The sequence below is a fragment of the Aotus nancymaae genome, unplaced genomic scaffold (assembly GCF_030222135.1).
Source record: "Aotus nancymaae isolate 86718 unplaced genomic scaffold, 86718_ANA_hifiasm-v0.15.2.pri h1tg000020l, whole genome shotgun sequence".
NCBI classification, from domain to species: Eukaryota; Metazoa; Chordata; class Mammalia; order Primates; family Aotidae; genus Aotus; species Aotus nancymaae.
Genome location: NW_026988432.1, coordinates 10,924,479 through 10,996,567, shown reverse-complemented (window position 1 = coordinate 10,996,567; position 72,089 = coordinate 10,924,479). Strand labels below are relative to the sequence as shown.

Genomic DNA, 72,089 nt, shown 5'->3' with positions numbered 1-72,089 from the left:
AACATACTCCCAATTTGTCATTGTCTAAATCAAATGGCGACTGTCCTTGGAGTCCTCCTTTACATCCTCCTCAGGATGGTCTATCATCTATCTTTTAATTACCATAGTATTAGCTGGCATATTATTATTTCCTTTTTCAGGATTTAACCAACACAATTTTTGGAGCCAATGGTGGAGTTATGATGTCTTTTTCAATAGAAAAAGAATTTAGTAAGTAGCTATAAAAGAACACACATATCAGTGTATTATTCATGTAAATAAATACATGACTCATTGTATTAGTCAGTTCAGGATGTCATAACAAAACACCACAGCTGGATGGCTAGGGCAGGAGGTATTTATTTTATCTTAGCAAAGCAGTCTAGAATGCCATAATTTAAGTGACAGCATTAGGTATCTAGTGAGGGCTCTCTTCCTGGCTTGCAGAGGGCCGCCTTCTCTTTGTGTCCTCTCATGACCTCTTATCTTTTCATGGTCTTGCTTCTCTTCCACTTCTTATAAGCACATGAATTTTATCAATTAGAGTTCTACTTTTATGACCACATTTGATCTTAATTACCTCCAAACCTTCCTATCTTCAAAACAAGTAACATTGGGAGTTATTCAACTTAAGAATTTTGTACATTAATTTTTTTTTTTTTTTTTTTTTTTTGAGGCAGAGTCTCACTCTGTTGCCAGGCTGGAGTACAGTGGCACAATTTCAACTCACTGCAACCTCCACCTCCTGGGTTCAAGAGATTCTCCTGCCTCAGTCTCCTGAGTAGCTGGGACTACAGGCCGGCACCATCACACCTGGCTAATTTTTCTATTTTTAGTAGAGGCAGGGTTTCACCATGTTGGCGAGGATGGTCTCCATCTCTTGACCTTGTGATCCATCTGCCTTGGCCTCCCAAAGTGCTGGGCTTGCAGGCAAGAGCCACCATGCCCGACCATTAATTTTAGGAGCATATAATTCAGTCCATAAGTATCAACAATGGGTTTACCTCACCATTTACGCATATTTTTGGTTCACAAATACACATTTTAATTAAATTAATTCCTTCTAATTACAGAGTCATCAAACCAGAACAATGTTTTCTGTTTATTACCTGACTTATTACTCTGTGTAGCAAACCTTTCCAAATACACTCTGTAGCATGTCTGCCTAAACCTTATCACATCTACTTAGCCAATATCTTAGCTGAGACCACTGATAATTAAAACATGTTCTATGGAATCTAGAAGATAAAGTAATACTGGTGTCCAGGAATTAATGTTTTTAAAATGCATTTATTTTTTTAAATTGACATAAAATTTGATGTATTTATTGTGTACAACATAATGTTTTGAAGTATATACACATTGTGGAACAGTTAAACATAGCTTATTAACAAATGTATAATTTCACATAATTATTCTTGCAGTGAGAAAACTTATCATCCAGTCTCTTATCATTTTTCAGGAATATCATATTCTGTCATTAACTGTAGTAACAATGCTGTACAACAGATTTGAAACTTATTCCTCCTATCTAACTGTTAATATACATCTGTTAACCAAAGTCTCACTAAACGCCCTCTTCCCTAATCACTCAGCCTCTGGTTACCACCATTCTTTTCTCTACTTCTATGAGATCAACTTTTTTAGATTTCAGGTGTGAATGAGTTCATGCAGTCTATGGTTTTTCTGCGCCTGGCTTATTATGCTTAACACAAAGTCCTCCAGGTTCATCCATGTTGTAGCAAACAATGGAATTTTATTCCCTTTTATGGCTGAATAATATTTATTAGATATATACAACATTTCTTTTTCTAGTCATCTGTTGATTCAACACATTTAACTATTAGGTTGATTTCATATCTTGGTGATTGTGAATAGAATTGCAATAAAGATGAACATGCAGATATCTCTGACATACTGACTTTATTTTCTTTGCATATATATCCAAAATTGGGACTGCTGGATCATATGGTAGTTCTATTTTTAATTTTTTGAGAAGCCATCATACCGTTTTTAGTAAATGCTATTCTAATTTACATTGCCAACAACAATATGCAAGTGTTTCCTTTTTATCCACATTGTCAAGAATATCAGTTCATCTTTAGTGCTTTTTGACAATAGTCACTGTAACAGGAGTGAGGTACTATTTCATTGTGGTTTTCATTCCATTTCCTTGATGATTAGTGATATTGAGCATTTTTTTTTTTTTTTTTTACTTATATATGTTGGTCATTTGTATGTCTTCTTTTGAGAAATATACATTAAGATTTTTTGGCCATTTTAAAAACTGGGTTATTTGTTATCTTGGCGTTGAATTTTTTGAGTTCTTTGCATATCTTAAACATCAACCCTGTATCAGATACGTAGCTTACAAATACCTTCTCCCATGTTTTAGGTTGTCCCTTCCGTTTTTGATTATTTCCATTGCTGTGCATAAGCTTCTTAGTTTTATGAAATCACAGTTGACTGTTTTTGTCTTTGTTGCCCATATTTTGAAGCAATAATCAGAAAATCATTGCTAATTTTCATGAAGACTTTCCTGTGTGTTCTTCTAGTAGATTTATATTTTGAGTCCTAAATGTAAGGCTTTAATCCATTTTGGGATGGTTTTGTGTATGGGGAGAGATAAACATTTAATTCACTCTTTAGCTTGTGGATATCTGGTTTCCCAGTGTTATTTATTGAAAAACCTATGCTTTCCTTATTGTATGTTTGCGGCACATTTGCTGAAATCAAAGTACTATGATATTTTGCTTACTATGAAGTTTTGTAGTATATTTTCAAGTCATTTAGGTTGATACCTTCAACTTTTTCTTTTTGCTCAAGATTACTTTGGCAATTTGTGTATATTTTGTGATTCCATATGAATTTTGATTCTTTTTATTTATGGGAAGAATGCCATTGGTGTTTTAATAGGAATTACATTTAATCCATATGTTGCTTTGGGCAGTATAGACATTTTAATAATGTTAATTTTATTTTAATTAATTAAACTTTAAATACCTCAGTCAAGTTAGACAAATACAACACAAACAAATTAAATGAATAAATAAAACAAAAAGGAAATCTTCCAGGGATTTGATTAGAATTATATAGAATCTACAGATTAGTTTGGAAAAACTGACACTATTGCTCTCCTAATTCATTTAACATGGCATAATAATTTAGTTATTTGTTTTATTTTAATCTCTTCAATAACATATTATACTTTTATGTATAGAAATTGTGTTAGTTCATTCTCATACTGCTGTGCATAAATACCTGAGACTGGGTAATTTATACAGAAAAGGAGTTTAATTGACTCACAGTTCCACATGCTGGGGAGGGCTCAGGAAACTTACTATCATGGTGGAAGGCACCTCTTCACAGGGCAGGAGGAGAGACAATAAGTGCCAATAGGGGAAATGCCAGACACTTATAAAACTGTCAGATCTCATGAGAACTCACTATCACAGGAACAACTGTAGGGAATCCATGAGCCATCATAAAATTTCATCTGAATTAGCTACCAATTTTTAAGGAGGTGACTACTAGTACTTCCAGCCATATGACTATCTAAATTAAGTAGCTCTTTACACATTTTAGAAATAATATTAACCTAATTTCATCCTAAATGTCTTGATTTTCTAATAGAGCATCAAGAACTACTATTGTCCACAATTAATAAAATATTTAGCTATCTCTTTCATCATCTAGAACCACTCCTAATGTTAATAGATCTTAAAAACTTCTTGAATATTAGACTGCCATTTGACATACTGCCCAAGAAGGAAAATATTCTATTTCAGGTTTCCTCTAAACATATTCAGAAATAAGAGAAAATGATCTCAGTCAAAGATACCCACTGCTATCTCAAGTTGCAACAACTCAAAAATAATTTAATGTGAGATAAAAAGTCATGTACTCCTCCCCACTACAAGTTAAAAGACTTAAGAACTAAAGCCTGCATGCTTTTCTCATATATTGTTCAAATAAACTAACAAGCTGCTACACCTTTTTTTCTTTATTTTCAACTTACATTATTGCAGACTGTTCATATTAGCCAAGGTTTGAAACCAATCCAAGTGCCCATCAAAAGTAAAATGAATAAAGAAAATGTGGCACATACACACAGTGGAGCACTATTCAGCCATAAAAAATGAAGTCCTGTCATGTCCAAAAATGTGGACAGAACTGGAGGACATTATGTTAAGTGAAATGGGCCAGGTACAGACAAATTTTGTATGTTCTCACTTATTAGAAGGAGCTAAAAATTAAAACAGTTCAACTCATGGAGACAGGTAGAAGAATGGTTACCAGAGACTGGAAAGGGTAGATAGTTGGGGAGGGAGGTGGAGGGGACATGGAGAGAGATAATGGGTACCAAAAAAAATGGATATACATAACATTGTGAATAAAACCTAGTAGTTGCTAACACTAGAGGGTGAATATAGTAAAAAAAGAAAATGTGCATTAAATAATAACTAAAAGAGGATGATTGTATTATTTGTTACAAAGAATTAATGCTTGAGGAGATGTATACCCCAACTACCCTGATGTGATTATTAGGCATTGCATTCCTATATCAAAATATCTCATGTAATCCATAAATATATACATCTACTATATACCCACAAAAATTAAAATTAAAAAAGAGAAAGAAAAAAGTCAAGCTAGAATGGAGTGAAAAAACTGCTAAAATCACTGACAAATGGAAATATAATAAACATTAAATAAAAAGGATTAAATATCAGATCAAAAATTTTAAAAGTCCTGAAAAATTATCTCCCATGTTTGCAATTACTGAGAACCAGATTCCAGTAATAAATAACATATATGTAGAAATGTAACGGGTGAGATTATGTTTTATTTCTTGTATTTTACTTTCAATAGGTCAAAGCATTTTTTTCAAAAAGTACACATTTTAAAATGAAACTTTGGATGAAATGTTTGATACAGTTGAAAGAATATTCTGATTGAAACCTGGACATGCAGGCAGAAAACAACTCCAGAATTTAGTAACAAGGTGTATGAATTTCCTATTGGTGCTGCAAAAAATTGCTTCAGATCTGGTGGCCTAAAACAATAGAAAAGTCATATCTCACAGTTATTGAGGTTAGAAGTCAGAACTTGGTCTCATGATTTTATAAAATCATGGTGTTGGCATAAGGGTGAGTTCTGTAGGCTTAATGGGAGAATCTGTTTCCTTGAATTTTCTAGATGCTGGAAGCTGCGGGCATTCCTTAGCTTAAGACCCAGGCAGCCTTCACAACACCCTGAGCTCTCTGCTTATATCTTCACATTGCCTTCTATTCTGACTCACATGTTTCTCTATTTCATTTATAAAGACGCTTATAATTATGAGACCCATCCAGATAAACCAGATAATCTCCTTATCTCAAGATCCTTAGGTAATCACATTTAAAAGTCCTGTTTTCCATGTAAGGTTCCAAGGATTATGACATGAACTTACAGGCTCCAAGGATTAGGACATGAACATCTTTGGGAACCATTACCATATTGTAGAAGTTTGAACAGATTTCTTTGCCATTCTGAGATGTGAGTATGGGGTGTTAATATAAGCATACATTTGCTTTCAGGATTGAATGAAAGATGTGTTAATTGTACACCCGCACACAAATGCTTTTCATCATGATTGTCATCAGGGAATTGAAAAAACATTTTTTATATATTTAGCTTAAAATTGGAAGCATTATGCTTATAATCTATCTTAATTAATGGAGAGAAATAAATCCTTGATTTTTATCTATTTATAAAGAATGCTTACGTATTGATGATAGTTATTCACTAATATCAAAAGCAAAAAGCAAAAAACCAAAATGAAAAAAGGAACGTACACATTTTTCCTCAAGTTCTCCCTGATTTTTTGAGAGTACTGCTTAACTTTGTCCTTGAACTTGGTGCTCTCTCTTATGCAAATGCATTTGTGCTGGCTTTGATATATGAGTCACTGATGGAAGCTATGCACTATAACACATAACATCAAGGTAACATCTTCTTGCCCATTTAACTCACAAAGGAAATTTGAAACATAACATATGAACTTTAGATTCAAGGGCAGAAAAGACAATAAGATTCAACAGGAACCTACACACATATTTTCTAATTTCTGTTTCATCCTGAACATCACTATTTTTCCCTGGGAAGAAGTTATACATAATAGACTTTTTCCTTGATTTTCTCTGTTACAATGGTTACTTTATTTTTTCATTACTTCTAGTGATAATTACAATTTTCATCACATTTTTATGTTTCTTACTCCTTAACTATTCTAATTTTCACTTTTGGGTGAAACGGTGACTCTCATTCTTTTTTATTTTCATTTTTGAAAGTATTGATTTCATTATCTTTAAATAAAAAATATAATGTTGATTCAAAAAGCTTTTAATGGATTCCAAAATGTCTAAGTTCTTGAGAATTAACTTAAACTTTAGCAAACACACAGAAAACACTATTTAAAAAATATATGTATATTTGATGGATATATATGCCAATGTTTGTAAATACCAATGCAATGTTGCACAATTTCTTTTTTTATTATGATTTTGCCAGTTAAAAATTGAAAAAAATTAATTAAATGTGATATTATTAGTTTTATTTGATTTTTAGAAGGCAGTTTTCAGAGGGCATAGCATTAGGGATACAAAAGCTTTTGTATTTCTCTGGGCTCTGCTGATATCATAAGTTTCCAGAAACAGTGAGATGTGTTTGTGATAGGTCTTGAAAAGAATAAATATCCCTTTGAGTGTTAATTTCCTCAAAGTCATAAAAATATATTTCTATTGTTTTCTTCCTTATTTTTCTTTCAAGAAAATCATCATTTCCTCAGTTTGAAAGAGGGCCTGCTATGACAGACACTTCTTTTGTGTATTCAAACTTCTCAGCTTTGTCTTTATGTCTACAAATACACTTATCACAAATATCAAGGTACAATCCTCTTCTTTTTTTTTTTTTTTTTTATATTTAGGGTATAAAATGTGATTTTTTTTTTTTTTAATTGCATTTTAGGTTTTGGGGTACATGTGAAAAACATGCAAAGTTGTTGCATAGGTGCATACGTGGCAGTGTGATTTGCTGCCTCCCTCCCCCTCACCCATATCTGGCATTTCTCCCCATGCTATCCCTCCCCAACTCTCCCCCCCCCGCTGTCCCCCCCCACTCCCCCGCAACAGACCCCCGTGTATAGTGCTCCCCTCCCTGTGTCCATGTGTTCTCCTTGTTCAACACCCTCCTATGAGTGAGAACATGTGGTGTTTGGTTTTGTGTTCTTGTGTCAGTTTGCTGAGAATGATGGTTTCCAGGTTCATCCATGTCCCTACAAAGGACGCGAACTCCTCATTTTTAATGGCTGCATAATATTCCATGGTGTATATGTGCCACATTTTTCCTGTCCAGTCTATCATCGATGGGCATTTGGGTTGGTTCCAGGTCTTTGCTATTGTAAACTGTGCTGCAATGAACATTCGTGTGTATGTGTCCTTATAGTAGAACGATTTATAATCCTTTGGATATATATACCCAGTAATGGGATTGCTGGGTCAAACAGGTTGCTAGTTTGTGCCTCTAAATAACTTTGCAACTTGATAAGCCAAACAATCAGGTCCTAGACCCAATTATGCGACTATTCCCGGGTCAGCACATACAGACACAGGCAAACAGTTTTTGTCTGTTTGTTTCCAGTAGAGCTTTGAGCCCAGGGTTCATCTCACTGAATATCTCCCTTCTATCCTATCCTTCCTTCCTCCCTTCCATCAACCTCCTTTCCCTCCCTCCCTCCCTTCCTTCCTTCCTGCCTTCCATCCTTCCTTTCTCCCTCCCTCCCTCATTTCCTCCATCCCTCTTTCCCTCTCTCCCTTTCTTTCTTACTTTCTTTCCATGGTCAATTGATCTTATACCCTGCTATCTAGTAACATACCAGGCCATTATCAAGATAAACGTGAATAGTTGTGATGGCACCATGTCATATAGGCAACACATGTCACATTTCCACTCAGAAAGGAAGTCTTCAATGAGCTCATTAAATATGTAAGGAACTCATTCCAGGAATCTGCTTCGTGGGGCATTTATGTGCATTATACCAACCTCCACATAGCATAGATCTCTTGTAATACATTTGCCCACTTTTGCATTCAGGATTATGCAAGCCACAGACAATAAGACCTGTGTTCTATTTTTCCATTACTAGGAAAGTTTGTGAAATATTGGTATATTTTCTCATTAAATGATTCTTAGACTTCAGCATTGCAGGGATGTTTTCCTGTGAATTATTTTTGTGGGGTGGGGTTTAGTATCAAATTCAAGTTCTATAACTTTTTGTCAAAGATTTTAAATTTTATAATGATATTCTTTTGGATAAATGCATCAATTATATACAGTTTGTCAGATTTATTAATGTAAACTTGTGCTACACATCTTCAGAAATCTGCATGCCTGTCAAATCTGTTTTAATGTTCCCTTTTTCATTCATTATTTTAGGGAGTTGTGTTTTCTTGACTTCACTTTCTTTTCAGTGCTGGGTGGGTATTATCAATATAATGTTTTCAAACAACTGATTTTTTTATTTGATTTGCCTCGGTGTGTTTGCTCTCTCTTTCTGTCATATCATTGCTACTTTATTTCTTTATTTTTATTTTATTTTTTTATTGCATTTTAGGTTTTGGGGTACATGTGAAAAACATGCAAGGTTGTTGCATAGGTGCACACGTGGCAGTGTGATTTGCTGCCTTCCTCCCCTTCACCCATATCTGGCATTTCTCCCCATGCTATCTCCACCCAACTCCCCACCCTCACTGTCCTCCCAACTCCCCCCAACAGATCCCAGTGTATAGTGCTCCCCTCCCTGTGTCCATGTGTTCCCATTGTTCAATACCCATCTATGAGTGAGAACATGCAATGTTTGATTTTGTGTTCTTGTGTCAGTTTGCTGAGAATGATGGTTTCCAGGTTCATCCATGTCCCTACAGAGGATGCGAACTCGTCGTTTTTGATGGCTGCATAATATTCCATAGTGTATATGTGCCACATTTTTCCTGTCCAGTCTATCATCGATGGGCATTTGGGTTGGTTCCAGGTCTTTGCTATTGTAAACTGTGCTGCAATGAACATTCGTGTGCATGTGTTCTTATAGTAGAACAATTTATAATCCTTTGGATATATACCCAGTAATGGGATTGCTGGGTCAAATGGAATTTCTATTTCTAGGTCCTTGAGGAATCACCACACTGTCTTCCACAATGGTTGAACTAATTTGCACTCCCACCAACAGTGTAAAAGTGTTCCTATTTCTCCACATCCTCTCCAGCATCTGTTGTCTCCAGATTTTTTAATAATCGCCATTCTAACTGGCGTGAGATGGTATCTCAATGTAGTTTTGATTTGCATTTCTCTAATGACCAGTGATGATGAGCATTTTTTCATATGCTTGTTGGCCTCATGTATGTCTTCTTTTGTAAAGTATCTGTTCATATCCTTCACCCATTTTTGAATGGGCTTGTTTGTTTTTTTCTTGTAAATATTGCTACTTTATTTCTATATTATTTAGACCTAATTTCTGTTTTTCCTTTTCTTACTTATTAAGGTGGAGTTTTAAATCATTGATTCCTCAACTCTCTTCTTAATATATGCCTTTAAGTTTATACATGTTTAGTTGCATGTAACAAATACTTATATGTTGTATTTCCATCAATATTTGGTTCAAGTGTTTTCTAACTATAGTTTTACTCTTTTTTGACCATAAATTATTTGGAAGTGTTTTACTTAATGTCCAGGTGGTTGGAGCCTCTCTAGGTCTGTTGTTATTTAAGATTTTCACCTTACTTCTATTGCAATCAGGAACAAACTATAATGAGTTTTCTATAGCCTATTATAATGTCAATTTTGGAAAAATTTTACATGGCTTTGGAAAGTTTATAATTCTGTTTGCTAAGTCCAGAGGCTTTTAAACTCACTCACATCAACCTCTGTGATTCCAATGTTCTGTATTAATAAAATTGTGTGTATTATTATGTCATTAAATTATCCTATGTGATTAAGGTTTTTTCTTATTCTCCTTTTAGTTCAAACAATTGTTACTGCTATTTTTAGTTTACAATTTCAAGGATGATATTTAAAAAAATATCGATACAGTATTGGGATGACTTTCTGTAAAATTGGTACTTTTATCATCAATATCTCTCCTTATTCCTAATAATACTTATAAAATAGATTGACTTTTAAAAGTTTGATATTGTAGCAATATATGTTCCTTTGGCTATTGTATGCATTTTTACTCTTTTATTTTTATTTTACTTTCAGCGTTTTTTAGACTTATTATTTACTAGTTTTATTGAATATATTTTCCATACATGAAATTAATATATTTGAACATATACTTTATGAGTGCTAAAATGTATACAATTATCATCTAAATCAAAACACTGAACATTTTTTCACCATTAAAAATTCTGCTTTCTAACTTAAACCCTTTTCCAGAGGCAACAATTTTTCCAATTTCTATCACTATAGATATTTTTCTTATAGATAATAGTCATGTAAATAAATGCAGGAAAAATGGCATGTACTTGCATATTCCTGGCTTATTTCTCTCAATACGTTTCTGATATTCTATTTTGTGGACATCATTTATTCCTTCACATTTGTATGAGTAGAATGCAGTTAAATAATAGACATTTGGGTTATTTTCAGTTTAGAGCTATTGCAAATAAAGTTGCTATTAATACTCTTGCTAAGATTTGTATGTACATGTTTTCATTTCTCCTGATTAAATATCTAAAAGTTGACTTAAAATAAAGTATATGTTTAACTTAAATTGTCGAAGGGGTTTCATTGCACTATTTATATGCTATGGAACTATTCTATCGCTCTAATACTTATTTGGTACTGTCAGCCTACCTAATATAATACATTAAAGTAGTCTGTAGGGTTTTTTCATGGCGGTTTTAATATATACTCCTCTGATGAATAATGATGCTGTCTATTGACCATTCACACATTTTATTTTGGGAAATGTATTATCAAGTAATTTGCTCATTTTTAATTGGGTTGTTTGTCTTTGTATTATTGATTTATTGAAGTGCCCTACTCCAAATATGGATATATATTTTTGTCAGTGGTTTCAGCCTTTAAAATTTGTATTTCTATTTTATTAATAGAGTCTTTTGGTGAGTAGAATGTTTGTGAGAAAGTCTAATTTTATTAACCATTTTTCGCTTTTCCATTTATGACTAATGCTATATATTTTCTTTGTTTGCTTTTTGCTCCTCCCTAAAAAGTAGTTGCCTATCCCAAGCCCATAACCATGTTTTATAGACTTCAATCGGTAAGCTTTATAGTTTTATCTTTGAACAATATGCTGTTTCTAAATTATCTTCTGATGCTCTTTGATATCGTTTTTGCAGTGCATGTGTTGAAAATAATTCTTTCCTATTGAATCATAACTATCTGCCAAAGTGTATTATATATATTAGAGATTTTTTTTTTAAATTGTGTTGCATTAGTCTATTTGTCTATTCTTGTATCAAGTACATGCTATCTTAATTCTACAGTGTTACAGCAAGTCTTGAAATTATGGGGTAATACATTTATTTTGGCCATTCTAGGTCTTGTGCATCTTCTTATATATTTTTATTATTTGCAGAATTTGAAATGCTTTTTTTTCTTTTTCATTTCTATATTGGCAATGCATGTATTCATTCTTCATTTTCTTGATTTTCTTGATTAGTCTTTCTAGGGTTCTATAATTTTTATTAATTTCATCAAGCAGCACATTTTGGTTTTGAATTTTTCATAGTTTATGTTTTTTATTTCATTTACTTTTCATATTCTTCAGTAAATTTCTAGTTGTACATTATAGAGTATACATTTTTGTGGAAGAATACTTCTTCCCCAATTACAAATGTGTTTGATTCTACTATTAGTCATTAATTGCATAATTTTTCAAAGAAACAGCTTACAATCTTTATAAGGTTATACTTTCAATAAGAAATATATATGTAAACTTCAATAAGAATATATGAATATTTCTTATTGAAAGTATAACTATATACTTTCATAAAGATTATAACCTGTTTCTTAGAAAAGTTATGTAATTAATATATACATATTATAATATATAAAATACATATGTTTTTTTAATTCTAGATCTGAAATCCACAATCATTTCATTTCAAACTGCTTGATTTGTGATCTTCAATTCTGCTTTATTTTTGTAATGGTTGGACTGCATCTCAAGTACATTTCAAAAAGACTTTGAGAGTATTAAATTTCTGCATTATGTAGGTAATTGAGAATATTTTCTGCTATCTTGACCTGTGAATGATAATTGGTGTATTACCTCATTGTCTGCTGTAACCTAATATATTAAATTTTTAAAGTCAATATAAATTATTCTATTTTGTTTAACCTTTGCATCAACTTTTTAATCGACATTGTTCACCAGGAGTATCACTGGGAGGGGAGAAGTTTATCATTGACTGCATTCTTCTGCTGTAAGATCTCAACTCCTTTTCATTGGATGTGGCCCTTAAAATATAACCTCTCCTATACAGCTTTTTTTCTGTGATATAAAGCTTATGCTAGCCCTTTGTAGTTCATTTATTCTGATGCCCCCACCATGAAATGACTTTCTCTACCCTTTCCTTTATCTGGTCTCCTCTGAGAATGCTTCCTTAATAAATCATATGTACACAGAACCTCATCTTAATATATGTTTCTGGGAAACCCCAATTAAGCTAATGCTTTTTTAAAAAAAAAATCTACTTAAATATTTATCCTTTTCTGTGTCCTTCTCCCTAGTATTCTATGCCATTTTCTTTAGTCCGCCTTTTATACCAAGTATGTAATTTCATCTTTCAAATTATCTTTCTTACAATTTCAAATGAGTTTTCTGTTTTATAATGAAACAGAAAAACAATCTATTTCTTTAGAACTTCTATCTTCATTTTAATGTTTTAGTATTTATCATGTATTCTTTGATTTATCAGCTCTTCCTTGGGGAACTTTTATTTAAAAGTTTCTGCACTTAATATAATTATTAAGACTATATTTTCTGTAAAATATGTCATTTTTCAGGAATAGTTTTTATATCTTTCCCATTTTTATATCATGTTAATTCTTTATACTTTTTCCTTCTTGTTTTAGAGATATGGGGTGCATTTCCCCACACTGGATGATTTCTGTTTACTATTTACTTTTGATTTGAAGTGTTTATGTCTAGGGCTGCAATTGATACCCCAAAAGGTATGGACAGAGTTTCTTGTTTTGATCACATCCTTTTCATCTCATTAGCTGTATGCCTTCATTGAATTTTTTACTTTAAAGAATAAATCACAATAATATGTACTAAACCTGCAGCTATAAAAATCTTGAAGGGAATAGACCTGAGCTAACCCTGCAATCATGTCCTTTGCATTATCATTTCTCATAGCTCATATGGTTTAATCCCCATTCAAACAAAAGAAACCACATGACACAGTAGTGGCTCCACTTTGTTTCTAAAATCGATTATACTGAAAATATGAAGTTATATGTCAGAGATCAATTATATTGAAAATATGATATGAAGTGGTATGTTAGATCTTTCTGCCATTTCTTTTCACCATTAAAATTGTGTTTCACATCTGTACCAGTCTTTGTAATAAATTTTATCTCAATAATTGTTGGGTATTCACATCCTAGAATTTTGAGGTCCAGAGCACAAAATACCTAGTGCTAGACATGCGAGTGACATTAGTTTGTTAGTTACATAGACTCACAGCCCAGGGGAGGACACTACACACTAGACAAGGCCGAATGGGGGCTGAATCCAGAGACAGTGTGAATGAACAATTAGGGGCAGTGGAGAGGCAGATTTTGTTATACCAGGAGGGTTATGTGAGCCCTGGTTCTTACAGGAATATTAGATTGGTTTGTACCAATAATTTCCTGAACTGGCAGGCAAATGATACTTGGTTCTCAAGGATAAGCAGGAAGTATCCTCAAGGATAATCAGGAAAGATAATAAGTCCCTTTAATAAGGAGGACAGTTTGGCTCAAGGATTTTGTGCACAGGAGTAGAGTGGGGAGGGTAATTTGTTGTTGGGTCATTCAAGGCCCTCTTAAATTTGCCAGATTTCAAGGCTGCACATAACACCTGGACTTAATTTTAGGGCTCATCCATTTCTGTAATTCTCTTTCCTCTAACCTCTTTGATAAATTGCAAATGTATCTCTTGTGGTGTAGATCATTGGCAGCCACAGTACAATCTGGCTGCATCACCGTCTCTTCACCCTCACTGAGACCCAAAGCACCCTCCTCTCAGCTTTCTAAAAGCCATTTCAAAGCAGAACTCATGTGATCCACAAATAGAAAAGGGAGTTTGGAGTTGTAATATGTGAAGACTTGAGGTGTGGTAGTCTTAAACTTATTGAAAGGTGAATGGTTCCCTACATCATCTTCTTCATACCTAAAATGCAGTTCTACTGATCATTCTTAACTTTAAGTTCTAAGTTTACGTTTTGTCTTGTTTTCATAGCACTGCCAACTGCTTTGCCTATGCTCATAGAAGCAGGGCCCACACTATCTTTTCTCAGTCTTTGGTATCTCATTATGGCCTTAAACACCATTTGTATTTGCTCTGTAGACCTCCAAATATTAGAAAGCAAAAACAATCTTGAATCATTTCACCTCGCATGAAATACTGATTCATTCATGCAGCTCATATGCTCACAACTTCACATGATGTCTCATAAACATTTAGGACTCAATATGTCCCCAAACAAGTAGATTCCATCACAAAATGGCTCCACCTCCAGTATTCTATCTAGGTAAATGGAGATTACATTCTTCTACTCCATCAGTGGGAGTGGGAAGAGTGGAAATCATTTTTTTAAAAACATTTACTATCAAGCCACCAGCGAATCCTGAAATCCTGTTGACTCTACCTTTAAAATGTCTAAAATCTAATCTTTCATTCCTGTCTCCTCCATTTTTACACTAAGATATTGTAATTATATACTGTTATTTTTATGATCACATTATAAGTGATCATTCTATGTGTATAGTTTGATATCTGCATAGTAGCTGGAGAAATAATTTTAAGCTGCACATCCAGTCAAATCATTCTTCAGTTCAAAACTCTTACCTTACTCAAAATACAGTAAAGCTCCTACTGTGGTCTATAAGAATCTAACATATTCAGCCTGTGATAGTGTGCCCACCAGTGCCAGCAGATAAAGCCACTGTAGCCACAATTGCCTGCTTCCTTTACCAGTATTCCCCAAATGATCCCATTTCAGCAGCTTTGAACTTGATTTTCTTTCTGCCTTAGACCCCCGTCCTTATATACCTTTCTTAGTTCCACACTTTATCCTCATCTCTGATTAATGTTGTCTCATGTTCACTCCACTCAACAAAAGCATCACCCATTGCCTAGCACTTCCTATGGAATTTCTCTTATTTTCTTCATTGTATTTATCACCACCTGACAAACTGTACACTTACTTGTTTCTAATATAAGTAGGATTAACGTAAAATGTAAGTTCTAAGGGAATCAAGAGATCCAACAGTTCTGTTCACCAATAATGGTACCTAATAATGGCTCGATTCATTTGCTGCATGGATGATTGAAAGGATAAAAGTATAATTACAACTAATTAACCAAATTACATTTTAATTGATGCTTCTAAAGTATTTTCCAATGTATTTAATTTCTTTTAAGTATGTTGAGAATACAGCATATGTCATCTTCACACCTTGGCTTAAGGCAAATTCTTTTTAAATACATAACACAAAAATGAAATTCAGCTAAGGAAAATTCTGAGTCACCCTAACTTCTAGGTTAACACAGGTGAAAATGTTGATATTTTCTCAATTTCAGACAGTTTCCTCTCATTCTTGTATGCTTTCCTTAAATTTTTTTACTTTAAAGAAGAAAAATTCATAATAATGTACTAAACTTGCTGCTATGAAAAGCTTGGAGGGAATAGCCTTGAACTAACCCTGCAATCCTGTCCTTTGCTTTATCAGTTTTCATAGCTCATGTGGTTTAATCCCCTTCAAACAAAAGAAATCATCTGGCACAGTAGTGGGTCCACTTTGTTTCTAGAATCAATTATATTGAAAATATGACATGAACTTATATGTCAGATCTTGCTGTCATTTCTTTTCAACATTAAAGTCATTTGTGTTTCACATCTGTACAAGTCTTTGTAATAAATTTTTAAACACATTTTCTTATAGTTTCTCTTTGATACTGTATGAAAGTTCCCATTAGTACTGCTTAAATTATTGATAATTCTGAGGTTAACACTGAAAATGGATTTAAAGCATGTTGCAACATTAACTTCACATTATCATAGTTTACCCTCTATGTTTGCTCATCTTACTGTCCAAAACAAAAGATAAGATGAAAAAGAGAAAATCATTTCTTTAGTTTACAAAATAAAAAGATATTAGACATTGATTCTGGACTTTTCCTGATAGCACTGAGGACTTACTACTTAAGAATGTTCTGGTTCTTATCTATCCAGCTGGTGATATAGAACATTTTACAAACATATATAATTTTTAAGTAGTATTTCTATTTTAAGTCATTTATCTTTCTGGATTGACATACATGATCTCATTAAATCCTAACAAAATAACCTACTGTTATTACCTTAATTGTACACCTAGAGAAACTGAGGCAAAGAGATGCTAAGTAATTTGCTCAAGTCAAACAGCCGGTAAGTGGAGAAGATGGAATTAGACGTTTGGCTAATTTTCAAGTCTCTTAAGCACTACAAGTTTCCTTCTCCTTATGGGCATTCCAAGACAGATAATCACATCTTCCTAGGGTGGCACATGACCTATGTGTGTATTCTGACTGGGCAGTTAAATACTCTGGAATAACTAGAAAATATATAAGCTGAGACTGAAAGATGGAGGAGTGGTCAAAAATATACTGGAGAGAACTAGTTAACATCATTCCCAAGAGGGATCACCATGCACTAGCAAATGGAGACTGTTATGTTCAGAGAAACATCACATTCAGAGTTCATGGCATACAGGGTGGAAAACAGTAAGTAAGGCTGTGAAGATATGAAAGCCTGTGCAGTAAAAAATAAAACTTCACATGGAAAAAAAGACATATAAATAAGGGCCAGGTGTGCCATACTAAGCAGTTCCATCTTTATTGCATAAGAACAGGGAAGTCATAAAGTTCATTGAGCTGTGTGTGATAGGGGGATGACTTTAGCCAGGAGGATGAGTTCGAAATTATTGTATGATTTAGGCCAGGCTTCATTAAAGCCTCAACCAAGGCTCCTGCTGTGGGGAGATAGAGGGATGATGTGATTGAAGGACGAATAAAATGACAAAAGGGCAAGAGAGGGGAGTTAAATGGTTGCATAAAAGCATTGAGTACCAGCTGGAACCACTGGTGCAGTCTATCAATGTATTTTAGAAAATAAAGGGTAGGGGAACATTTGAAATCATTCTGTGAGTCATGCCTTACCCTGAGAAGCAAACCAGGGAATGATACTACAAGAAAGGAAGCTCTAGACCAACATATGAACACAGATATGAACATTATTAACAATGTTTTAGCAAATAGTATATGTCTAAGGCAAATTTGATTTAGTTTTCAACTACCACCAATTTAAACTAACTATATTAGTAGAAGTGAAAAACTATACTGTTGTTCAAACTGTTATTTTTTTTTTTGAGAAAAAAAATCATTTGAAAAATTACAGCACCTATTGATGAAATGAGAAAATGAGGATTAGAAATAACTTCCTTGGCAGAATCTCCAAAATCCTATAGCTGAAATTTCACAATACCAACTAATTTGATTAAAGTCTTTATCTCTAAGTTTAGGCACCCATGTGAATTGGTCACATTCACAATAAATTTTACAGAATAAAATAAACCTTTGGAGATTTGTCAATATCTTTACTTTTGATATTTTATTTTTATTGCCAGATTAATCATGGACTACATTATTTTAAATTAATTGTTACTTATACCTGATTAGAAGATTGTATTCTCCTAATTACACGCAAACTTCACAGTTTGTTTCATCTGCAACTTTCATTTGAAAAATCGAAATTGAGAAGTTATCCTTTTCTCCTCAGGCACCTTCCAACCTGCTTTCTCAGAACATTTAATCCATCCAGAGAACCGACATGCCTCAATAAACCCACAGTGGGCTCACTCCTGTAGATGAAGCTTACCTCCTCATACCTTCTTCATCCAATTTATAGTCTACTTCTTATGTGAACACCAGACATTCAGTTGCCAACTGCACACATGTACCTCTGGACAATTTGGACGTTTGTGGGGACATTAAACCTTGAAACTCCTCATCTTCAAGTGGACAACATGTCTCCAAGAACAATACTTGGAAACTTCCACAGTGATACCAACCTAGGCTACTCACAATAGATCCCAGGAGGACAACTGATTCTCACTTTATGCATATTTTATAGAAAAATTTTCCAAGAAAATATAGTATGGTAAAATTATCAATTGCCCAAACCGTGCCCTGGAGTCCTAGAAAACTAATTTTAAGCCATTGGCCAGGATTGCCATAGAGCATGGCATTTGTCTGTGCTTTCTTTTGACGAGAGAAAGAGACGTGTGTATGAGAGCTCATAGTTCTTGCTGAACTTTTATAAATAACACCATCTAGCTGGAAGAGTCTATGAGTAGAATAACAGAAAATTATACTGACATCTCTATAAAACAATCAGGTGAACTTGGAAGATTTTTTTTGTAGCCTGGATGTAGGCGTATAGGCCTTTGACTTATTTTATTTTTTACAAGGGTTAATGATTATTTTCCTTCTTATAATTCCCCACATTGCACTGGGCCATATATCCTCTATTTACAATGGGCAGAGATCATTGCATTAGACATAACACAAACAGAGTTGCAGAGAAAGTGTGAATTAATTGATATGAATGTTCAACTTTCATAAGAACATTTATATTTTCACCCTAAAGGTTAATGCAGTCTCCTACCTCAAAACTGCTTAGGACCATAAATGAATAATCCAGGAAAACTTCCGCTGCCTGTTTCAGCTCCTAGCTTCTTATGCTCTTAGGCTCAATCCTTGAAATTGGCCCTCTGAATTTTCTCGATCCCACAGTAATACATGAAAGAAGAAATCAATGATACAGAAATGAGCTTAAGTTTTCCCATCCACAGCTTTTTCTTCTGGTCCTGCTGGGCTTTCCACATACTTGAAACACTGGCCACAAAATGAAAAACTTCAGTGCAGTCTTAGTAGTCCACTGAGTTAGAAATACCTGGATAACTCAATCAGAGAGGACAAAAATAAAACATGGAAAGGATTTCAATTAATTTTGTCTTCCCCCAGAAATCTCAATTCTTAAATACATTTCCTGACCCATATCAGAGACCTTCTTTTAGAATCAGTAGTGAGGCAGAGAGACTAGAGCCTTCCTTAATGGTTAGGGTATATATATATATATATATGTTATTGGAGTTGCAGAGAAAGTGTGAATTAATTGATATGAATGTTCAACTTTCATAACAAAGTTAGTAAAATATATTTCTTAAACCAAACCTTTGCCTAATGAGCTTTCACTGAGCTACCAGAACTAATCTAAAATTTCAATTGACCATTATCACACGTACAGGACTCATTCTTCTTCGCAGTGTTCCTGGAATGTCAATGCTCTTATTTGCAATGTTATGAAGATTGATGGAATAATATATATGTAATACCCTGAGTTTCCAGGGAGAAGTTTAAGCAGAAAGTGGTATTATTAGTTGTTATATTACTATTCATTTTTGCCTCATTTTCAAACGAGATGGATGGCAGTAAGCTAAAAGAGAGAAAGTAAAATTAAGTATGAGCTGCTTCATTAACACTTCTCAGGTTGTTTTGTAACACTCCTAAATCTTTTCTAGTTCAGTGTTCTTTGAAGTGCAAAGTGCCCCTCACTTTTATACTCTTTTTTTTCATTAAGAGAAAGCAGAAAAATATCAGAATTATGAAGTGCTCAACCTCTTCCCCCTCATTTATTCAGGATATTGGATTCTGGACCACAGTTTCAGTCTTTATGTTCTGTTATCCGGAGCCTAGTTATTTTTGTCATAAATCCCTAGAACCCTCATCTAGTCTAAGGTTACAATCATTTCTTATCTCAAATGACCTGTTAACAGTGTGAGATACCACACAGTGCATGCACATGCAGGAAAACACTTCCTGCTTCAAATGCAAGTACGGAGAACAGGTTTCTCTTTAGGCCTGTGCCTTCTGATACAGCCTCATTTCTTCCCTGACATTCTTTTGCTTTGTCACAGGAGCTACAAACGTTCCTTCAGTATCAGGTCACTCATCTCTTCCATGTGCAGTGTTCTCTGACCTTCTAAGTTTTGGTCGATTCGTCCTATTATAGTACGTCATAGACCATGGACCCTTTCTTCACAGAATGTACTAAATTTTCCATGTTAATCTGTCCAGGCTGCCACAGAATAATAGTATGAACAGGGTGGCTTAAAGGACAGAAATATGTCAGAGTTGTAAAGGCTGGAAGTCCAAGGTCTAAGTGTCAGCAGGTTGGTTTCTAATGAGATCTCTCTCCTTAACGTGCAGAGGCTGATTTCTTGCTGTGTCTCTCCACAGGGTCTTTTCTCCGTGAGCACAGCCCTGGTGTCTTTTCCCCTTCTTATAGGGACACTAGTCATATTGTACCAGCGCCCCATGCTTGTGACATCATTTGACCTTTATTACCTTTTTGAAGTCCCTTGCTCCAAATACTGTCACATTGAGAGTTAAAACTTCAATTTATGAATTATGTGGGGGAGACAATTCACTCCTTAACAGTTACATATATATATTCACACATATGTGGAATACTTGCATTAAAGGCTTCCTTACTGTAATAGTATAAAACCACTAAAAAAATGTCATTATTTTAAATTAATTTTATCTCCATCAATTATCACAGGGCCTAGCTCTGACTAGGCACTAAAATAAAGAAATAAACAAATAGATAAAGTTGAGTGGATAAATTTATGAGTAAATTAATAAAGGTTAAGTATGATAACATTGGTGAAGAAAAATGCATTCTAATAATTAACAGCACTCATTTAAAAACACATTTAAATTGATGATTAGTGCATTTTTATAGGGAGGAAACAGCTTTACACAAACTTAGCAAATCCAAATATCATTTCTAAATAAGATTATTACAGAGTATAACTAATATCCAAATCTTGGTGTTCTAATAAAATTATTAGTTATTAGTTCCCATAATTATCAGTCATTTATAAATAATTATTTTAAATCAGATTAAAATTCTGCTGTGTAAACTCTTTGTTTAAGAAAAAGATATTTTTCAATTGATTTTATAGTTACAATATCCATAATACTAAAATATGACAATGACCCAAAAATAATACGTCAATCTCACCTGAGAGTGTAAACATTGAAATAAAAAATAAAACATGAAATGACACTAGAAGTAAATTTTTAAAATATAAAAAAGAAAATTAAATATAATAGTATGCAAACGGGATTTCTTTCAGAAAGTTTTTTTAAACCTTATAATTATATTAAAATCTATGATTGTTCACTTTCCTCATAAAAGGTGCATTTAATTTACCTTCTCCAAGGAAGAGAGATGGCCATCTAAATAGAGAACTCATTTTCACAATTCTCACAATTCAAGATACACAATAGCATTTTATATTTCTGAATATAAAAAAAATAAAGGAAATAGATCATCCACTTGGAGATTCTCCCTGAAGTATGCCTTGTATCTCTTCCCCTGATCTGTCAGGTCTACTGATAAATCAGGAGACATCACTGCTTGTTAACACCCTCTCTTTTTCACTGTTAGCCACAGTTCCAGCATTGCTAAATGATACTCCTAATGGGCCACGCTGTCCTTCTGTCCAGATGTGAACTGATTCTTTGTATAGAAAACAACTTTGGTGGTACCTTTGATTAAAGAAACTGACTTACATAAAATTGTAAAATTGAGTGTGGGTCATGTCTGATTAGCACCACATTAAAGATTTTCACTTGTCTGGAAACAGGTAACAGGGTCCAACAAGACCACATAGTGGGAGAAATCTTCTAATGTTTGGAAGTGATATCATACGTATGTTCTACAGTCAGACCATTAACTTTCTTGGCTTTCAGACTTTTGATAAGTTACGTCATTATCCTGTGAGTAAGTAACCTCATTTGTGAAATCAGAGCAGTAACAATATTTTATTATAGAATTTATGAGAATTAAATGGGTAAATAAATGAAAAATCTGTAAGAGTTCTTCAGGCATGCAATCAGAAGTATGTGCACATGCACACAAATATCAGCTGTTATTATCTAATTCAAAGCCAAAGTGTCTCCACAATAATGACATCACCAGATAAGACAGTAGTAAAAAACCAGATTCACTGCCACACATAAGCCTGATTTGGGACGTTACTTTGTCCTTTTAATTTGTTATATTTCCTTTTATTTTTAAAATCAGACAATTGATTGCTTTCATTGTAGAAATTCTTAGAAGGCCTAATAGACTTAGGTGTTCTGATGCTGTATTTGGGAGAAAATCAAAATTCATTAATCAACAACATTAGCCTGATTTAACTCTCTAACTATGATCAGCTGTGTAAAAATGTTGGCAAACATCCTTCCATTTCTACAACATGATGATGAAAATGCATTCACCATTAAAATATCCCTGAGAGGTTAGGAAAGCGCTCCTGAGAAAAATCAATAGCAACTTTTGCTGGCTCTGTCTCTTGCTTTAGCAGAAAGAGCACATGCAATTTCAGCAAAGAAACAACATCACATTTTAATCATTGAATATTTGGAAATAGATTTTAATAAACTTTATAAGTTTCTCTAAATTCTCCAGTTTAACAATAGATTTATTTAATGTAGTAAAGAGTATATTTATATATAATAATTAAACCCAAGGATATTCCTGATAAAACTGCAAGTAAGGATAATGAGTAGAAAAAAGTAGTTCTTAACTAGTATGTTAAAATATTTGTATCAGATTATATAAAAGGCAAACAGTAGAACAAGATAGGTAGTTCAGGAAAAACAATCACCTCTATATTTAAAATAATAAAAATGTAATATTATTAATAAGTGGATAAATTATTAATTAACTATATTAAAGCAATTGATTCATTATTTAGAAAAATGTAAAGATTAGATTTTGCTGTAGTGTTAAATACTTTTGAGATAAACAATGTTTAATCATGAAAGTGGGAAAGTAATAATAAAATTAAAGAGATCATTGCAACCTCTTGAAATATGAGAGGTCTTCTTAAATAAAAGAACAATGGGAGAATTTAAGAAAGATAGTTGGTAATTATTCCCAATTAAAAATTTAAAAAATAAAATTTTCTTATATGGAAAACATTAAAACTAAAATTTATATTTAAAGGACATACTGAGATTAAATATCTGCGGCAAACATAACAGAAATAAGAATATCTTTATAACATTACTAGCTTATGAAAAGCCTAGGAAAAATCTAATCAAATAGTGTAAGATAAATGGATAAATAATAAAGTTGTTTTCATCCAAAGCAAATATAAAAATGACTGAACAAAAACAAAAGGTTGGACTCTTTCAAATTGCTTTTTAATATCCTTTCATTTTTGTTACACAGAATGTATGGTTTTACAACCTGTCTGGGACCTACATCAGCAATTTTTATTTTGGTTGGCCTAGTTATACAACTTTATTCTATATAAACAATGGCATAGTTATTAAAGAAACTATCTTTGCAGAATTTCTTACACAAACTAGTTGTGTGACATTATATAAGTTATTTATCCAGTTTTGCCAACTGCAAAGTAAACATAATACTTCTATCTACATTATTGGGTTGTTTAGGATATGACAGTATTGTACAACAAAATTATCATACAGTATTTACTTATTAAGTTACATTTTCAAACACTATATGATGTATTTTAAAAGACATTTATAGTGTAGTATTTAGTAGATATATTTATAGTGTAGATATTTGTACAAAATATCTTTATCTTCCTATTTTATGATAAATATCTGCAAATGAACTTGTTATAATGCACAGACACTACACACAAAAACATACACACACTCACGGTAAATTCTATACTGTATTTTTAGGGGTCATTTTTATTTTCTCTTTATGTTTATTATGTTTTCAAAATTTCCAAATATTTTCTTTTTAAAAAACACTCCTCAGTAGCATGTGTTACTTATTGAGTCAAGAAATAAAAGCTATCAATAAACTTTCCAAAGATGTCTTTTTGTTTTCATCTTTGTTTGCTGTGTAGTAATTATGGAGTATGCCAAAACTAAAGTTGCCTACTGTGTATTTTTTTTTATCATGGAGAGTCCATATTTACTTCTGCCATCTGGAAGTGTGGTTTACCTACACCACCGAGAGCAGCAGATCATAAGACAATGAACTACCATATGTGACAGAATTCAGTATTATTCCAAAATGTGGTACAGTAAAATTTTTGATTGTATGCAGTATTGTACCACCTGCATTGCCACAAAGAAGTATTTCCTTTGTTTTTTCAATAATGACAGCATTCAGTTTTTGTTTTCCTTGAGGATATTAACACCATAATTCATATATTATCTGGTTGATTGAACAGATACACATTCAAATTAGTGTAAGATAATTACTCCTCCCACACCTACCCTAAGGAACAATATCACTAGTTGCAATAGTGATTGTGTTCCTTAAAGCAATGCAATTCACTTCAGATTTGACTTTCTATCTTGGAACTGTACTTTTATCAGAGAAAATATCTTTATGAATGTTTGCATATTATGAGATATCATATTTGGAATATTTATGAAAAAAATTAATATACTCTTTTTTGTCAAAATTTCCAACGTACATTTGCTTGTAATTCAGCAAAATTTAAAGTCTCCTTTCTCTTTTGTTTTAACAGCTAAGATATCGTCGTAAATGAGCAAGTTAGAAGGAACGCTTTGAATTCCAAATTAAGAGTTCTTTACTGATTTGCCAGTGACCAAGAGATGGCTAATGCGCAAAATTCTCTCAGCCCCAAGGAAGGGGCCTGATTATCTTTTATACCTTGATTTAGGTATCGAAGGGGAGTACCTAGGTGAAGCAGAATTTTACAGAAGCAGGAAAGCAGGTTAGAGGAAGGGGCTGCTGGCACAGGTGGTTTCCATACAATTACCGAAAAGGGGGGCCATCAGTCTCCTCTACACAATGAGCAAAGGGAAACTCTTTTCTTACAATAGCAGGGGGGAGGTATGCCAAGCAGGATGAGGTTACAGTGGTAACAAGTGTTAAGAACAGTACGCTTCAGTGCTTCTAAGTGCAGCGTGACCCAGTTATGCACCCAAAGGGGCTGTGGTAAGGAGGGGGAACCAGGTTGGAGTTTACAGCTAAAATGGAGTCAGTTTTGCTAGCCCAGGTTATTACAATATATACCTTTATTATTGGGTGAATAATAAGATGAAAATCTCTCTTTTCCAATAGTGTAGGTAGAATGGTTGCTGCCCTCAGTAGCAGAATTATTTTTCCTCACTTTTCATCTTTTTTGATGTGAGAGCTTCTCATCATTTCTGTCACCACCAAATGGTAGGCTGTGGTTAAGCATGACCACAGGATCCCCTCAGTGGACAAAAATGAAGATCTCACAGGGGTATAAATAAAGGGAGATTACTCCAACCCTAATGACAAAAATCTCAAAAACAGAAAACTTAATTCTCAGAAAATAAGCATTAGGTTAGGTGTTGGAACTTCTGGAAGAGCATAGTTTTCTGTGTTAGCATAAATGCTAATTGGTGTTAATGTGCTGGCAAAAATAAAAGGCTCTGAGCACATTCTGCATTTCTGGAGCACATATTTTACACACCCACACCTTCACAGGGCATAAATTTTGCATCAACGGTCAGCTGTTTCAGTCATAAACAAGTGTAAAAGCAATCCTGAACCTGGGCCAAGCCTGTTGCCAGCCTACTACTGAGTTGTCTTCCCTATAAAACCTATTGCCAGTAACTTTGGCCACTGGTATTCATAAACAAGCTGCCCATTACTCTTTATGTATTTTGTTTGTTTGTTTGTTTTTTAATCTCACTGTTTTTCTTGGTTACATCATACTTAGATTTTATAATGCAGTGGTTACAGAGATATTTCACAGAGGCATCAAATCTTTTGAATATGTTTCAATTCTTCAAATGGGAGAGAAAAAATAGTCACAAATTAGGCACAAATTTATCTCACTTGGTCTTCTCAGTTTTATGACCTTTCTCAATTATGTTTAGCTTAATTCTTCATGACTTTTTTGGGTATTGTTTTTCTTATACTGGCTAAACTCATGACATATCTCAGTCCCAGTGAGTAACCAGATGAAACCTGCCCAGCTGTCCCATAGAACTGATGTTTACAGTTTATTCGAATAAACACAGAAATTGACTCTCCCAGGCTTAAACCTTGAGAAAGTTACCTTTGCCTTATCTTGGTTCCTTTATCAAGAAACCGACCATCAAGCCTTTGAGATAGTATTAGGAACTGAAACTCACTGAATCATGTAATAGTATACGCACAATGATCTACATGACCCCTCACTTGTCATGATGGCATAACTGACTACCTGCTTCCTGTTGACCAACTTCTCTTCTCTACCACTCCCTAATTCCTGTTTTTTAGCATGTAGTTCTATATTATCCCTGCTCGGCAGATGCCTAGTTTTAGTCAAGAAAATGGATTTGCTATTGATCTCCCATCTCCTTGGCTGCAGCATCCAATTAAAGCCTTCTTCCCTGGCAATACTTTTCTCAGTGATTGGCTTTCTGTGCAGTGAGCAGCAGGGCCTAGGCCAAACCCCTGGTGTTTGGTAAGTCAGTATCTTTATATAAGGAAGAGAGTCTAATTTTAAACATCAAAGTCAGAGTCTAATTACATATAGAGTATAGAATTTTCTATCAATTGTGTTAATATATTCCTCTCTCTCTCTCTGTGTGTGTGTGTGTGTGTGTGTGTGTGTGTGAGAGAGAGAGAGAGAGAGAGAGAGAGAGAGAGAGAGAGACGGAGAGGCCTTTCTATTTATGTTATCTGTTACCTGTTGATGACATTTCAAGTGAAATGAAAAAAATAACACCTTCTTTTTTCAGTTTTCCTCTCTGTGCCAAAGAATAGCTTCTCGGCTTAAAAAATAATAGACATTTATAATTTCAAATTATACTCTTAAAGTTATATTCCTTCTGTCATTTTCAGGAGAGATTTGATGACTTATCTTGTAGCACTGAAACACACATAATGAAATTACTTGACTGATTTATAATATATTTGGGCTTGTAGCTGGAATAAATAAGAGATTCTTTAAGGTCAATTATATAGGTCATGCATAAAGTCCAGAAATAGAGCTTGACATATGTGGTCAATTGATTCTTGAACAAGGTGTCAAGAATATTCAATTTGAGAAAGAATATACCTTTTTTATAAATAGTTCTAGCATAACTGGACAGTCATATGAGGAAAAAATGAACCTTTATAAATACATTGCAACATAAACTAAATGTTATTTAAAATGAATGGATCATAGATCTGAATATAACCAAAATCTATATCTAATAGAAAAATATAAAAGCAGTACTTTGCAAACCAAGATTAAGCAACAGTTATGTCAATGGAGCATAAAATTATAATTCATAAAGTTTTATAAATTGAACTTCATAAAATTACAAATGTGTGTTTTTTGCAACAGAATGTTAATGAAATGAAAATACTACTCACAACCTGGAAGAAAGCATACACAAAATACAAAGTTGATGTGAATTTTTATAATGCAATAATAAGGCACACCCAATAAAACTGGGCAACAAATTTGAAGACACTTCACTAAAGAAGAGATATAGAAAGAAAATAACCACGATAAAAGAATGTTTAAAATAACTTGTCATTAGAAAAAAATTAAAACCATGTTGATACCATTACATAGTCGGTAAGAATGTTCAAAATTAAACAAAACAAACAAAAACAGGTAATAAAAACATTGGTGAGGGGCAGAGCTACTGAAACACACAAACTATTCATTTGATTGCAACATGTAGGAATAACTTTCACTAAAAGTGAACAATTTGTCATGAAGTTAAAGATACACTTACCATAAGACTAGTTATCCCATTTCTAAATTTATTTAAAACAGAAAAGAAAACATACATCTTAACAAAAAGGATGTGAATGTTTGTAGTGACTTTCCTCATTAAACCAAAATATGGGTCACACCAGACGATCATTATCTTATAAATAGAAAACCAAAATGGCAACACATCTATACTGCACACATGGGCATGTATGTTATGTACACGTTCTCCTTTCATGCATTGACTACGGTCACTCTATAAGCTTATGTTCTCAGTAAGGCAAAGTTTGGCATTTTTCTATTGAAAGAAGTAATTGCACATCAATGATAATCTGAGAATGACTAGATTGTGTTGAGAATAGCAGATAACCAACTCATATAACTTTTACTATATGTTTTACATTTTTCTATCACTAAATATTAACCTATTACATATGTTAGCATATGTATTCATATATATATATATACATACAATAAATATATAAACCCTATTTCTTCTCACTGCTGCCACATAAACAAGCTTTTGTGAAACAATTTCCTCAACTCAGAAAGCCAACTTTACCTCCATGCAGTAAAATCCTGGGACCCTAAAGTCCTTCAATAATTCTAGCTAAATCAATAGTTAGGATTTATAACTAAATTATTCATGTAATTTATATTTCCTCATATCTTTTCTAATAAAAATAGAAAGGATCTGTGCATAGAAGCTTTTTTTAAATATAGTTATTTTTACAAAAACTTTTTGCATTGCTTATTCAGTCCAAGACTTATGAAGTATGGAAAGTTTAAAAGCCAAACCTCATCCCCAAACTGTTTCTATATGCTCTGTTTCAGCCTCTTTTGACAAACTTTTTGTGCCTTCAGAGGAACCCTGTAAACTGCATCAAGAGACCCACATGGCAGCTTGAGAAGTCCTGCATTCTTGCTTTCACCCCACCTATTTCTCAGTTGCTTCCTTCACTAACATTGGCTCCATAGCTATACTCCTAGTTTGTAGTTTCTTCCTTTTCCAAGATGGTTTTAGAATGCTAAACACAGCCTGGAATATTCACCTCTGGGTATTCCCAGCATTGTATCATCTGGTCACTTCTGGTGTTAATGAACACTATCCTGCAAACTTCCTCTTGATCTAGGCTCTATTTCCTTATCTTCATGAAAGTGAAAACATTCAGCTGAGAAGGCAACACGTTAATACTGCTAGAGATGAAGAATTAAGCATTATCATAAAAATACTTCTCCTGAGCACTTAGTTTTACGTTTTTCACCCACTCAACACAGAAAGATGTCCTTTCTTCTAAAAGGAATAGAATAGAAAACACTGTCCTCACTAGGACATAGATATACCATAAAATAATTGGCCGAGAGCCTAGACTTCTCCTGCTTATTGTACAGAGAACAATTGGTTGTGGGAAGGCTGCTGCAGCCCTGTGCAAAAGGGAAAACCATCTCAATTAGTTAAATATTGGGTAACATTTACAGAGAAAATAAAAGGCAAATATTAGGCATCTAAGTGACAAGGATTTAAGATTTAAAGTGAATGCAAAAAATTCAATGAAAAATAAGAAACTGTCATCACAGTAATATAACCTGAGGAAAAGAACAATGCAGGGTCTGTAGGAACAAATCATCAACACTAATTCTCTGGACAGGACACATGAATTCACACTAGGCTAAAACAAAGACAATTACCTTTGCCACATATGGCTAAGTATTTTTGCCAATTGCTTGGCACTGAACGCATGTGACTATTACATATTTGCCAAGATTGGATTACAGAAGCTACTTCACTTAGCTTAAACAGAAAGGGTCTTGTTAGAGGCTATTTGTTGACCGACAGTTTTTGAAAGGGCCAGGAAATCAATCTGTGATACACAGCCAGGAGAACTGTCCAAACGTACCATAATTTTTTAAGCAGAAATAATTTCAGCCACAGCAAAACACTGGACATTCAAAAGCCAGGAACCAGATACCAGAAAGTCACCATCTCTAACAAAGTTCTCCAAAAAGAGTGATAACCTTCATGATGAATATTGCCACTAGAGCTGAGAGCACACTCTGCCTTCATTCCAAATGTCAGTTCTTCCTTGGAAGCGGATGCTGCTGCTTGGCTCCACTCTTTTGGCAAGGAACCCTAGGAACCTAACATTTTGATTCTACCTAAGGAAGGTATAATTCATAATGTGGATTTAGAAAATTGAGGATTTGGACAAGCATGTTTAACAGATGGTGACTATAATATACTTCTCCATTTGTTGCATGTGATGATGCTTATGCTAGTTTGGAGTAAAATACACATTGTTTTCATTCTTGATCACAACGCTTTCATTCCCAATTAACTTAAATGTAAACTTCATGAAGTCTAGTAAACTTTGCATATATATTTAGTTAAATGATATACTTGAACTTAATTTTGATCTCAAATTTAAGCATACTGACTTGGAAAGCAAAATAAACAATATATGTCAGAGAAAGTACAATTAATACGGCTATTTCTATCTAGATGAGCTGATTTTTACATTACGAGTACTTCCATTTAAAAGTAGAAGCAAGTAGTCCTTAAGAAATGGATTCCCCTATGTTCTAAATAAAATATATACATACAAGTAGTAGGGATGTATATATGTATGTGAGTGTATGTACAATCATGTATATGTGGAAATATTACCACAAACTAAGACTGATAGTCAAGCTATTTTCAGAATCTGAAATGAATATCAGTTAACTTTCTGGCCAGTAGTACTGAACTGGAAAATTGTTACATTCAGAGGGCCTATCTCATGAAAGAGAAGATTTTCTCCCAAACCTAATGACAATATAAGTGTATTTTGTTGTTCTCCCTCTTCCTTTAGGTCCCTTGACATATTTAGGTCTCTGATATCCAGAATTTGTGATGAGCAAGTAAGCAAAGATAATTAGTAGCAGTTTATTGCTTGATATTTTCTCATTGTCTCCTTCGACCCTACTATAACTTGACACTTACACACACACACACACACACACACACACACACACACACATTTATGTCTACATTCCCCTTCCATGCATTCATTTTGCAATTGCCAAGCCTTATTAAATTCAGTGCTCGCTCTCCTCTGCACTTGGATAACATTCACTGCAAGTGGACTAAAAGTAAGTGGCACCTACTCTCTTGCGGTAGGAAATATTAACATACTGTGTGGGTCTACACAATCTCATTGCTTCAAATACTATCTGCATGCTGATGACTCTGGGAAGAAAAGGGTGAACAGGTCTGCAGCTACTTCCCTTCCTCCTGGCACAGAGGAGGCAATGCTGACCTCAAAAATATCTAAGTAGAAACAGGACATTGGGATTTATCCCAGAAAGATATCTGAGAAAGTTCTTATCTAAGAATGTTTGTCTATATTGATCATTGAAAATACCTGGAACGTAGAGACTTAAAGGACCAAACAGGCTGGAGAATGCTAGTTGGCCACATAGATTATCTACTTATGTGAGCAATCAAGTAGAAAATAAGAAAACTCAAATTAAAACTTTCTCCAAGCGAAATTGTTACAGACACATATGGCTTTCGGTTTCTCCAAAATCAAAACTCATTCCAGGGCAGGAACGAGTCTGGTTTAGCTTTGTTTTGTGTTGTGCTGTTTTGTTTAATTTCATTTTGGAAGCTGTATCTGTTGGCTTTGAGGCTATTTGAAAGACTAATGTTGTAAGGCTGCAGTGTCCCTACATTTTGTTTATATCTTTCACTAATCATTGGGGAAGTTTGATGCTGAGCAAGATCCATTATCCTTGTGCATCTGCTTTGACAATCCAGCCATCTGTGGTACTACAACAACCAAATAACACTATCTCAGACATCTTCCCTGAATTTGAGGTTTTCTGTCCAATTATTACCTCTACACTGATGTATTAGAAACATCGAAAGCTCAAAATCCTAAAATCTAACTTGTCTTTCATAGCTTGAAAAGTTCCTCTCTTAAACTTCTCTATTTCAAAAGTTGTAAAAGTTCTTCTGTTCCAGCTGCTGAAAACAAAGCTATGGAGACATCTTTGACTCTTATCTCTCTACATGCAAATCTTTTTCAAGGTATTATTTTTTCCTCAGAAATCTAGCAAGTATCTATTGCGTTCACACCACTTTTTGGATGACAATTCTACTCCAAATCACCATTACCTTTGAACAAAGTATAGCAAATGCCTCTTACAGGGGCTCTCTTCTTTTATTCTAAATGGCAGCCACAGTGTCTCTTAAGGAAATCAGAGCATGTCACATTTTATTAATAAATTCAATTATTACCTATTCAAACCTCAAAAATTTTTTCTTTATGCGGAATAAATCTAATGCCCACCAAGTTCTGAACCTTAGGTATCTGTCAACTTTCTACCTCAATTACTTAATTCCAGGATAATGTATTGTGCATGATCGTTGCATTATATTAGTAAAATGGATTACATGTCAATTGATTAAATGTTCTTATACAACATGCTATCAAATACACATTGTCAAATAGTGTGCTAGATATTAAAATTAGAAAATAAAGCCAAAATATACGATTTTTGTCCATGCATATGAAATAATCCAATATTAATCTTTCAACATACATACCATAGAAAATTGAAGCAGAAAGTTTTCTAATAATATGAGAAAGTCTTTTCTATAGTATATTGCTTTCAAGGAAGTACATTACATTCTACAGTACAATGTTATATATTGCATATATAAAAGTAGGGTAATTTAAATATTTTGATACTAGAAGACCAAAGAAAAACATACCTTTATTTAGGATCCATGTTTAATAAACTATAATTAAAAAAATATGTCTTTAGAAAAGAAGTAACCTAGATACCTACATCAAATATAATTCTATAGTGATTTATTGTTTATGTTTTTAGAAGACTGGTAAATATGTATATATTACTTAAAAATGTATTGTATTTAGGTACATTGATAAAGACATAAATCTTCAAAAATTGATAACTTAGGCCGGGCGCGGTGGCTCAAGCCTGTAATCCCAGCACTTTGAGAGGCCGAGGTGGGCGGATCACGAGGTCAGGAGATCGAGACCATCCAGGCCAACATGCTGAAACCCCATCTCTACTAAAAATACGAAAATTAGTTGGGCGTGGTGGCATGCGCCTGTAGTCCCAGCTACTTCGGAGGCTGAGGCAGAAGAATTGCTTGAACTTGGGAGGCGGAGGTTGCAGTAAGCCGAGATTGTGCCACTGCACTCCAGCCTGGCACCTGGCAACAGAGTGAGACTCTGCCTCAAAAATAAATAAATAAATAAATTGATAACTTAATTAAACAAAACACACACACATAAATCCTATATTAAGTTCAAAATCAACTTATATATAAATATATGAGAGTTACAGTCTCAAAAATATAGCATTTTTACAAATAAATGAAAAATAATAAAATACTATATACCCCCAGAAAAAAATAGGCAAAGTTTATAGATAACTGATTCACAATATAAAAATACTACTTGCTGTTTTAATCATAAAAATTATTCAAAATCACATATAAAAGACACAATATTAAAACAAGTTAATTTTATCACTATAAAATCCACATTTTAAAATAGTAATCATATTTAGTATCATTAGGAGTGTGAATGTCTATATATTATTAGAGAAGTTTGAATCAGTTTGCATTTGCAGGAATATTATAATATATATTAAAGACTTAAAACTTGCATATTCTTGGTCTCAGTAACTCCAAATCTTGGAACTTTTTACAAGAAAATAGTAAACATGTCTTCTCCTGGGAGTACAACCCAAATATACTTTTATAGGATTCCACCTGAGGGTATCACTTGATACTCCTTGGTTTGGAGACTGAGACTTGAGTCTAGCAAGGTGGCTATCCCAGGAAGAGTGGACAGATAGAGTGCAGTGGATGCTAACAGTGACAAGTGAACATCATAGTAAGCTGCTATGGAAATGGGCTACCTTAGTAACATATATGCATCTTAAAAACACATCATCAAGTGAAAAAAGAATGATACATACAGCACAGTTTTCATAAGTACAAAGTATATGCACAGTCCCAAAACATTTTACTAAAACATGTACACATAAAATAAAGTACAGTAAACATATTTAATTACTTTCTATAAGGGGAGTGGGAGTGGTGGAAGAAAGACTAGTCAACCACAGGGATACTGGGAAATTATAATAGCCAAAGGGACCTTAATGGGGGTTATGTGATAATGAGCAAAGGACTGGGATGCACAATTAATTCAAGGCTCTGCATCTGCTTTTTAAGAAAATATATGAAATATACTAGATATGACCACACACGCCATTATAAAGATGTAAAACCTATTATGCATTAAATTGCAGAATACTGGATTGTACGTGTTAAAATATGAACAGCAGTATGTATTTTTAAGCATTAAAATAATGATATAAGAAATATTTACTGAAAGACATTATTAAAATAATCAGACAAAAATCACATAACATGCTTACTTAGGCAGCATATATATATTAAAATTGGAATGATACAGATAAGATTAGCGTGGCCCCTGAACAAGGATGGCATGCACATTTGTGAAGTTTCCCTATTTTTCAATATCATGAAAATGGCCATAATACCAAAACTAATTTAGAGATTTAATGTTATTCCTATTAAACTACCATTTACATTCTTCACAAAATTATAAACTATTTTAAAATTCATAAAAACTATTTAAAAATTCATATGGAACCAAAAGAGCTCATATAGCCAAGACAATCTTAACCAAAAAGAACAAATTTGGAGGCTTCACCTTACTGGACTTCGAATTATACTATAAGGCTAAAATGAGAAAAACAGCCTGGTACTGGTACAAAAACAGACACATAGACCAATGGAACAGAATAGAGAACTCAGAAATAAGATTGCACATCCACAACCATCTGATCTTCAACAAACCTGACAAAAACAAGCAATGGGGAAAGAATTTCCTATTCGACAAATGGTGCTAGGATAACTGTTTATCTATTTGGAGAAAATTGAAACTGGACCTCTTCCTCACATCTAATACAAAAATTAACTCAAGGTGAATTAAATACTTAAATGTAAAACCCAAAACTTTAAAAAATCCTAGAAGAAAATCTAGGCAATACCATTCAGGACATAGGCACAAGCAAAGATATCATGATGAAATTGCCAAAAACAATTGAAAAAAAAAAGCAAAAATTGACAAATGGGATCTAATAAGAGCTTCTACACAGCAAAAGAAGTATCATCAGATTGAACAGGCAACCTAGAGTGGGAGAAAATTTTTGCTATCTATCTATTCAACAAAGGTTTAATATGCAGAATCTACAAGGAACTCAAACAAATTTACAAGAAAAAAAGAAACAACCCCATTAAAAAGCGGGTGAAAGACATGAATGGACACTTCTCAAAAGAAAACATTCATGCAGCCAACAAACATATATAAAAAAACCCTCAACATTTCATTAGAGAAATGCAAATCAAAACCACAGTGATATATCATCTCACGGCAGCCAGAATGGCCATTATTAAAAAGTCAAGAAACAACAGATGGCAGCAAGGTTGTGGAGAAATAGGAACTTTTATACTGTAGGTGGAAATGTAAATTAGTTCAACCACTGTGGAAGACAGTGTGGTTATTCTTCAAAGAGCTAGAAACAGAAATATCATTTGACCCAGCAATCTCATTACTGAGTAATATACCCAAAGGAATATAAAGCATTCTATTACAAAGACACATGCACACATATGTTCATTACAGTACTATTCACAATAGCAAGGACATTGAATCAACCCAAATGCCTATTAATGATAGACTGGTATAAGAAAATGTGGTACATGTACACTATGGAATCTATGCATCCATTAAAAGAAAAGAGATCATGTCTTTTTCAGAGACATGGAAAAAGCTGGAAGCCATTATGCTCAGCAAACTAATGTAGGAATAGAAAACCAAACACCCTATGTTCTCACTTAGAAGTGGAAGCTAAAGGATGGGATCACATAGACACAAGAAGGGGAACAACACTCACTGGGGCTTGTTGTTGGGTGGATTCAGGGGAGGAAGAGTATTAGAAAGGATGGCTAATGCATGTTGAACTTAATACCTAGGTGATGGGTTGACAGGTGCAGTAAACCACTATGGCACATGTTTGCCTATATAACATACCTGCACATCCTGCACATGTACCCCAAAACTAAAAACAGTAATAATAATAGTTTTTTAAAAATCTAAAACATAGCATAACAAATATTGCATTACTATCAAATATAGTAAGAGAAACACTGCTAATCTTTATATCAGGGTTTCCAAAATATGTTACATTTTCCTTTTCGGGTTTTGGGATTGTGGAAGTACCCTATCTGATACCATTGAGTTATGGAGAGTCGAAAAATTTCACATCACACGCTACTCAGAGATTTAACATGCTAATGAGTTTTGTGAGAAGATTTAGTAAGCAAAATTTTCCTACTTAGAATGAAAAGTGTTTTTTTGTTGTTATTGTTTGTTTAATTTCCTCTGCTTTCTTATGAATTAGCTTTTACTATAAGATATTTTAAATAATATTTATATTGAACAAAATGCTAAAAATGTGATAGGTAAATTGATTTTTCCATACTCTCTTCTTTTAGCAAATAATATGTGCTTATTACCAAATTCATAAAATATATTACAGAACAATTAAATAATAAAGTTGAGTTAGTTATGTGTCTATTGTGGCCCAGCTCTAATAGAAAACTGAATATTTTCTTTATCTGTGGAATAATCTTCTATTTTAATTTGCAAATTTTTTTCTTATTTCCACTGAGTACCCTCTATAGCATCCGAAATGGTTTAAATTATCCAAAAACTAAACATATGAAAACTTCTATCTAACATACATAGACCACTTTTCATACATCAGTTATTTTTTTCATTTTTAAATTAGTTATTTTAAATTAGTATTAGCTACATAGCTTTCTTTAGGTCATTACATTGTTTCTTTTATTTACACTTAGGATAATGTCACATGGAAAATGCCATAATAGTCTTCTACCACTAATGCTGTTTTGTCATCTCCTCTGCCATTAAAATCAGGACTAATTATTGTCATATACTCCATCCAACTGAACGGATTTTGTGTATTTGAAATGCACCCAATTTTTAATCTAATTGAAAGTTCTAATTGCTATTTATTGAAGCAGGAAAGATTCCCTGGTTCCCCTCACAGGGCATATGGTGTTGGGAATGGTTCCCTTCTTCAGTGCCCCGCTGCTCAAACCTGTAGGCGAGCATACAGATGGACGGGTTGGGGGCTCGAACACCATGGCAGTGCCTAGGGGTGAATGTGTACGGCTCCTGAAGCCCCAGTGGGCGTGTGTTATAGGGTGCTCTTTTAGTTTGCCGTCTACAGGCGGCTTGGGTTAACCAACTCAATTAGACCCACTACCTTGTCGCAAGGACAGAGGGATTTCTGTATCTGGGGTTCTTGCTTGGTGTACCGGAAGAATCGGATCACACGTGGGCTTGGAGAATGAGTGCGCAGATTCATTGAGTGGCAGTAGCTCTTCACCGATGGGGGAGCCAGAAGGGAGATGGTTTTCCTCTGGAGTTGGGCCGCTCTGCGATTGGCCCCACCAACCTCCGTCTCGTCCTGCTGGTGGGTGGCCTGCCTGCTTTCCACATCTGACAGTGTGCTCTTCCACCTGCCTGCTCCCGGTCAGCTCCCTCCACATCCTCTCGCGTCCAGCGCTTGTGTAGTCTTCCACTGTTGCGCTTCTCTGGATCTTTGGCCTCCTGCGTGTCTGCCCGCCAAGGTCTCAGGTTTTTAGAGGCCCAGTATGGTGCATGGTGGGCCAGGGTGGTCTTGGAAAATGCAACATTTAGGCGTGAAAGCAGGAGTGCCTGTCCTCACCTTGGTCCGTGGGGTGGAACCCTAGCCGGGGACCTGCCTTCTCTACCCAGCACTTTCCTGCCCCCCTCCCATATCAATATGAATTCACATATTTAATAAATTGTCAAAGAAAAAAATCATGAAGGATGAATGAAAATTAATGAAATATGTAGACTGGTAATGGGAAAACAGAATAATAAAAATACATTGACATAAAACATTAAAAAAAAAATCTAATTATATATGACTCTTAAAAATATGATTTCCAAATGCTGATCTCTGGCTTAGTCAGTTGATTCAATTTCCTTGTGCTAATATTCATTTGAGATGGGAGATATCATATAAAATATATGTTTAAAGATTATAACCAGGACTAAAGAGCTACCTTAAGTCTTGAGAGATAACTAAGGATTTTGTACCGTTGGGAAAGTAATTTCTTGAACTGAGTGTAATACTTAAAATACCAAACCTGCAAAGTCCTTAGACATAGTCAGGATTCATATGTGTCACTTAACAGACTTCATGATGATAATCGATTAATAACTCTATTTTGAATTTTGTGCCTAGCTTAATTCTTTAATGCTTAGCCTATAATCTCAAACTGTGAAACATTAGAAACTAATTAATCTGGAGGAGTAATCCCAAAGTAATTTCAGATTTTTGTTGTAATTTTTTGAATAATTTGTTACTTACTGATATTTTTTTAAATTAATTCATTCAAATCCCCTCACCCTCTGATGAAGCCCAGAGTGAGGATTCAATTTATTTTAGAGTCAGTATATATTAGAAAGGAAGAATTTTGAAACAAGAACCCTAAAGACCAGCTAGACACAAAGGATGTCCAATAAAAAGTAAAATAAAATAATTTTTAAAGAAATAAACTAATAGGAAACTACTTAAAAAGGACAATCTGTAAAAGAAATGTCTCAGTAGCCAAATATAAAAAAATCAGTGGCCAGGCACGGTGATACATGCCTATGATTCCAGCTACTTAGGGATCACTTGAGCCCTGGAGGTTGATCTTGCAGTGAGCCTAGACTGTGCTACTGCACTCCAACCTAAGTGACAGAGGGCAAAAAAAAAAAAAATTATCTGTCTCAAAAAACAAAAATTATCTGTCTCAAAAAAAAAAAAATTATCAACCGCCTTAAAACTGTCAACAGTTAAGAAAATAATATTGGAATACTAAAAATTGTCCAGAAAATTGTAGAGACAAAAGTCACATTGCAAGGATCTAGGAACGGAACAAGAAGATTCTATGAGAAACCAATGGGTTCAGGACAGTTATAAAAACTAGAAAAGAAATAGGAACAGAAACTGAGCATGCAAGAGAACATATGTGAGCCCTACAGGGCATGAGGTTGTTATTTTCAGGGCAGACGGAAAAGAACATAGAAAAATATGGAGACTGTGGTTAAAAAAAAAATCAATGTAGATCAAATTAAATATTGATTACATTCAATGGGACTATTCCTTGTCTTTCTAACTGTTAGTAACAAATGGAGATATTTAAAGAATAAGCTGCATCTGAACAGATGGACATAGTTGTCTCCAATTACAAAAGGACAAACACAAACACAGGGAAAGGTAGTATTTAGTCTTCATTTGATATCTTATTTTTATAGACACTGATGTCAGGAAGACAAGTCTTTCACTTCATCTTCAAGAAATGACTACCATTTTATAAAAGAGAGTACAACAAAGACACTTTTAACAGTAATAAATAAAATGATCAAAATACTGGTTTATTAAGGAAAAAATCAAAATATTTTACTTTATAAGTGGCAAATAAACTTCAAAACTGAATTTACAAGAGACTTCAAGCTTTATGTAATGCAAATTAAGGCTATTTTAATGACTTCTAAATCCTGGAGAATATTGCAAATAATTTATTTTGTGGGATGTTAGCCAACTTGAGAACATGTAGATTTGACAGTATATTTACCTCACAATTGTAGATATTAAGTGTTACATTTAATAGAGTGGAAACACCTAAATATATATTTCTTTATACATACACTCGTTTGGCAATATTTTTCATTTAATTATTGTTATAAGTGTGGCAGGGATGAATTTAGTATTGCTAATTACCTTGCGGTTGGCAAGGCTTTTATAAACTCATAGGGACATAGGTTAACTTATAAAAATTTGTCTAATGAAGACTAAAATAAATTCTGTCTGGTGGAAAATACATTCCTAAATATTATGACTTATAGCTCTGTAGGATATTAAGCAGTTGATTAAGGCAGCAAAATTTATTTAACTCTTTTATTAAATAGCCTACAAATATCTAGTATCTCAAATGCTTGTTGACAGGATCTGACATTTTACTGAATCCACATTAATGAGTTAAATAATACATTTGACATGTAATCTTTTGATATTTGCAAGAGTTATAATTTTTCCTTATTGGAAATTATTATGAACAACACTTTACATGCTAGTGTGGTGATGGGCAGGTAACATAAAAATATTACAATGTAAAATTTGCTCCTATAAACAGGAATGATACTAGCGCACTTCTCATAGATATATTGGGATAAATAAATTGCTTAAAACATATAATTTATTTTAGAACAATGCCCCTTCCTTAGTAGGCCAGATGTAAGTTTTTCATAAATTAATGACAATCTGGACCTAATCTGTACATAGATAAAAGTGTTAAATAAGATTATAGAGTTTCTGCCACAAATTAATTTCTTGGAGATAGTTTACAGTCGTGTTACAATAAACATAATTATCAGAAATAGACAAAGTCCTCTTTTATGCTCAATATTTTTATATTAAGCTGATAATAAAATGTTACAGTAAATGTTTAGTAACCCTGAAATGTTACCAAATTTGAAAATTAATCTACTATATTTATTGGGTCATACTTTTTGTTAGAAACACATTGAAAACAGAGAGTTACACTTAATGAAAGTAGATACTGATACGAGATATATGGGTAAATGGGTATATCCACACATAGAAATACATACATATAAATCTTAAAGTGTATATATGTTGATCCATATTGCTATCTGTATATATGTATAAACACACACATATATATATACACATTTGTGTGTGTCTGTGTGTCAATTATACATATCTTCAATATGTTTCAAATGTATATGCTGTAAAAAATATAAAGACACACACATTTCACTTGGAAATTGTAAGTTATTTGGATTAAAAAAAGACTACATTAAGTAACTAAACAACTACAGTGCAAATAGAAGCATGTCTTATCCATTATCTTTTTCTATTTGTGGCCATTTTAAACTCTGAAAAGTACAGAAATGTTTTCATGAGTTCAGTGGATGGGTGGGAGTGAGCGTAGGGGGCAAGAGACAGAGAGAAAGATAGAGAGAAAGTTCTTGATAATTTTCTATACCATTAATCATTATGTGCAGCCAATATATTGCATTTATGTTGTGTTTATGAGAAGTTAACATGTTTAATAATGTATTATAGGAAGTACTTTTTCAGACTAAAATAAGAACTTCCAGAAATATTCTCTTCTGTAAAAGCAATAAGAATTCTGGCAAACAATATGTCAACATCCACGTTTTTTAAAACTCTGGAAATTACTCAAATGTTTGTAACAATCTGAGAAATATTTATTTTTTAAAAAGTGCTGATTCTTTAAAACAACAGCAAGTTTTATGATATGCTGTCTTGCCCCATGCCATTCTCCACCCTCCCCTACCCAGTTCCCTGATAGTCTTGAAACCAACCATCTCAAAAACAGAGTAATTGTAAAACTGAGCACCCTAGCTATCACTAAAGAGATGTAACAGTTGGAACTACTCACATATCACTATAGCTAATAAACTGTCACCATTTGGTTTATCTGGAAGTTTTCTGGAAATTTTCTATTCACAGGACTGTCTTTAGCTGACCTAACTCAGAAATTATTTAGTGTGAACAGCCCTATTTCCTGGGAATCCATCTAAAAAAAAATCAGAGGCAATCATAAACATTTATAAAGAAAATCTGGAAACAGCTATGGGCATATGGGGACTTAAAAATACCCAGACACTTTCCTGACAATCTAGAAGGCCACGTATGTGTGCAGGGCTGTGTGCATGACAAATACCTGAGAATGTGCAGAATATCATCTGTGGCTATGATCAATGGTCTATACACCAGGGAATGAAAAGTAAGGCAATTAAAAACTGCTGGAGTGTTAAAGATGAGCCAGAAATGCATGCATACGTACACACACACACACATACATATTTGAATAAGGCCAGGAGACATACAGCTTTAAGGCATTTAAGGAACTCTCTGTCTAAACATTGTTAAAACAATGTACTAATTGAATCAATTTCCAGTGACCACATATGAGAAAGAATACATAATGTCGTAATGAATCAGGGGAATTAACTAAACAAGAAGAAAGTGGAAAAAAAAATAATTGTTTTAAAATACCAAATCCCATTTTTAATGACAAGCAGAACAAGGCAGAATATCAACAAGGAAATACATGATGTGAATAACACTGTAAACAAACGGCCTTACGGATAAAGAACACTCCACCCAACAGCAGCAAGACTCCAAGATTTTTCTTTAGTGCACGTGTCACATTTCTCAGGATATAATGTGTGTAAGACTATTATAACAACTCTCAAGGAATTTAAAAAGTTTAAAATTGTACACACTCTCTCTGACTAAAAAGAAAAGAAATTAGAAGTTAGTAACAGAAAAAAATTTGTGAATTCCCCAAATATCTAAAAATGAAACAGCGTATTCCTAAATAACCAATGAATCAAAGAAGAAATCACTGGGGAAATTATAGCAATTTTCGAGATTAATGAAAACAAAAATACACACCAAATCTTACAGGATGAAGCTAAAGCAATGCTCAAAATAAAAATTAAGGCTTTCAATGCCAGTATTAAAAAAGATAACCTCAAATCAGTAACTTAACATTCCACCATACAAAGCATTAAGGAAGAAAAAGTAAAACCCAAGTACAGCATAAAGAGAAAATAATAAATGTCAGAACAGAAATACACGAAATAGAGAATAGAAATATGTGAGAGAACATCAGTGAAACCAAAACTAATAAAACTTAAGCTAAATTGACCAAGAAAAACAAGAGAAAAGAATAAAATGATTAAAGTCAAGAATGAAAGAGGGGACATCACTTGACCTTAGAATAGTAAATAGGACAATATAATAATACTTTGAACAGTTTAATACAAAAAGTAGATAAGATAAAATGGACAAATTCATAGAAACATATAAACTACAAAAACTCATTTAAAAATTAAAAATATGAATAAATTTATGCACATACAAATATAGAAATAGTTATTTTTTAAATCTCACAAAGAAAACTCAAGGCCCAGATGGCTTTCCTGATAAATTCTACCAAACATTTAAAGGAGAATTAACAACAGTTTTTCGTAAACTCTTCCAAAATGTAAAATATAAGTGAGTGTTTCCTAACTAACTCCCTGAGGCTTTAACCCAGGAATGCAAGGTTAATCTAATATTTTAAAAGCCATCAATATAATATATCATACTAATAGATTAAAGGGCTTATTCACATGATTATCTCAATAAATACAGAAAAGCATTTGGCAAATTCCAGCAAACTTTCATGAAAAAAAAGATCACTCAATAAAATACAAATCGAAGGGGCCTTTCTCAATCTGATATAGGGTATTTATAAAAACCTGCCACTAATGCTTTTGGTGTTTTGGTCATAAAGTCCTTGTCTATGCCTATGTCCTGAATGGTTTTGCCTAGGTTTCCTTCTAGTGTTTTTATGGTGTTAGGCCTTATGTTTAAGTCTTTAATCCATCTGGAGTCAATTTTAGTGTAAGGTGTCAGGAAGGGGTCGAGTTTCTGCTTTCTGCATATGGTTAGCCAGTTTTCCCAACACCACTTATTGAACAGGGAATCCTTTCCCCATTGTTTGTTTTTATCAGGTTTGTCAAAGATCGGGTGGTTGTAGATATGTTGTGTCGCCTCCGACACCTCTGTTCTGTTCCATTAGTCTATATCTCTGTTTTGGTACCAGTACCATGCTGTTTTGATTACCGTAGCCTTGTAGTGGAGTTTGAAGTCTGGTAGTGTGATGCCTCCTGCTTTGTTCTTTTTGCTTAGAATTGACTTGGCTATGCCAAAATAGACAAATGGGACCCAATCAAACTCCACAGCTTCTGCACGGCAAAAGAAACAGTCAATAGAGTGAATCGGCAACCAACAGAATGGGAAAAAATTTTTGCAGCCTACCCATCTGACAAAGGGCTGATATCCAGAATTTACAACGAGCTAAAAAAGATTTACAAGAAAAAAACAAACAAGCCCATTCAAAAATGGGCGAAGGATATGAACAGATACTTTACAAAAGAAGACATACAAGAGGCCAACAAACATATGAAAAAATGCTCATCATCACTGGTCATTAGAGAAATGCAAATCAAAACTACATTGAGATACCATCTCACACCAGTTAGAATGGCGATCATTAAAAAATCTGGAGAAAATAGATGCTGGAGAGGATGTGGAGAAATAGGAACACTTTTACACTGTTAGTGGGAGTGTAAATTAGTTCAACCACTGTGGAAAACAGTGTGGCGATTCCTCAAGGACCTAGAAATAGAAATTCCATTTGACCCAGCAATCCCATTATTGGGCATATATCCAAAGGATTATAAATCGTTCTGCTATAAGGACACATGCACACGAATGTTCATTGCAGCACAGTTTACAATAGCAAAGACCTGGAACCAACCCAAATGCCCATCGATGATAGACTGGACAGGAAAAATGTGGCACATATACACCATGGAATATTATGCAGCCATTAAAAATGAGGAGTTCGCGTCCTTTGTAGGGACATGGATGAACCTGGAAACCATCATTCTCAGCAAACTGACACAAGAACACAAAACCAAACACCACATGTTCTCACTCATAGGCGGGTGTTGAACAAGGAGAACACATGGACACAGGGAGGGGAGCACTATACACTGGGGTCTGTTGCGGGGGAGTGGGGGGGACAGCGGGGGGGGAGTTGGGGAGGGATAGCATGGGGAGAAATGCCAAATATGGGTGAGGGGGAGGGAGGCAGCAAATCACACTGCCATGAATGCACCTATGCAACAACTTTGCATGTTTTTCACATGTACCCCAAAACCTAAAATGCAATTAAAAAAAAAAAAAAAAAAAAACCTGCCACTATTATCATCCTAATGATGACAGACTGAAAATTTTCCATTGGTATCATTGACAAAATAAAATATCTGCTTTTGCCATTTTTTGTCAGCATTTGCTGAAAGTTTTTCCAGGGCTACTAGGGGAAAAAGTAGGTATCTACATTGGTGATTAAGAAGTAATGTTATCTATATTTGCTTGTGATATGATCTTATATATAGAAAATACCCAGAAATGCACAAAATAACCTATTACAAATAATGAATGAGATCAGCAAGGTTATAGTACATAAAGTCAGAAGAAATTCAGTTGCCCTCCATTTCTATACACTAGTAATAATCCAAAATTAAGTTAACAGTATAATTTACAGTAGGATCAAGAAAATAAATAACTAGGAATAAATTATCAAAATAAGAGAAAGATTGTATACTAAAAATGTAAAAATACTGAAAATTTAAAGAATGTCTGAAGAAATAGAAAGATGTCATTAACTCATAGATTAGAAAATTTAATATTTTCAAAATAAGAATGTTCTCCAAATTGACCTACACTGTCAATTCAATGGACAAGCTAATACTAATTTTTTAATGGAAATACAAGGTGTCCTGAATACTCAAGATCGTATTAAGTAAGAAAAATAAAGTTAGAAGACTCACACTTCCCGATTTTATAATTTACTAAAAATTACATTAAGGCAAGCATTGTGTTTCTGGTATACAGATAGATATAAACACTTAATTTTGTGATTAATGGTTTTATTTTCCTTTTACCAGGGTATCAAGACAATTAATTGGAGAAAAATAATTTACAAATATCATTCTGGTAGAACAAGATATCCACATGTTAAAGAATGCAGTTTGACCTCAACAACATACCACATAAAATAATTAACTGAAAATGTGTCAGTAACCTAAATATAAGAGCTAAAACTGTAAATCTCCCTGGAGAAAACATAAATGTAAATCTTCTTCATCTTAGATTTGGCAAATACTTCTCAGCTAGGACACCAAAATAAAAAATAACAGAAGAAAAATTATATGAAATGAAATTCATTAAATGAAAAACTGTAGTGCTTTAAAGAACACATGGAGAGTGAAAATAACTCACAGAAGGGAGAATATGTTTGTAAATCATGTATCTGATAAAGGACAAAGAACATGTGTCCAGTAACTCAATTAATGAATGGGCAAATGACTTCAGTAGACATTTTTTGACAGAAGATATACAAGTGGGCAGCAAGAACAGGGGAAAAATGCTACACATAATTAGTTATTAGGAAAATGCAAATCTAAACCATAATGCAATGCATTTTATATGATGATTGGTTAAAAAACAGAAGAAAATACTGTAGGGAAATTGGAGCCTTCATATGTATTGGTCAAATTGTAAAACTGTATTGGTCAAGTTGTAAAACTGTATAAGCACTTCAAAATGCTTGAGATAGGTTGGTGAAAGATAATTGCAAATTTTGCAATTTTTTAAATATTTTAATTGCAAAAATCGCAATTACTTTTCCACCTAATGTAAATGGTTAAACACAGTTACCGTATATCCAGTGAATCCACTCCTTGGATTTTTCTTGTGTGTTTTCTCTTTTAACTCAGGAATGGATAAATAAAATGTGATATGTACACACAAACACACACACATGCAAACACAGAGTTAAATATAATTCATTCGTAAAGAAGAATGAAGTACTGAAATGTCCTATAACATAGATGAACCATGGAAACATTGCAAGTGAAAAATCTCAGTTACAAATGGCCACATATTTTATGTGTATGAAATGTCCATAATATTAGTATTTATTAATATTAAAAACACAATGTAGATTTTTTTTAGGGTCTGGTGATTGGGCATAGAAGGATGGAGAGTGATTGGTAATGAGTACAGGATTTCCTTTTTAGAGAATGAAAATATCTTAAAATTAATGGTAATGGATTTGCAGCTCTGTGAATATACTAAAAATCATCGAATTGTACAATTCCAAAGAGTAAGTGAATTATGGTATGTCCATTATACCTCAATAACAGCATCATTAAAAAATTGCATTAGACAGGATTGATGATGTCAGCGAGACATGTGCAGCAAGCTCATGAACCTCAGCAGAGCCTGCACATGACCAAGCTATAAATACATGCATGTAAACCAATATGATCTGCAGATAATTTATTACGACAAAAAAACTTGATAAAGATTGAACGGTACACTACTATTCTTCCATACTGCAAAAAAATAATGTTTCTCATTCCAATATTTATTCCAGTTAAGACTCAAGCATACTTTGGGACAAATTTTTAGGCTCAAAGTTTGATTATTCTAGGATGGTATTTTAAAGAAATATCTTTTCTATTTTTATAGCATGTTAGAGGTGCCTTTGGTGATGTTCAATAAGCTAAAAGAGGTTTAAATAGGTGACTGAAACATCAATGCATTGTTTTGTAAAACAGCTTATGATAACACAAAGAACAGATTTTTTTTTAAGTTTGAATGACAAAGTTACAGAAGTACCACATGTATTTTAACAGACATTTTAATTTCTACTAAGATTTTAAAAAATATTCTGCTGAATAATTAGAATTAGAATTCAAACTAGCTGAATAATCTATTAAACTATCTACTAAAAATCATCATTTAATTATAAACTATAAGACTGTTATAGTTTGATAGTGATGTTTAAACAAACACACAGAATAAAAAATAAGCATCCTAGTTCTTCCAAGCTTTTGCATCAATTTTTAATTAAATTTATATGAAATTTTACAGAAGTCTATTATATTTTAATATCCTCAATTCTTTATATGAATAAATCAGTGTTGTATGATTCTTCTTTGCTGAAAAAAAATATGGAAATAAATTGATTTTATATGAATCATTGTATGAACCACTCCTTATTTTTAATAATCTATTTGTTGCAACAATTTCATGGTTTTCAAACATAGGATTTATGATAGGCCAAATGTTTCTATTTGAAATAGAAAATATTTATTCAGGAAAGTATCACCAATATACATCATGCAAATTTTAATTAAAAATGTTATGCTCCTAAGTTGTTTTGACGGCTAGTGGCCTAGATGGCAGATAGCTTCAATATTTTACAATCAGACTAATTTGATGGTACTAGTTAAAATGTTAAAGGTTCTTCATGTAGTAAAAGAGTAAAAGTTGGGTATGAGAATGAAGAAACAAACAAATACATTCCACTTGAAGGTCAGGCGATAAAGGCATACAATTACCCAATAGTTGAGTAAAGTACACTATATTTCAAGTACTATGTTAATGTTGTACAGATTAAAATATGAAACACACATTGTATTTGACTTCATCAAATTATAGCATTGACATATTTGTTTCAGAAAAAAATATAATGTGGTCAAATTAATGAAATACAAGTATTGCATACAGGAAGCAGGGATTTTAGCCTGACTTTCTATATATTATGTGTTTATTTTTGATCTTTAGATTTATCTATCGTCTGCAAAATGGAGATGATTAAAATATCTAAGCAAATATTTCATACATTTGGCCAGCTTTCCCTTGGTCATTTTCTAGTAGTGGAACACTAACTAGAATGAATTGTAAGGCAAGCCAAGGATGGCGATTTTTATGTTGTGAGTTACTCAAATCCAAAAACAAGGATTCTTCAATTACTTTCATTCTTAGATTCACAATCAAAATTATTGGCCAAGATCAATGGTACAAAAAAACCATTCAGTTATTTCTAAGACGAACTGTGTCATGACTACTGATTTGTATGATTAATGAAAAATGCAATACACTTACTGCGTGTTCTGTTTTTATTTAGAAAAAAATAATGTGATTTAGATATGGTATGGTTTAAGATGTGGATGGTAAGTGTAATTATGTTTTTTCCTGTTTAACATGGTTTATCTTTGATTATCAAAAGGAAATTTTATTAAATATGATCTTTGAGTTTAAAATAACAGTTTACTTAGTTTTAGAATAAGTGATAAATGACTGCAACTTATTTTTAAAGTTGCATCTTTCAGGAAAGGCTGCCTGTTATATTAAAGAATGCATTTGAGGCTTTGAATGCAATCAATTAGAAACTTCAAGAGGGAAACACTTGGATCACTCTTCTGTGTGATATACTTCAAATATGACAAATCACAGATATTGATGTAGTAAATTGGTTCTAAAAGTGTCTTTTCAGTTTTTCAAATTGACGAAGCACTTAAGCCTGAGGTTCTTAAAAATTATTTGAAGGAAAACTTAACTCTCATCTATTGTCTGGAGAGTGAATTAAGGCAATATTTCCTTTACGTGATGATTGAAAGTCCTATTTGCAAACTTCTGCCATTATGTTTTAGTAAAAATATTTTGTAAAAGAGTTTTAGAAACTCTGATTTAGTTTTCAGAGGAAACTTCTAGAAAAGTACTTTGGAAAATTATAATTTATACTTTGTATTTCAAAAGAAATAAGGAGATTCTATGGATTGCTATTTCTTTATCTCCACTGACACTCAGTGATGGAGCTTCTTTCTTCATTTCTAGCTATGAAGACTAAGTACTACATAAAGTGGCAATATAAATATGTAGAAATTCATTTGTGCCTTTTTCTGCGTGATATTACATTGACAAGCTAATATCAAGCAATATGACACACTTGAAATTAACATACAAAACATGACATAAAGTTTTACATTTAAATCTTTAATCCATCTAAATTTTTGTATGTTGTGGTAGGTAGGGGTCCAGTTTCAGTCTTCTACACATGAGAGTCAGTTACCCCAGCTTCATTTATTAAAGTGGGAGTTTTTTCCCATTGCTTATTTTTATCAAGTTTTCTAAGACTACATGGTTGTAAGTGGGTGATTTCTGGACTCTCTATCCTGTTCCACCAGTCTATGTTTCTGTTTTTGTATCTGTTCCATGTTGTTTTGTTTACTGTAGGCTTGTAGTAAAGTTTGAAATTGAGAAATGTGATGCTCCCAGCTTTGTTCTTTTTACTTAGGATTGCTTTGGCTATTTGGGCTCTTCCTTGGTTTCCTATAAATTTTAGAATAGTTTTTTTTTTTTTTTAATTCTGTGAAAAATGATGTTAGGTAATTTGATAAAAAGAGTGTTGAATCTTTAAATTGTTTTGTGTAGTATGACCATTTTAATGATATTGATTCTTCCAATCCATGAGCATGGAAGCTTTTTGTACTTGCATGCATCATCTCTAATTTCTTTCAGAAGTGTTTTGTAGTTCTTCATCTCCTTTATTAGCTATAGTCCCAGATATTTCATTTTCTTGTGTGGCTATTGAAATTGGTATTGTGTTCTTGATTTGGCTCTCAGCTAAAACATTACTGGTGTATAGAAATGATACTGATTTTTGTACATTGATTTTGTAACCTGAGACTTTACAGAAGTCGTTTATCAGTAAAGTCTTTAAGTTTTTCTAAGTATAGAACAATATCATTAATGAAGAGAGATGGTTGTAATTCTTTTCCTCTTTGGATGCCTTTTCTTTCTTTCTCTTGCCTGATTGCTCTGACTAGGACTTCCAGGAGCTGGAGGTCATTATCCAAAGCAAACTAATGCAGAAATAGAAAAGTGAATACTGCATTTTCTCAGTTATAATGGGGAGCTAAACATTGAGTGCACACACACATAAAGATAGGAATAATAGGCACTGGCGACTACTAGACTGGGGATAGGGGAAGTGCGGCAAGAACTGAAAACCTACCTATTGGGTATTATGCTTACTTCATGGGTGACAGGTTCAATCATTGCCCAAATCGCAGCATCACAAAATACACCTTTGTAACTAACCTGCACATGTACTTGCTGAATCTAAAACAAAAGTTGAAAAGAAAATAAAACAGTAACTACTGTTTGACAAAAACACTGAAGTGAACAAACACTAAGAATTATTAAATACATTAACACTTGTACTATAAATATTGCTTACATCAGCTGAATTTTCCACAGCTGGTATAATATAGAATGGGGGGAAAACTGAAAACCTTTCCTCTAATATCTGGAACATGAAAAGGACGTCCAGTCCCCACTGTTATTCAACATAGTACTGGAAGTCCTAGCTAGAAAGATCAGATAAGAAAAAGATACAAAGGGCATCCAAACTGGAAAGTCAGATTATCCTTACTGGCAGATGGTATAATTTTATATCAGGAAAAACCTAAAGATTCCACAAGAAAACTGTTAGAATTAATAAAATTTCAGTAAAGTTATAGGAACAGGGGGATATTTAATTCATCTGAAAATAATGGCATTATGCAAACAAGGTATTGTTTATTAAACCAAGTCAAGTTTTAAAAGTATACAAAGGAAAAGAAATTCATTTAGTTTTTAAGAGAGAAGACTTAGTCACACAATTGGTATTAATGAGTTTTGTTCTCAATATTGAGAAGATGCTCTAAACAATTTCTATCTAAATTTATATTCCATATCCCCTTTATTGACTCTTTTCTTGCTATTTGCCTTCTAATTATCCACTTCTTTCCTTAGTTTTGATTTCTCAGCAATTTCATTTTTTGTCAGTTTCCTCTTGTCATCACCCTAATATTTTTTTATTATCCTTCACATTCACTCAACGGATCTTTAATTGCCATTCATTAGATAAGCCTGTCAGAAAGCAGAGGAAACTAGTAATTTTTACAACTTAGAAAAGCTTTTGCACTTATTGAGTTACATCTGAGATAAATTTTCTCTTGCTATTTGATTAAACATAAGTTGCCATTTTTTTTCAAAGGAAATTTTATTTTAAAGTAGATAAACTAATTCTGCCTTGGTGCAAGCTTGCATTTTGAAAATAAATTACGTTCTCATATATTATGAAATTCTGAAAATGTAAGTAAAAGATAGTATAGGTATAGGTGTGCACATATGTATATGATAGATATTATACATGAATAAATACATGCTTGTAAACATATTTGTGGGTGTATACACGGTATTTCCAAAAATGTAGGATCTTTTAACATGTAATATTCAAGTATATTATTTAGTATATTCATTACAGTTCACCACCTCTATATATTGACCTGTCCAGAGACAAGAGAAACCTTAGGCATAAATGATGAAGAAATGGAATTCCTGAAAAAATGCTGAAATTATTTATTAAGAATGGGAGAATTATTATTAGATCAATGCAATGTTTAATTCATCAAAAACCTACATTCATAAACCAAGCAATAACTTAAATCATATGATTTATCTAGCTCTTTATAGTTTGTTATTCCTTAGTTCATAAAATTAGAGACATATATATATATATATATTTGGATCCAATAATAATTATATATTATCTATAATTATGTGTATATATAAAATATATATTATATAATTAATATATAACTATATATTATAATTATATATACTTATTTTGTTTATTGGGCTTTTTATTCTATAATTATTTTTAAATCTGTGAGTGTTATCAGGTAGTTAAAACCATATTGTCTTAATAATAATAATCCTCTCAAGCCTGTAATCCCAGCACTTTGGGAGGCCGAGGCGGGTGGATCACGAGGTCAAGAGATCGAGACCATCCTGGTCAACATGGTGAAACCCCGTCTCTACTAATACAAAAAAAAAAAATTAGCTGGGCACGGTGGCGCGTGCCTGTAATCCCAGCTACTCAGGAGGCTGAGGCAGGAGAATTGCCTGAACCCAGGAGGCGGAGATTGCGGTGAGCCGAGATCGCGCCATTGCGCTCCAGCCTGGGTATCAAGAGTGAAACTCCGTCTCAAAAAAAAAAAAAAAAAAAAAAAAAAAAAATAATAATAATAATAATAATAATAATAATAATAATCCTCTCTTGAGGATATAGATTGCTTTGTTCCCTAGTTTGTCATCGATTTCTATCACTTTTTCTGATGTATTTGAAGTCCTTTTATAATTGATGGTTGAATATATATGGATGTGTGGTAGAAAACATGGAAGGATGAAGGAATGAATGAACCATCACATGAGCAAACAAATAAAAACACAGAAATTATATAAACTTTTATATTGTTAATACAATAAAAGTACAGTTAGTGTTACTACTAAGTCCACAATAAGTGTTAGGAGTATTTTAGCCTTTCTAACAACAGAAAGCTGCTTCAGATTTACTTCCTTCAGAAATTAAAATCAGTCCTGCTCTGATTAGACTATTCTCACAGCACTCACTCAGCACTTGTGAATTGAATTTGATCCATATGTTTGCTCACATCTGTTGGTTTGCCACTTACAGAAAATACTCAAATCCAGATGTGGGTATGTTTTGTCTGTGCAAATTAATTGGTATGATTACCAAGACTAGAGGCTGTACTTTTTATTTCCCCATGTAGCACCTAAATAGATTTTGTATACACAGTGGTAACTCAATAAATTTCTTACTAACTAATGCATCTCCCATTCATGAGCCCCTAGTTGATACTTTTTTGTCTTTTGCTGCCTGGAAGTTGAAGTATACATTTCAATTAGATCTCCACTTACTGAAAAGAGAGATTTGTCAGAGAAACCAGAGTAAGCAATTTGTCATGTTGTTTTCATGCAGGCATAAAATAGTACTTCGAACTCTGTTATATTTGGGGATTACTCTGCCATATCCTGAAATTCATAAAATGCAATATACGTATGCATAACGGATGAGGTGCATTTCAGAAATGAAAATGATTGCAGTACACAGAGTTTGTAAATCAAATTTGTGAAGCACTTCAGGATGAAAGGCACTATACAATAAATATAGGTTGTGAAATGACACATGTTGGTTGCATAAATACAATTTCCTCTGCCTGGAAGTTTTTAACCCCATAATAATCTCCAGGTCAGATTTTAAAACTTCCTTTTATTGATGTAGTTTGAAAAAATATTGGGATATAAAGTGATACCTGAAGTGTCAGCCACTGATTTCTTGATTTTTTTCTTCTGCTTTCTTATTACGTGACCATGATCTGACAAAACTATGATCTCTGTCACCAGATTCTCTTTCTATGAAATACTGGTTTTTATTTTCTAAATTGTAATTTAGTCTCCCATGGTTTCATCTCATCTCAGCAGATAGTTTACATTATCTGTTTTACACATAAAGAAGATAAATAGAATTTTATATATACATAATTATAGATCATATCTGTTCATTATATGTGTGTACATATATGTATATCAAACCTAAATATTAAAATAACTTCTTATGTGTAGAATTTATTACTTACAATACAAAGTACAACCATTAGTCAGCAAGGGATTCTCTAGAAATTAGTCCTAAAATGTATTTGTAAATTATTGAATTATGTAATCTGCAGTGTTTCAAACAGCATAAATAGAACTAACTCACTAAAATGTGCCATTAGAGTGTTGGTAGATTTCTAATAAAACAGTCAGGTCCAAGATAGTGTGAGGTACAATTGTGATGCTCTAGCAAATATTGACATTTACTTATTCTTTCCCGTGAAAGTGACCAAATGTACAAAAAAGTAAAAATGAAAACACAACAAATACAAAAATATATACAGATTTGATAATACATTTTAATGTTTTGCTGTAATTGTCCCTGAAGAATATTCTTCAAAAGATATTTAAGTGTGAGTCAAATAAAAACAATTGTTAAAACCACACCTAACGATTTAATAATAATTTCCAAACGTTATTCACTGCCCAGTGAGCATTTGATTGATGTAATTTGAAAAAAAAAAATTGACATAAAATAATTCCTGATGTCAGCCACTGTTTTCTTGACTTTTTTCTTCTTCTTTCTTATTACATGGCCATGATCTGATGAAACTAAAATCTCTGTCACCAGATTTTTCTTTTATAGTATGTTTACTGATTATCCCCAAAATATATTATTTACCTTTTCTTTCAGTAGGCTCCAATCAAAGACTATACTTTACATTTGGTTATTTATCTTTTAGACTTTAGACAAAATTCAATATAAATTAATATAAAAGGCCAAGGAATCCACCAAACAACAACACATTTCTGCTCCAAATATAAATTTAATGAGATTGAAAGATGCAAGGTCAATATAAAACACTCAATAGTATTCCTATATAACATTAATGAATAATTTGGCTCATATAAATTAAGTAATAACATCAAAGCATGAAAAAAGTTCATGATAAACCTAAGAAAAATGATGGAAGATCTTTATGCAGAAACTAAAAAATACTGATAAAAGAGATAAAAGACCTAGATAAGTACAGAGATAAGCCATGTTCATAGTTTGGAAGTTCAAATATTTTTAATATGTCAATTCTCTCCAATTTAATGCTATCCCCTTAAAAATACTACTAGCAAGCCATATTTTTTTTTCTTATTGTCAATATAAATTTGATTGGCATTTGAAAGTTAAACTGTCATTGGTTTGTTGGTGCTAATACCATTTGTTTGTGGTATATGATTGGTCCTTTTTAGTTCTCACCTAATACATAATTATGATTAAATGTTTCTGTTGGAACATTTGGCAACTAATTCTAGACCTTCTTTTATAGTGTGTTTATAAGTAAACAGAATACTCCCAAAAGAATAGTTTTATCTCTGCTCCAGTAATTTTTATGTTTCATTTACATGTTAGTTATTATTTAGTTTAAAATTTGCCCCTTGTGATTTACTGTTTCACATATGGATGTTCCAGAAGTGTGGTATACAATATCTTTGTATTTAGGTTTTGTTTTACGATCTTTCTTTTCAATTTATTATTTAATTCTGATGTGATCAAAGGGCATACTCTATACAATATTAATGCTTTTAAATTAAGTAAGACTTGTTTAATGGTCCAGTATATAAACTATATTTGGGGATTTAACATGCACAGTAGAAAATAACTATGCATTCTTACTTTTTGGATGTGGAGCTCTAAACATGACAGATGGTTTTAGCAGTCAATAATGTTGTCTAGATTCTTTGTAAATATATTGATAATTTTTGTTTATCACAAGATACTTCAATAGGTATTTTTAAATGTCTTACTTTAGGATATAGAATTTTCTGTTGCTTTCTTCATTTTTTTTTTTTCAATCATGCATCATGTGTTTTTGAGGCCCTGTTATTAAGTGTTTACACATTTGTGACCATTACGGATTTTTTAAATTTAATGTAATTTCATTTTAACTTCCAGGACACATATGCAGGAAGTGCAGGTTTGTTACATAGCTAAACGTGTGCTATGGTGGTTTACTGCACTTACCAACCCGTTACCTAGGTAGTAAGCCTTGCATGCTTAGCTCTTTATTTATACTGAGCCTCTCTCTTCCCCTGTACCTCCAGGTCCTAGTGTGTGCTATTCCCCTCCCTGTGTTCATATGTTCTCATTGCTTAGCTCCCACTTATAAGTGAGAACATATGGTTTTGGTTTTCTGTTACTGTTAGTTTGCTGAGGATGATGGCTTCCAGCTCCCTCCATGTCCCTGCAAAGGACATAATGTCATTCCTTTTTATGGTTGTATTGTATTACATGGTGTATATATACCACATTTTCTTTACCTGGTCTATCATTAATGGGCATTTGGATCGATTCCATGTTACTGCTATTGTGAATAGTGCAGCAAGGAACATAAGCATGCATGTATCCTTATAATAGAATTATTTATATTCCTTTAGGTATATACACAGTAATGGGATTGCTGGGTCAAATGGTATTTCTGGTTCGAGATCTTTGAGGAATTGCCACGCTGTCTTCCACAATGGTTGAACTTATTTACATTCTCACCAACAGCGTAAAAGCATTCCTATTTCTCCACAGCCTCACCATCATCTGTTGCTTCTTGACTTTTTAGTAATGACCATTCTGACCGGCGTGAGATGGTATCTCATTGTGGTTTTGATTTGCATTTCTCTAATGATCAGTGATGACGAGCTTTTTTTCATATCGTTTTTGGCTGCATACATGTCTTCTTTTCAGAAGTGTCTACTCCTGTCCTTTTGCCCACTTTTTAATGGAGTTGTTTTGTTTCTTGTAAATTTGTTTAAGTCTCTTATAGATTCTACATAATAGACCATTACAGTTTTTTGGATAAACTGGCTCTTTCATCATTATGATATGTCCTTCTTGTTTGGTAGTAGCCTTTGCAGTCTATTTTCCTTGGTATTAATATAGTCACTTTGGTCTCCTTAACCCTATGAATTTCGTAGTATATCTTGAACTCTGAACCTCAGGTGATCCGCCCGCCTTGGCCTCCAAAGTGCTTGGATTACAAGCCTGAGCCACCACGCCCAGCCTTTCGAATTTCATAGTATATCTTTTCCTATCTAGTTACTCTCAATTCATGTGTCTTTATATTTAAAGTGCATACTTGTTATATAGCCTATAGTTGATTCTTGCTTGATTAATCAGAATGATTAATCACATTATAAAGGAAAGCAAAGACTGTAGCTACGCTTGGGTTTGAAAGACCATACACTCTAAACTGAAGACTGTGGCTGTAATATCAAGTCATAACAGATTTGGAAAATGCATATTTCTGGTACATAATATGAAATAGATTCACAGGAATATGGGAGGATCTGAAATAGAGAAACTTGCCGAGAGGTAGGTTGAGTTTCAGAGAAATAATTCCTAAATGTATCATCCTCAAACATTGATGCAGATGGAAAAACTAGAGAGTGCAGGAGAGTCTGAGAATTTGAATCCACCTGACAACCAGACTGGACAGCAGATGAAACCGTTCTGGAGAAGCTTTGGGGAACCTGCCTTGTCTATGGCAGTTGAAGGAGACTCCAGTGGAGGCCACTGTGTCTTAGCAAGCTGCTCTCTGCGACCAGTAAGACCATTAATCGATAACCACCTCTTTTTAATTTATGCCTTTCAAATTGCATGTGAGTTTCTCTGGTTGGCAAATGACAAAGAAATTGGATTTTAGAAGACATGTGTCCATATGTATATGAGTGGTAGTGCCAAGTTGACAAAAATCAGGCAGTGTTAAGCACTAGCCTGGTCTTTCATTCTCTTTCAACCCAATCATGTCATGAATGTGACTGTTTTGAAGGTAATGTGAAATGAATAAGCAGAGCTTCAGGACATTTAAGGTGGCAGCACATTTTCAGGCTTATTTGGAAAGTGGGGAACATGGAATGAAATAATTTTCCCTTTAAAAAATAGAATAAGGAAAGAGGGGTGCAATAGAAAACCAGAACAGAGTACTTGAAGACCACTACTAAGAAGCAATAGAAATATATATCACAGTTGCTTACACTATATCTTATCAGATTTTTGATTTATGTATTTCACTATTCAATGATGTAAGCTCCAAAATGATAGATTTCAGAATCGATTTGGGGCATAATATGGTGCAGCAGTCATTAATGCCATTTACCAAATATTTATAGCAATTTTTTTTTCCAGGTTAATAGAAAAAGTGAACTGCCCAGAGCTTTTTAAAGTGGTGGCCATGGATTTGCTTTGGTCAATATAATGTAAACAAAAATGTGCTCTTTGCACATAGAAGCTTGAAGGGCCCGATGGTCTTTCACCGTATTCTCTTTCTACAGCTGTGTTGATGCAGGAAATTCATCACACTAGTTACAGTCAGTCATCCTGTCAACTCATACAGGACAGACAGCCTGAGAAAGAGATAAACTTATTTTGTGCCGTATCACTGAGATCAGGCGGGTGTTTGTTTCTACAGTACAACGGCCCATCCAAATAAATACAGTGGTGTTCAAAAGACATGGCCAGTGTAACGAATTAAACATGAATTTCAATGCTTTTTCACACATTTTCCTTTGTGTGACTATAGGAAATGGTGTACATTCCCTGAGTATCAGTTTTCTTAAAATGTCTCTTGTTAGAGATAATACACACAAAACATCTAATATAGAAAGCATTCCATTAATCATATCTATTATTAATAGAAATTGGTCAACAATATAACACTGACTGTGTTTATTCAATAAAACTATCTAGTGTGTGGGAGCAAAAGATCATGCCAGGAGTGAAAACACATACTTCTATGAAAAGTGAAATGTCTTCTAGAAAGCTAAAGTAAATCTAAGGCAAAGAACAAGCAAGATCTATTGTTCCTCTGACGATTTGGTTTTTTGAAAACAAAGATTAGCATTCTCTTCATTCATATTCACTTCTCAAGTAAAGCATGGAAATTAAATAAAACAAAGTGTAATAACTGTTTTCTCTGCTAGAATTGATAGCAGTGTCCATGGTGAGCAACACTGCATGAATAACACATTGAATCATTAGCATATCAAAGCAGCTTTCCTTTTGCTGTTATTTCACCACATGGATGGGGTCTTTGATTAGAACTAAGCAACATTTGGGCATGCTGTTACTTCACAAAGGATTAGCTAATGTAGAGGACCTAATCTCCTATCATTTGGGACATTTTGTATTAATTCAAATACTTAGAAAACAAGTCCATAAGTGAATGCTATGCAAGACATGCTGCAGCTCCAATCTGCTTCTTTCATCCCTAAAATAACTGAGTTTTATTATAATCCACTTTAGATGAGGGATTTTTTTGGTCACAATTTCATGGTTAGACACACTTTTTGTTCAAAATTACATAAAAAATCAAGATGAAAACATGCATTCTATGCAGAAAATTCAGCCAAAAAATACAGAACTATCAGCCTAATTCACTTGTACCCAGGAAAGTATTCACTTCTTTTATTCAGCCACTGTACTGCATTCCAACAACACCCAATAATGTGCAGATAAATAGAATATTATACCTACGCTTACTTATTTCAATTTTTCTAGGAGTGATAGGCAAATCATTGTAAATTAATATTGGGCATGTTAAAGTGAGTCAGATTGTATAAGAGAGGGACACTCACAAAAGTGGCAGTTTGGGTTATTGAAGATGACTTCACGGATAATTTAAACTTTAGGCTGGATCTTACTTGTAGCTGAACGAAAATTAGAGAAAGAAAGAGAAAGAAAGAAAGAAAAAGAAAGAGAGAGAGAGAAAGAAAGATATAAAGAAAGAGAAAGAAAGAAAGATCAAAAATTACTTTTTAACCAAAGCAGTAGCAAATAAAAGCAAGTGTAAAGAAGAAATTATAGAGTATATTAAAAACTGAAAGATACATATTTTAATTGGGAAGTCAGGTTCATTTTTTAGACTGAGATTAGAGAAGATAAAAAGTCCAATTTTAGGGTGGAAGCAACAATGATCTTAGATGCAAGACTAAGAAGAGACTTACTTTCTGTCTCAATGAGATAGTAATAAAGTTTTCAGGTTTCAAAAATTATATACGGTTATAAGTAATCATATTTATTTATTTGTTATTAATATTAATGTTAATTGACAATCATAATTGTATATATTTATTGGATACAATATGATGTTTTAATAGATGCATACAATGTGTTTCCCAGACTTTAATAAACACTATTCTACTCTCTACTGCCATAAGCGCAACTTTTTATCTTCTAAATATGAATGAGAACATATGCCATTTATCTTTCTGTGCCTGGCTCATTTAACTTAAGGTGCTTACATCTATACAACTCTGTATGTAACCTCCCCTCAATTAACTGTTATTAAAAAGAATTACAGTTAAACACAGTGTTTTGGAAAAGGAAGGAAGGCAGTTATTTTGGAATATATATTTATTATCAAATATTCAAGAACCTCAAAAATGTTTTGCAGATGCTAGTGTAATTATTGCTTTCAAATGATATAAATGTACTCTGAATTTGATATTAATAAACATGGATTTTTTTCTGTATACATAAATTAGATGTTTTCTAAGAAGGTTTTTGTAGCAGTTACCATTATATAAATAAACATTAGCACACTAACATTTCTTACAGAGTTCAATCAGTAATAAGACAATATAAGTTATCTGCTTGGGAATGCCTTTCATCACTTTATAAAATACTGTGTATGGGACACTTCTGAAGCCAACAGTTCTTGTTCATTTAATTACAGTTTTGTTAATTTAATCACCCTAGTAGGGGACGTGTTACTTGGTGGGTGATATTTTCTTCACACTATGAGATGCACATTCACAGTGTTTGTCTCTATTAACTTAATTAAGAAATTATAATGAGAAAAAGAGCTACTCATTGAACATTTATTTGAACACATAGAGGAAGTAATGAGAATGCAAGCATGTGTGGTGAGGACCAATTGTCTATGTAAACCTTTTCGGATTACAGAATCAGCAGCTGGCATTTTAGTTATTGTTTAAGGACTCTCTCATTATCTTTGGCATTTTGTGCACAGAAGCACAAATCAATGCCTAAAACATTTAAAAAATGCCAATGAAGAAATTCATTCTGTTTTTTAAAGAAATTTAAAAGGTTATAAAAATATATTATATGCAATAGAACAACGTTTCATGTTATTTTGCTCTTAGAGGAAGTGGTTGAGACTATTTGATAAATAATGAGTGACATCTGCCTAGTTCCATTATGTTCTAAAGTTTTCTCTGAGGAAGAAAAACAGCAATCTAGTGCGTTATTTCAAATGAGAAAAGTTATATGTATATTCTTCATAGCAGCTATTCTGAAATACATCCCTGAAGGAAATTTGTAATAATATCCAGCTATTAGTCAAAACATGCCCTCAAATATTCCTGCTAAACAATCACATTAAACCAGAACAAGAGGAAAATATGTATTTTCATGAGAACTTTCAGGATAAAAGAAATTTATATTAGTGAATAGAGTTAATTTACATATTTAAAGGGAAGATTAATTTGAAAAACCAGGTAAATGCAAGTTATTCAATATGACAGATGGAACTCACCATAGTCTGACTCCTACATATTCCCTCAGAATAATCCGGGGATACAATAGTTCACTCTGCACCATGACTTCAAGTCGCTAAGATGCTCTCTCACCTAGTTTTGCCCTCCTGATTTATTTCATAAATTGCTCTTCGCTCCCTTCTTAGTTTAAATAATTATTACCCATTTTCAAGATTCAAATGGAAAATCACTTCCCCCCAGAAAATCTTCCCAAGCCCTTATAATTGGGCTAAGTTGCTTCTTGTCTACTCCTGTTACCACGTTGGCAGACCCCTATCATAGGTCTTAAAGTTTTAACTGTGTTTTTTTCTATATACTGTAAGTTCTTAGTAGATAAGGACGCTGACTTTGTCAGCACTTTATACAGAGTCAAATAAACTATGCTGAGGCTCAGGTGTATGAGAGGTAGGCCTGACTTTGTAATGCAATACGAAGGATTTTATATGAAGAAATTAGGTCGGGCTCACATTTATTTTAAGAAAATGCCCAATCTACAATCCTCCAGTCTCTACATGAACATTTTCAGTATTGTGGAGCTTATAAGCACAGTAGAGTGTTTTGTATTTTAATAAGTTGTTTTATTTTAGAACTGTTTTAGGGATATCGAAAAATTGGGAAGATGGTACGGAGATTTCCCAAACACTCTCCACTAGGTGTTCCTATTAACATCTTGTATGAGTATGTCACATATGTTACAATTAATGAAGCAATGTTGGTGTAATATTCACTCAAACCTCCTTTGTTTTTGCCTTAATGTCCTTTTTCTGTTCCAATATCCTCTACAGAGCACTAAATTTAGTTTAGTTTTCATGTCTTTAGGGTCCTCTTGATTCTGACAATTTATCAGATTTGCATCTTTTTGATGGCTTTGGCAGTTCTGAAAAGTACTGGTAAGGTATTTTGTAGAATGACCCACAATTGGGATTTGTTTGAGATTTTTCTTATGATTAGAAAGGGCTTATATGATTTTGGAAGGAAGACTATAGTGGTAAAGTGCCACTGTCATCACACCATTTCAAGCATGCATCCTACCTACATGACATATTAATGACATATCACTGTTGACACTGATCTTGATCTTAAGGGTGAGTGGTATTTATGTGTCTCCACTGAAGCCATCATTTCCTTCTCCTTCTCTATTCTTTCTGGAAGAAACTCACCCTGAATAGCCCAGACTTAAGGAGTTGGAAGTTATGTTCCTCCTCTTTGAGAAGACAATATTTCATACATTACTTGAAATCTGCAAGGGAAAATTTTCTATTGCTCCTCATTTATTAATTTATTCAATCATTTATTTATACCAATATGGACTCACAGATCTTTATTTAGGGCTTTGTGTTATACCCAATGCTCCTTTATTTATTTTGCTGCTAAAATCATTTCAGCTTTGGGCATTGAGAACTCTTCAGGTAGCTTCCTTCTCTAGTTGACATACCCCTGTCATTGTGTGTGTGCGTGTGTCTGTGTGTGTTTACTAATTCTCACTCTCTGGCACTATAACACACTCCAGGTTTCATCTTGTTTATGTCTTGGTTCTGTTCTAGGTCAGCTATTTACAAGGAGCTTTGGGTCCTTCTACTGAAGAATGCCATGAGAAATAAAGACCTGAGTGTTAGGTGTGCTCATTGCTACTGGGGTGTTATTGCTTCAGGAACTTCTCAGCTGACATCCCATGTATATAAACATGTCTATGAATATTTCTAGATGCAACTATTTTCATCTGTATTAAGCTTTAAGTGAGTGTATGCTGATGTCATACTGACCCATGACCATGGATTATTCCAACCTCCAACTACTATTTCTATGCAAATTTCCACTTTAACATTGGCTTCTACAATTTGCCATCCATTTTCCTCATTGTTCAATTCCAGTAAAATTGTATAATGGTATCAGAGTTGTTAATGTATACTTTCATAAGGGGGAAAAAAGCCTATTAGAGTGCAGTGCTTATATGCAGTTTCTTTTCATTGTTTTACAGACTTTCTTTGATCAGTTCTCCCTGTCCCACTCCTGTTCAATTTAGTGGGGTTGTTTCATGTATATCTAGTAATACAGTTGGATTGTTTTGTCACATTCTGAAATCCATCCCCAAATCCTAAAATATCACAAGTTATTTTTTTCTGAGAATTCATATATCAAAGTATATTCTTACTGCTACTAATTTCTATGGATTTTGAAAAATATGTTTTATGTGGTAGATAATTACTTCATGAAAACTTTGTACTTCTCTTTTAAACTCTCCTCTTAATTCCTAGAAATGACTCTTCTCACTAGACCTCTACTTTTGTTTTTACATGATATAATTGGAATCATGTAGTACACAGCCTTTCCAGACTGGCTTATGTTATTTAGCAATATGCACTTAAGATTCATCTATACCTTTTTGCAGCTTGATAGCTAATTTTTTACTGAGGAATAATTCACTGTGCAATAAAATACATTATATATTATACAGAGGTACCAGTTTATACATTTACTTTTTACAGAATGTTTTGATTCCAAATTTGTCAATTATAAAAAAGGTTCTATAACTATTTGGAGGCAAATTTTCATGTGAACATATCTTAAAATTGCTGGAAAATACAATGAAATTATTTTTAGCTTTGTAAGAAACTGACAAATTGTCTGCCAAAGTTCTGTTCTATTTTGCATTCCCATTAGCAATAAAGGAGACTTCATGCTTTGTATTCTCAGTCATTTGATGTTGTCAGGCATTTAGATATTAGCCATTTTAATAATTGTGTAGTTGTATCTCATGTTATCTTAAATCAGAATTATCTCATGACAAATAATATTGCATATCTTCTTCTTTTTTGCCATTTACATATCTTCTTTAGTGAGATATCTGCTCAGATATTTTGTTCATTTTTAATTTTAAAAAATCACGTTGTGTTGTAAGATATTTTGAAGATATGTTTGAATATGTCCTTTTCATAACCAGGTATGTATTTCACAAATATATTGCCTCAATCTGTGACTTTTCTTTCATTCCTTTTATAGTGTCATTTACAGAGAAGTTTTTAATTGTATTAAAATTCAAAATATCAATTATTATTTCATGGCTTATTTATTTGGTGTTCTATCAGCAAAGGTGAAATTAAATAGATTTTTTCTTATGTTTTATTTTAGAAGCTTTACAATTTCACAGTTTGCATTTAGTTATTTGATTTATTTTGAGCTGCGTGTGTTGGAGGGCAAAGGGTGTGTATGTAAAAATTGTAATATCTGTGTTTAGATTCTCATTTTTTTTTTTTTTTTTCAAATAGACATCCAATATTTCCACCACCGTGTGTTGAAAAGAACATCCTTTATTCACTGGATTAACACTACATTTTTCTCTAAGTCCTATTTTGATATTCATGTGGGGCCCTTTCTGAGCTTTCTATTCTGTTCTTTTGGAATATGTGCCTATTAGTTCTCACACCTGTAATCCTAGCACTTTGGGAGTCTAAGGCGGGAGGATCACTTGAGATCAGGAGTTTGAAATCAGCCTGGCCAACATGGTGAATCTCTGTCTCTATTAAAAATTTAAAAAAATTAGCCAGGCATGGTGATGAACACTTGTAATCCCAGCTACTCGGGAGGCTAAGGCAAGAGAATCACTTGAACCTGGGACTTGGAGGTTGCAGTGAGCCAAGATCACTCCACTGCAATCCAGCCTGGGTGACAGAGTGAGATTCTCAAACAACAGTGCATATTAATCATAGCACTTTTAAAGTAAGTCTTGAAATCTGGTAGTATAATACTTCCAACTTCGCTTTTCAACATTGTGTTGGCTACTCTTAATCTTTTGACTTTCTATAAAGCTATAGAATCTATTTGTCTGTGTCAATAAAATATCCTCCTGGAATTTTGATTGTAATTGCATTGACTTTATAGATCAAGTTGGAAAGAAGTGACTTTCTGATAATGTTGACTATTACAATCCATAAACATGGAGAGTTCACTATTTTAGATCTTTTTGGGTTTTTTCACAATTTTTATATTTTTACACAAATCTAGTTTGCACATATGTTGTAAATATTTCACTTTTGTTGGTGAAGTAGTTGTGAATGGATTTGTTTTTAACATTTTAAGTTTCAGTTGTTTATTGGTTTTGTATAAAAATCAATTAATGTTTTACGTAAACCTTGTTTCATGTGACCTTGCTATTAAGTCCTGCAGTTACATTGTTGATTCTTTGAAATGTTCTACATAGAGATTCATGTTGCCTGTGAAGTATTTAAATGTTACATTTCTTTCTTTTCAATCAGTATAGCTTCTTGTTTTCTTGTCTTCTTACACTAGCTAGGACTTTCACCATAGGACTGGGTTGAACTGGAGAAAAATGCATTTTTCACTTTTTTTTGTTTGTTTTAGGGTTACAGCACTCAGTTTCTCCTCATTATACATGATTGCTTATTGTAGATTTTTACAAATTTCTGCATCAAACTTAAGAGTTTTCAATTTATAGTGTATTGAAAGTTTTTAATGAGAACTTTGATTTTGTCAAAAGTTTTTTAAAATAAATTTGTATTACCTTAATTTTTTTTAAACCTGCGAATGTGATGGATAGCGTCCCCTGAACTCTGAAAGTTAAACTAGCCTTGCATTCCTTGAATTCTTCCTCATATTTTTGTAGATTTTGAATATGTTTCCTTTATTAATACATTGTTGAGTTTTATTTGCTAATATTTGTTGAGGATTTCTTCATCTATATGCATAAAATATATTAGTTGATAGTTTTCTTGTAATACCTTTGTATCTTTGTGGTATTAAAGTAATGCTGGGCTCATGGAATGAGTTAAGAAGGGTTCCTTCTGAGCTTTGCGCAGTGGCAGTATCGTAGCCAATGAGGTTTATCCGAGGCACAATTACTGCTAATTGAAAACTTTTCCCAATACCCCACCATGACAACTTGAAATATAGTCAGTGTTGGCAATTTTTGGCAGTCTCTACGGGGACTGAATCATATATATACACACACACACACACACATATATATATATAAAAGAAGTGTTCCTTCTGCTTCTGATATACAACAGTTAAACAATCTAGGTATGGTGCATACATAGTGGAATGTTCTTAATTATTGATTCAATCTACTTAGTAGATATAGACCTACTAGTATCTTATTTTTCTCTTTGTGTGAGTTTTGGTTTGATTATTTCAAGAAAGTGGTCTGTTTTCACTAACTATTCAAATTTGGAGCTATATAATTGTTTCAAACATTTTTTAAAAAGTTTTAAAATCATTTTAATGTTTAGAAGATAAAGAAGTAATTCACTTTTTTCAGATATTGGTAAAGTCTCTCTCTCTCATTCTCTTTCTTTCTCCCTCTCTCTCTCTTTCTCACATATACACACACAGGAACACACCACACACATCACACACATTTGTTCTCTCTCTCTCTTGCTCTTTCTTCTAGTTAGCCTAGCTAGGGTTTTATTCATTTTATTAATCCTTTCAAAAGACCAGATTTTGGGTTTATTTATATATTATTTTTCTGTTACCAATATTTTTGTTTGTGTTCTCATTTATGCTATTAGATTCACTCTACTTTTTTAAAAATTAAATTTTTCTTCTTTTGCTAGTTTTCTAGAAACTTATATACTTTCTTTGAGATCATTGATCTTTTCTAATATACACATTTAAGTCCATAAATTTTTTTCTAACTACTGTTATATCTGCATTCCCCAAACGATTCTTGTGCCTCAGTTTCCCAAGAAGATGGGATTACAGGCATATGCCACCAAACCTGGATAATTTTCCTACATTAGTAGGGACCAGGTTTCACCATGTTGGCCAGGCTGAGGTGATTCACCTGCCTTGGCCTCCCAAAGTGCTGGAATTACAGGTGTGAGCTATTATTCCTGGTCTTTAGTTATCTAAATTCCCTGTGTTATAATTCTAACATCTATATCATATCTGAGTCTAATTCTAGTACTGGTTTTGTCTATTCAAACTTTTTTTTTTTTTGCGTTTTGGTATGTTTTCTACTTTTTGGTTGAAAGCTACACTTTTTTTTTAAATTAGATTTAAGTGCTGAGGTAAGTTGGCCTTTAGTGTGATTTCATCTGGCTAATCTTTGCTTCGTTTAATGTTTCCAATAGCTGCAGCTACCATAGGCTTTAAATATATTCAATGTCTTTGTTTTTGACCCTGGGCTTCACTATATATTCCTCCTCAGCAACAGGCTGAATCTTGCAGTGGTTATTGTGCTGTTGTACTGAGCCAATTGATGTGCTGGTAAGTTGTGTGGGTTGTGTGTGAGCTATAATCTTATGAATAAATCATAATTTTGAATGAGTCTGTGTCTGTGGGCTCTAACCTGTACAAGTTTTTCTCTAGTCCTATATCTTTCAACAACCCACCTGCCCAGTTTTAACTTATTCAGAAAGGCTAGACAAGAGTGTGAGGATAAATTCCACACAGTTGGAATAAGACTCTGGTATAGTATTTTCCATAAAGAGCAGATTTTGTTATGGAAAAAGCTCTGAGTATAGTCTATAATGATTGCTGTTCTCCTACCCTTGCTAGATACGTAAGAATATTATCTCATTTTTTATTTGTGAGAACATAATGGAGTTGATGTAGATAAACCTCACAATATGTGGGATTCTCTCTAAGGTTGGAGCAACCGGTTGTTTCTACTTCCATTCTTATCCACACTTGCCTTTGAGATATATGTCAAGATTAATATTTAATTGTCCTACTAGTTCAGGGCTCTAGTGGCTTCTATCCCAGGTAGGCATATCTCACTGTGATTCTCTGCATTCTTCCATCTTTCCAGACTTGGGGGTGATAGTGTGCTGTGCAAGTGTAGTTCTCTCATGTATCCAAGAAGTTGTTGCTTTTCAATTCATTCAGCATTTCTCTTGTTGTAAGTATGGATTGACGACTTCTAAGCTCTTCACATTTTTCAAATGAAGCTGGTTCTCCAGAGTACATTTTTGAGGATAAACTTTTCTTGATTAGTATTACATTAAATTAAAGGTAATCTCTCTTACATTGCATCAAGGATTGCAAACAAATCTCTAGATTCAAATCAGGGCAGTTCCTCTTCCACATATACTCTTTCAAATATTAAAGACAACGTTTTCTCCCCAGTCCTTTATCTTCCTGACCACAGTTACTAATCCCACAGTTGTTCATTACTTGTGTGTCTGACTTTTATCAATAATGTGCTGGAGCTGAATTTTATTAGTCTGGGAAAGCTGACTCTTAAATTTTCAGAAATTGTAACCTGGTTGTCAAGCACATCATTACTTAAAATTCAATATTTAATTATTATTTGGAAATGTTATGGTATATTTTCTTTGAATTTGTAACATTTTGATAGAATTAGGTATGTAAATATAAATATAATTTTCTTTTCAGATTTCCAATTGTTATTTATCTGGGTACCCTATCCCTGTACTGTTCATGCACTTTAATTACTAATGCCCTGCAATATATGAGATACAATAGGAATAGAGAAACCCGTAGCACACCTCTCATTGCTAAATAAATAAGCTATTGTCCTTTTTACAAATCTAAACCCTCTTTAGAAAGGTTTAATGTGAATTTAGTGGTCATTGGATTGCATTAGATTTGTTCCTCAGCTTTCTATCTCTGCCTGCCTCTCTCACTCATATATGATAGGGAATTGGAATAATACATTCAGTGTTACCCACTCTAACTGTAATAAAGCAAATCAGGTTTTATTTTCTTGGTAGTACAGATTAAATACCTTTCCCACCGTTCCATTTTCAGAGTCTTTTATATAAGTTCAAACATACTGACTAGACCTTTATGCTTAATCTATAACTTCTTATTAAGTCAGTATCTACAAAGAGTGATAAATAAAAATGACAGGATGTTATTTGTCTTAAAAATATATATATATTAATTATTAAACTTTCTTTAGGCCTAATTGGTTTTGCCAAGGTGACATTTCAGGTTAAATATTTAATATATTTAAATATTTTAAAAGATTTTTAGTCATTATAAATTATTTTAGATGAGATAAATATATCTTTTTGTTGTAATGTTTCAAAGGTCAATAAATGAATATATTTTCAATCTTCTAAGATCATTTTTCCAATGTTGTAAGCAGCACAAAGTCAAATGATCGTCAATACATTTCCTTTAATTAATTGAGATTGTTGTCAACCTATTAGATCTTCAGATGATTATATTTTACTGAGACCAGCATATATAATTAACTTTTTAAGATATATATTTGTATAAAATAAGCTTTCTTTTACTTTTTTCTAAATTAATTTATTGCATACATTAAATATCAATCCATTATTATTCTTTACTAAGATATTTAATTATCGGGCTTGTTTTCTGAAACTATCAATATAAAATATGCCTATGAATTACTATTATTAATTATTGTTATCACAATTATTCTAATAGCTCAGTATTACTCACAGTAATCTACTTACTTTTCAATCAACCAAGGTTTTCGGTGCTTTGTTTACTAGAGTTTATTTTCTGGCTTGTCTTAGGATAGTCACTGTGAAAGGGTGATTCCTTATTCTCTTCCCTATGCACATTATACTTCTATTAGTGTTACACAAAAGGCCATTATATTTATGACAAAATTGGCTTATATTTAAAACTATATCAAACAATCAATGAACAAAAATTGTTAGAGATGCTTTTCAACAACGAAAGCCACATTTCTAAGTGTGCTCTTACAGGGCTTTTCACAATTAATCGTTATATGGGTGTCTCTATTGTCTTCCAAGCTGATTTCCTCAGAAGCAGATTCTGAGAAAGAGTTAAATATACAGGACATATTTAAAAAGCACTTTTGAGATCAACATTTAAGGAAAAAAAGAAAGAAAGGATTTGCCAAAACAGAAGCTTACTTTCTATGCAGGCACATTGAATGACTCAGCTGACACCACGTAACGCTCAGGAGATGGGGCATTCCTTCAGAATTGTACCAGGTTGGAGCAAAGACTAGGATTTTATACATATATATGCCCCTGCATATAGGCAAGTACTCACTTTCTACCAGGAAGCAGGCAGATAGAACAGATAAAGAGCATTTCTTACAGCAGACTCAGCATCTAGAAAAATAAGTCCTTCATTCCTCAGGAGAAATATTGGAGGCAAAGCACAGCTCCCATCACAATCTACATTTTGTGTCTACAGATCCACATTCTTGCATAGGTTCTGTAAGTGGCTCCTCCGGGACTCAACTGCATCTTTCTTCTTGAGAGATAGAGGAGAGTTATTGGATGAACCCCAGGCCCCACTGCTGCAGCTGGTCTTGAAGCCACAACTAATGATCATTGCCTACCTTTTCTATGTTTATTGCATTTATCTCACTCCAAGCTAGCACTTCTGCTGGACGATAATGACTTACTACGGCCATGACCAGCCCTCATCTCAGAGCAGAATGAGCCCATAGTCCCTTGGCCTTTCTGAGGATTGAGTTTCTGCACTTATATATTTTCTACAAAAATTGGGCAAAAGGACACCGGGAGGCACCTATATAGAACATGAAGGTGCTAAATATTTGTATCTGTTTCTGTCCTATTTGGGATTTGGGTAATAGTAAAAATATTTTCCTGGTGAACACAGCCAATTACTTCTGCCAAAATGCTGCCTCTTATTTTGCTTGCTGCTTCCTTGACGTGAGGAATCCAGGCAGGGGAATGTATCACATCATGTAATTATTTTCCCTTTGATAACAACAACCTCTAAACTCACAGAGTGAAGAATTAGGGAATATACACATATTCCCCAAGTGGGTCATTGGGATGATGGTAAGTAGAGACAACTGCTGCTTTCAATATGTTTGAATACTTATATGAGCTTTGAATCGACCAGATCACACAGATGAAGGCTTTTGATTCAAGATGTATAGTTCATCCTGGAGGACAGAGCCCTCTTCTGTTCTAATATAATCTACTCTCTGGCCCGTGCTGCGCCTTCTCAACAGGTTATCCTCCATTCTATCAGGCCAGCATCATCAGGATGGCACAATACAATCTACATTTCCACTTTTTAAATTGATAAGCTTATTAGATGTTGTGGTCATGAGCCCCTATCTTCTTTATGGTAACACGGGTCTCTCTCTCTTATGTGGACCTATATAGGATATTGATTTTTTTGGTTAAACGAACCATTTTTCAGTCCAGCAGCACCATGTACCTAACTTGATGAGTCAACTCAGACTCCACCACTAACAAGAAAAAGGCTTTATGAGCCTCAACTGCCAAATTAAAATAATATGTTTTAGAATATGGCCAGCCTAGCCCAGTAGCATCACAGGTTAACAACAACAACAACAAAAAGTGTAGTGGCTGGGTACTGTGGCTCCCAGCACTTTGGGAGGCCAAGGTGGGCAGATAACATGATAGGGAGATGGACACCAT

At 33.3% G+C, this 72,089-nt stretch overlaps 2 non-coding genes across 2 annotated transcripts; both read left to right on the top strand.

Annotated features, from left to right (window-relative positions):
• Window positions 1-34,510: 34,510 nt before the first annotated feature.
• Window positions 34,511-34,619, top strand: LOC135276110 (U6 spliceosomal RNA). The gene has a single exon (XR_010343679.1). It is a non-coding gene; the product is annotated as a U6 spliceosomal RNA (small nuclear RNA).
• Window positions 34,620-66,530: 31,911 nt separating this feature from the next.
• Window positions 66,531-66,671, top strand: LOC135276192 (U4 spliceosomal RNA). The gene has a single exon (XR_010343739.1). It is a non-coding gene; the product is annotated as a U4 spliceosomal RNA (small nuclear RNA).
• The last annotated feature ends 5,418 nt before the right edge of the window (window positions 66,672-72,089 follow it).